The sequence below is a fragment of the Rhopalosiphum maidis genome, chromosome 2 (genome assembly GCF_003676215.2).
Source record: "Rhopalosiphum maidis isolate BTI-1 chromosome 2, ASM367621v3, whole genome shotgun sequence".
In the NCBI taxonomy this organism is placed as follows: Eukaryota; Metazoa; Arthropoda; class Insecta; order Hemiptera; family Aphididae; genus Rhopalosiphum; species Rhopalosiphum maidis.
The window spans coordinates 40,551,571-40,619,314 of record NC_040878.1 but is presented as its reverse complement, the minus strand read 5'-3'; the positions used below and the strand labels follow the sequence as shown (position 1 = coordinate 40,619,314).

The window sequence follows — 67,744 nt, the reverse complement described above, 5'->3', positions numbered from 1 at the left end:
ATCGTCACAATCATTACGATAATGATGATAATTACGACCCCGTCAGGTACGCCGAGGTCCGATTCGTCACGACCGTTAAATTGATATTATATTCAATCCCTGCGTTAGCTTTTATTCGACTACCATGTCATCGTCGACATTTTTTTTTAATGTGTTGAAGGTTATTTGTTACGAGAGGTTCCAATACCCTATATATATATATATATATATATATATATACACCATCCTTTGACTAAATTGGATACGCATAACAACAATAAGTTTATACAGGAATGCTCAATTTTTATGTCTGGGGACTGAGGACAGTGGCGGATTCAAGGGAAGCCCTTGACAGTTATATTATATTTATAAAGCCTAACATCAAATCCTAAATATTATATGTTTACAAAATTATATGGTATGATACGTAAATATAATAGTATGAAAAATATTGCCTCTCCCCTAGAAAAAAATCCTAAATAGGCAACTGACTAGAGTCATGTAATCGCAATCGTCAACTCCCCCCGTTGAAAAATCTTGTAAAAGCTATAATATAAATTAAATTATGTAATAATGTATTTTCATCTATGTTCGTGCTTTTTTCACTTATGTATATCATATAATATGGGTTCCTATTCCATTATAAATACATTTTTATAGTATAAATATTATGATTGTATGCGAATTTAATACTATAGTGAGCAGCGTTGGGTTACGCTACAGGCATAATAATCAGGTAAATGGAGCGGCAAATTTGCTGCACTTGAAAAATAAAATGTATTTATAATATTATTATATAATAATTTGAAACGGCGGTAAATGTCCTGCTTGTAGGCGGCAAATTGCTTAATCCCCCACTGATAGTGAGTAATCTTAATCTATTGAACGTAGAACAATCATTATTTCCAAAATTATCAACGTTTTTAGAAATAATCTTTTACATAAGTTTAAGTTGTTAAAAAACCATATTTTTACTATTTCTATTGTTGTCATATTTAAATTTGTTTAAACTAATATACAGTGGCGTAATATACCTGCTTTAATACGCTATGCGTATTAAAAAAAAATTGAAATGACGCCACTGCTAATATCAACTACTTGTTTGGAATTTTAATTGTATACTTGTATAGATCGAACTATCGAAATACAATACTCCGAAAGAAATTGTCACAGAATATAAAATTAATAATGCATGTTGTCATTAAAAAAATATATTTAAAATAATAAATGTTATTCGATAAAAGAGCTCAGTAAAATTATATTAATATATACAAATATATATATATAATGTATTTATGTATAATATATACATATAAATTTATCTTCCCTTAACCGTTGTTACCAAAAGTATTTTAATACTTATAACTTATTTATATAGAATTATATTTTTTTCTATTATCTTTAAAATAATATTTAAGAAAACTTACATTACTCATATTAAATAGTTGTAAGTAATATAGTTAATAATAATTAATAATAATAAAATGTATCAAGTAATATAAAAATAAATAAATATAAAATTTAAAAAAAAAACGCACATCAAAAGTTTGTCTATTATCTCATGCCTAGCTCTTTAACGCCCATTTGCGGTCTGCGAGTAAATATCAATGAGACATCTATACAGTATATAGTGGAAAATTGAAATATGCCAATTTTAAAATTTGCCAAAATCTTTAATTGCATAATACTATAGTCTGTTAGTCTGTAATTAGTACTAACTATGATAATAAAAATACACAACAGCACTTATTGGAAGTGATACGTCGTACGTGACCTGCCTAAATAGAATGTCTACGACTCTACGAGTAATTTCGAAATTTAAAAAACGTATAATTATTAATTATACTTATATACTTTTACCCGATCGATAAGCATCAGGCGCGAATGCAGGAAAAAAATTTTGAGGAGGTTTTGAAAAAATGTTCATAAATAGCATACTATTCATTTGTAACTCAGGTAATTTAAATTTTGTTCCTGATATTTCGTGGGAGGGGGGCTGATAAACACCCATGTTCACGCCTGATAAGCATGTATGGTACATTTAACTCTTTAAGACTGTTCTTGTTCCATATACACTTTTATAATTCAATTAATGCTATAAAGTATAAGATAAAATTAAATTTGAATTACCTTTGTTATAGAGCACTGGGAATACATGGACAATTTTATTTAGGGTAATTATCATTTCGATGTACAACCGTATTACGTATTTTAATGTTTTATGAGTTACCTACTTATTCACGCAGTTTTATTTTTTAATATTCAATAATGAACTGGAACTTTGGTCATTTTCGTCGAAGTATTATTTTATTTACATGTATAATATAATATAATATTAATATTATAATATACATTACTAAGCAAACAGTTATTTGTTACTTCAAAACGAAGATAACAATTTGACATATTAATATACATATTAGAGTAAAGTAAAAAAGGACGTCATAAATAGTGGAAATATCAAACTACCAGAAAAAGCAACAAAAAAAAGAAACCCAAATGGAATATTTAAAAAAACAGTTACATTGATGCACAAAACAGGTGTCAAACTTTTCAATCAATACGTTGAGGTAGGTAACCAGTTATTTTCATACACTCATCTTTAATATTCTTTATTGTATAGAAGTTATGTGTAACACAAAAGTTAACTCCGGCGGAAATAATGGATACATTAAAAAAAGAAAAAAGTAAGCGAAATATAGACTGCCTAGTGTATACTTATTTATTATTATTATTAAAATTTAAAATGATGTATAAACTAAACTAATTAAAAAAAAAAAGAAACAATATATTTTAAAATAAATGAATATATTTGAGTAATTAATTAATAATAAATAATATCGTAATACGATATTATTTTTGGGTAGACCGCGTATATTACTATAAAACAAGTTTAGTAAATGGTAGATCAAGTACGACGTCACTACCGAGTACCAAGTTATTTATATTTGAAAATATGATAAGCAAAGCTTTAATATTCTAAAATGAATTTATTCTTGTCCAATGTGACTAAAATAAAACTCTCAAACGTATTTTATTATTGAAATGTCGAATGGTGTATTTATGTCGTTTTTCAATTACCAATTACCGTTGACCAGCCCATAAGACCATAACCATAAGGCATTAAGGCCAGTGCCGTAAAAACCGGGTGTGCAGTGTGCACCGCACACGGGCCACAGGCCTCAAACTATATTGCAGGGTCTCAAAAGAACATAGAATTTAATAATATAATAGGCATCATAATCTATAACATATAATACGGTCATACAGGGCTTCTAGATTTTGGTTTTCACACAGGCCTCAAGTAGTCTAGTTAGTTACGGCACTAAGTTCATAAACCATTATATTACAAACGAATATTTGCTATATTTCACATTTAATTGTATTACCAATTCACAAAGAAACGTTCAGGCACAGAACCTCAAAATGTTCTATTAAATAGTGTACATTATATTTTGATGTATGTTAACTTAACATTTTTGTATCATAATACTATGTTAATTTTTTCGATTTTAATCTTGTAGACTTATAGTACAATTGTTATTTATGTTTTGAAATGTTTATAAACGTGCATTACATTCAAATATTCAATATTATATCATTATATTTTTTTGCAGTCAGTTATTGTATCATTATTGTACTTACCTATTTAGTTACTTATAATTACAAACTGGTCTAAATAGTTTTCTATTTTTAACAGCTTATAAATAATCTACTCGTAATTATTGCCCGTATAAAAAGTGCACCGTCATAGTGACAAGTGACGCGTGACAACATTGATTGATATTTAATTACAATATAAAAATAAATTACTGTATTACTGCAATTAACGTGTACCTAAATGGCTAAATGTAACGATTAATACTATTATGTCACAGAGTTTGTAAATTTTCGGAGAATCAGTGTTAAAAGTTTAATTTTAGATGGTTTGTGATTTGTGTAACGACATTAAATCTATTATAGAATATTATTCCCACCGCATAAATATTATTAATTAGCGTATACGGTTAAGATTGAAAATATAAGTTCAGCCAGACAGCCAGTCCAGGTTTAAGTGTCAGTGTAATTACGAATCTAGGAAAAAAGCCATTAACAACATTTATCGGAAAAAAAAGCCCCGTACCAACTAAATACATTATTCGTTATTTCATTATGATTTACATAATTAAATATAGTCATTATTCATTACATTCATCTATGCAACATTTTTTTAACATGTTTATAAGTATAGCTGCAATCTGCATTTAACATTGTCAACAATTGTCATTTGTCATTTGTATATTATAATTGAAGAAATTTTAAATAAATTATTTAAATCATATACAAATTACAATATTAATTAAAATTTTTATGCTTAAATACCTTAAACATTTTTCAAATGATGTAAGTACAAATGACAAATGACAATAATTATGATAGACAATGTTGAATGCAGATTGCAGTTATACTTTTAGATATGTTAAAGAAATTTTACATAGATAAATATAATAATTATATTTAATTATGTAATTCATAATTTACCGATTACCGTTAATACATACCCGCATAGATGGTAATAGATTAGATTGTGAGTCGTCATGATTTTAATTATTAACTGATCATTGATCGCAATCACAATATTGTGGTAAAAGGTAATAAATAATAATATAACGTTGCACTATTAAACCGCTATAAACCTTATGTAACTATGTAAGGGCTGAATATAAAAACCGAGTTCACAGCTTCGTCTGTCATCGTCTGTCGAGTCATGTGGTTAGTATCGTATTTTAACTAGGCCGGTGGCTGTGATAATCACTTACCATGATCTACTAGGGAATTCACATAGTTAGTCAAGCTCAAATTTTGAACACAACTTTGTATTCATGTACTAATATGTATTGTCTACATCGAATTTTTACGCGTGGTTTTCAAACTAACTACTGAGGCTCTATTCGATTATCGTCCCCGGGTAAATATGCAGTTTATTAAAAAAATATATACATATAGTATTGTTTATACAATATACTACTGTTAATAATATTACGTCGAAAAAAATTAATTATTATAAATAAATATTTTTGTTACGATTTTCGGTTTCAGTTAGTTTTTATAATTATCATTCTCCTTATACTCTATTCTTATTAACTTTATAATATACTATGTGAACTTTGGAATTAGCATATAAAGAATACGAGTTCAGATGTGCAGTACTACAGCCTACGGGCAGCCATGGGTAATATATTTAAAAAAATATATTAAGTGGAATAAATACTTAAAATACTCCATTAATGAAAAAAGTATTATGATTAATGAATAATGATTATGTATTCGAATGTATTATAATTAAACAAATTAAAGACCGGATTCCCGTGCAATTGCATCTTTTTATGACGTGTTCTAAATTCTATAGAAACAAGCTACAAATCCAAATCAAGAGATGTAGATTAATTTAAAGAAAGTTTTATATTGCACAAAATTGCACGTTTTTGGGTTATTTAAGGTTTTTTTTTTTTATAAAAATGTACTTTTGTACAAATATTTTTGTATTATTTTTCAATTTAAAGAATTAGTATCTAATATAGAAGATGAAATAATTCGACTTTACGGTTTTTATTTTTATATCGAGTTTCGGTGAATATTTACAAATTATAGCATTTTATATACACAAATCATAATAGTGCAATAGGTACGCATAACTAATTAAAAATTAAAATATTGTATAAAACACCAACGAACAAACATATTTTTACCTTCAACGTTAATCACAGGTCAAAAATAAGTAAAGTTAAAAATACAACACTGGCTCTACACTCTCTACAGTCTATTGAACGCAAATTGTCCATGCGATTTATACTTGAAGATGAGACGATGGAGATGATATCATGCAAGCGAGACAGGATGTCATTATATACAATTCTCAGGTTCTGTAATTTATAATTATGATAAAAGATATATCTATAATATATATATCTTTTAATGTATATCTTTAATCATGTTTATAATACAAATAAACAGTTTATCAATTTGTTTAGTGTCACCGAAATATGTACGAAAATACTACAAAAAGAATACAAGTATCAAGTGATAAAGTGAATAAAAAAAATGATACGGATATCGGGATATGACGTGTTGGCCAAACCCTCTCATTTTGTTCATAAGTAAAGTATCAAGTACTCGCTATTTTTACAAGGTAATATGCAATATGCATCATATAGGGATAGATGCGAAATCTCTTTTATCCACCACTAATCACTATTATTGCATTTCAAATTCTTAACAATTAATTGATTTGAAAACGTTTAAATTATACTTATTCTTGCATACTTTCATGAAATATATTTTTTAATTTAGAACTTAATATAATAAATTGAGGCTATACCATAGGCTATTGCAATAAAAAAATAACACCAGACGTAAATACAAGTTGTATCTACTATTTCTGAGGTCTGAGACTTACTACTCAATATTCATTATAGTGATTACTTTAGTCATTACCAATACTCTAATAAAAAAAACATAAAGAAATTATATTACTTCTAGAATAATGATTATATGAATTAAAATAATATGCGGTAAAAAATTTAGATTAGATAATTTAAAAATCTACAGTTTAATAATGAGTTTTATCTAAGTATATCATTTCCTAACACGCAAATCTAGTCTTACTCGTATTTATTTTATTTTAAATAGAATGTTACATTGTTACGCAGTGGTGGTAAACTGGTAACTATACATAAAATGTTGTCACTGAATATCTATAAGACTAATGACTAGGTATAGTTTATATTTCTATAATATAATATATTAATATATCAGTGACAGATAAATGTCAAACGAGGGAAGGGCAGTATGAAAGAATTTTGAAGTGAAATTTGAAAATATACTTAGCTATTCATTTTATGAGTTAATTTTAAAATAAAATACAATTTATATTATAGGTACTCTACGTGTTTGCCAATGACCTATAATACTAGGTACCTTAGAATATTAATATTCTATGATACTACGCAAGGAGCTATAGCGATAAAGCAAGACTACTTTAGCAAACATATTTCATGCTGCCTGAACAATTATTATTTATGAATTTATTATTTTAGTAAATACATCAACAATAGTTTAAACTGTTAAGAGTGATAGATATATTAACTATTTAAATAATAGTTAGGTTTAAGTATTAAGTGTAGGTCTATGGATGGTGTATAATATGAAAGTAAGGAACTCTGTATCTGTGATAACGCATTACAAATGTATAAGATGATACAAACAAGTACAGTGTACATGTATACACTCTAAGTATAAAACAGTCACTACATGCATCTATGATAGGAAGGTATTGGTATATAAGTATTATATAATCTGTGTCGAGATGTTTATACGATATACCTACTATACTAGAGCGTGCACTTCCTACGATACCCGTACTAAGAAAAACGAGCTGTCGGCATTGCAAAGTATATACATCTCGATGATTATTCGTTAGGTAAAAATAATAAATATGTAATAATTTATTATAATAGTTTCAAAAGATCAGTAATTCAGGAATAAATATTTTAACATTTTTAATATCACAAAATCTTAGGAAATTGAAAGTCAAATATTATTTATATTCTGAAAATTAATAAAAAAAAATACTGTTTTGAACGAGTGATGACATTATATATTTTGTTACATTCTTATATTATTAGGTACAATATATAATAGTATACTAGTATTCTATATAATGTATTATAACGTCCTGTATATGTATTAATTGTTATTTATTAATAAATAATAACCATAGATTACATATTGACATATTATAAGGTTTAAATTTAAAACTATAAATAAAATACTTACATGTTACATCATACATGATATTATGTCATTTAATATTCTGAACAACTGGCGATTGGAGCACAGATTAGACTGAAGTTATATTGACTTCTTAAATATAAACAGTTAACTTTTTTCTGCATCAATACATCATAATATAATTGGAGCAATTCTGAATGCCAGACTGCCAGAGAGTATGAATAGTTTATTGTTTATTTATTACAAATAAAATAACAATGATGTAGACATGCCCATTATATAAATAAGATCTTACATTAATTGTTTTATCTAATAAATTCTCAAAAACCAGATCTATTTAAAAAAAAATATATTTCATCTTGTTACGTGGGATTTAGTAGAGACTTATTTTAATACTGTATCTTTCCTGTCGTACCAATGGGATTTTTTTTTTGAAACTTTCCTTGTGCACTTGCGACTATCACTTATGTGTTATAAAATCAAAGTTCTTCAAAATATAGTTTTGTATTTTATACATGATAACAGGGCATGTTTGAAGGTGAAACACTTATGATTTTCATAGTAGCAAACGTGTTAAATACTGATACAATTATGTATTTTTTTTCAATAATATGCAAAAATATATTATTTTGATACCATAAGGTAATAAACAAATGTATCTTATGAAAAAATGATTATAAAAGTACCTATTTAAATAATAAAATTAATATTTTTTATATCTATTTTCAACATATATTTATTAATTTACTAAAATATGAAATGAATGTTAATAAAAGCAAAAAATTAATAATAATAAAAAAAAATATTTAACAATATTTATTCACATTTATTATGTAATTGCCAATTGGTATGTATCATTCAATGCTGGCAAAAGAGAAGAACAATATTATTATAAATTATTACACAATAAATCATAACTATAAAATACATTATAAGCAAGTAGTTTTCAACCTGAGTGTCATAATGCCAGTAAAAATACCGAAAAATTCCCTTTCAAAAAATGCATTATTTATTAAATAAATATTTAAATTATTGTGTAAAAATATGAATAAAAATTAAATTACATTTGGCTAGTTGGATGGTGTGACATAAAGATAAATTTCAACATTGTCTAATTTAAAACTGGATTATCTGATGTTAAGTTCAAAATGAAAATAACTTATATTACGTAGTACTTACATTTCAAGAAAGAAGTCAATTTTTTAATTATAATACAAGAAATAGGTAAAAAATGTCCTAAAAAATTAAAAAAATGCATTAAAAACGTCAAAAAATACCCCAATAAACTTATGAGGTTAGAACACAGAGTAATTGAAACACATTTGTAGCTTAAAAAGCATCGTTTAAGATAAACCAAAAAAAAAAAAAAAATTCAAATGCATTGGAATTATTATCAAGGGAGCCACAGTAGAAACTAAAAATAAAATTGTTAAAAAGACATTTTCTATTACTAATTACTATCGATATTCGTATGGGAGCGGTATATTTGATTTCAAAATCATAAGGAGCCGTGCACCCCGGAAGGTTGAAAACCACTGTTATAAACAATTTTGAAAAAAGTAAATCTAGGTTTATAAATTGTAAGTTAGAGTTATAAAAAATAAATTAAACTGAAATATTGACTTGAAAAATATTATATATATTAATAACAACATAAAATAACAATGAGTGTTAATTCAGAGCTAAGGAATGATAATGATTTAGATTTAAGCAACAAGCATCAACACTTTTTGGTAATTAGGAGGTATACTATTTACTCTCTTTTGATTTTATAGAGTTGAATGTTAATAGTCTTAAAATCTTATAGAAGCATTTAAAAAGAAGAAAAGAACATGGATAAACAGGATATAACAGAAATAATTGAAAAATTGCAATAAATAACTTAGTGCCTATGTAATAACTTTTGTTCTAATAAATATTTAGATATTTTTTTTTCAACAATAATACAGACATTTAATTAAAAAAAAAAATCATTATAATAAAAGTTATCACATAATTAGTTAATGATTTAAATTATGAAAACAAATTCTATGTTATTGATTACAAAATAATGTTTCTATATGATGACAAAATCCTAATACAATTTTGTTCTTTCCATTTTAAAATTAAGTTATAAACCCACATGATAATTAAAATAGGTAATGTAATAAAAACAACAATATTAGTATATGGGACTGGTTGCAGATACATACTTAGCATCAAACAAATTATTACAAATACACAATGCCATAATGATATTAGTGGGTTTTTTACTTGCTTTTCGTTGCAAATGTCCAGAATAGTATTTATAACGTTTAGAAATTCATTTTCAAATATTAACCCTGAAAATATAATAAACATAAAGAATAAATATTTTCCAAAAATTAATAGATTTTCTTACCTGTATTAATTTCAGTATTTTTTTCAATATTTAATGCATTTACTGATATATCAAATACTGCTTCAATTGGTTCATGATCTGAATAACTAAAATCTTGTTCAGGAACGCGATGTGGTAATGAATGTCTGTGTTCATTAACAACTACCTAAATATTTTTTATAACTTTCTATTAATAAAATCTATAACTATATTTTTTAAATTGCAGTATTTTATTGTACAAGTGTAACATACAATAAGGTATTTATTTTTAAGGTTAAATATTATAAAAAATATATTGCATAATGTTATATTATAAATTTATAATATAAAATTGTTTAATTCAAGTATTTTTATTTTATTTTTTATGATACTAAAGCTTAAATTTTATAAGCAATTAGCATACTTGTATTTTAGTTCATTATACAATTTAGTTGTTGCACAGGAATATTGAATATTTTAATTTTTTATACTATGTTAGGATTAATGTGTTAATTTTCGATCTTTTAATATTCACAAATATAACTTGATAAGAAATAAAAAAATAAACTTACTAAATTACGTTTATTAAATTTGTACAGTATATAATCAATACGATCATTTACTTCGTTTGCATCTTTGTATGAATTTTTAGGATGAGAGTAAGTATATTCAATACTATTGTTTAAACACTGAAACATAATACAATATTATTATGGTATTATCAATAAAAATTAATAAGTAATACTTGTAATTATAACTAATTGGCATATTTTTTTTGTTTTTATTATTGTACAGTAAATATTTAATAATGAATTATATTTTTTAAGTGGCGCGCCAACTGCAGTTAATCCAAAAAAAATACACAAATTTAGTTATAAATGCCATCAAACATTTTTGATTGATGGTATGGGATCTACACATACAATGATAACTTAATAAACAAAATGTTTCTGTAAGCTGTAACTACAAGGTTTTGTAATGTATGTATGGTATATATTTTTTATTAATAATCAAGTAAGACATTCCTAGCCAATAGGTTACTAGTATTACTACATCTACGAATATTTTCAATGATAAATACATTTTTAACTAAATAAAGATGATGCTATTGGCGATAACGATAAGAATAATGATAAATAAATCTAACAATAAATTATATTAAGGTTAGTTTGTCAATTAATAAAAAATAGTTTTTAAAATTTTTACTATAAAACTAATACATTTTTTCATTAAATATCAGTTAAAAATACCTCTGGGACCAGACTAGATCAATTTATCATAATGTATTTATAAATCGTTATAATTTACCATTAAAACACAAAATGACATAAGTTTATACTGAGCTGTTTACTCTGTTCATTTAAATCACTAATTTTTTTTTATATTAATACAAAATTCTGGATAATCAAGAGTTGACTATTATCTATAGTCGTAAATTTATTTTTAATATTACGACTATACCACAGTAATTTAATATTGAATCTGTAAATAAATTTTTTTTTTTTTTTTTTTATTACCGTAGAATATGAGTCGACCATGTTTGCACCTAAACATATTAATTTATAACAGATGTCATTAGGATTAGAATTGAGATCACCAGCTAATACTGCTAAATCAGAACCAGCAGATGTAATACGTATGAAATTAGCAGTTTCATAAGCTTGTAGTGCTCTGTGAATAATGTATTTATCGTTTGATACATTATAACAAGCATGTAACTGAAAATAAAATAAAGTTTAATTATATATATAAATATATTTATACATTTAAGAACTAATTACGGTATGCCAAACACTTTTCAAAACTGAAATAAATCATTCAATTACATAAACAGTTTTATGCACTAGTATGTTGACCATACAGAATAAAATTCAAATCAAACGATAATGCTTGGTAGAAAGTATTATAAATTAAAATTGACGAATTCAACAAAAAATTATTCTAAATAAATGCTAAAAAAGTCTTTGGCATGCCACAATTTATAAACTAGACACCTACAATGATTATTGAAGTAATTAAATCATAAAAAGTTAAATATTATCATAATAATATACTTTTTTTATTAAACAATAATTTAAAAATAACATAAATTACGTGTGTAGTGTAAACATCTACAATAAAGCCTTTGACATTGATACGACATAGCCCAATGCCTTTTCCACCAAACCAATCTCCATGCCAAAACATATGTAAATAACCATTCAACATAAATGAGTGATAATGAACATCAATTATTGGATAACGCGACATGATACACATTCCAGATCCTAACATGCCACTTAAAAAGATTATAACAAAATTTAGATTTTTAATGTACTTTTATTTATAAAATATTATAATACATAAATTATTAAGAAATGTTAGTTAAAAATGAGTCTAGGTTATGAAGAAAATAACAAGAGATTGTGATCTGATATTTTTTCAGGGGCGGCTAAATGGTCGATCATAGATAATTTCAAAGTCTATTATGTTAGAATTTATTTTTAAGCCACGCGCATGAAAATTAATCGTGATAAATTGTATTTATATAATTTTTATCTTTTATTCTGGTATACAAATTAAATCATATAAATTCCTCAAAGATGGAGGTTCTGAAAAAATATTTTTGGAATCTATTGAGTGAAAAAAATATCTATGTTTGAGGAATGTAACTTTGCAGTTGCATACATATTTTGAATCTATATATTTGTGCGAAATATCATTTTTTTTTGACATGAAAATATATATGTATGTATAATACTTAATATTTATATAACTTAATGAATGTTAATATACGCTTTATGCAAGTATGTTTCTAAATAATTATAGATACTAAATAATGAAAAAAAACTTTTTTATGAAAGACAATTCTTAAAGGTGAAGTATATTTTTAGTAAATCTTGACAAAAAAAAGTTTGACCGTCCCTATGCTATTTAGTAAGATGTACTTGAGAGAATGGAAATAAAACGTGCAATTTTTTAATTGTAAAGGAAAGGGTAGTCAAAATTCATATGAAAGAAGATTATTTTAAAGTTGAAGGATGAGTCAAGAGAAAGAAAATATGTGTAAGAAATAGATTATGACATCTGTAAACATTATAAGTCAACTATAGTTTGTCAAGGATAGAGCTAAAGATGAAAACCAAAGAATAAAATTTAATCAAAAAATTTTAAAAATATAAATTCAAAATGCTACAATTTAAATTGTTTTTTTTTGGCTTTAGTTATAGCGTAAAACGTTAGTTTGTAACTGGTACATTCAAATATTGGCAATTAATCAGTTGAAAATTACACTTATAATGAATTATAAGCAGTTAGGTATTCATCATAATAAACTTTCGTACCATATTTTATTACAGTTAATAGTCATCACCATATTTAATTTTACAAGATCTATGAAAACTATAAAAACGAATATAGCAATATACAATAATAAATAGTTTAAGCATTTTATCTAACACAATACCTGTGAAAATAATGCATATATTTAAATACATTATTACAAGATGCCTTTATATATTTGTAATTATCTTCACACCATAATTCCTGTAGACACACAACATCATATTCATTGTTTGTTAAACTGTCAGCTAATGCCTTTACTCGAGCTTTACGATCTTTAGATGCAAATTTCAAATCCCTAAAATCATATTTTTTTCACATCAAAATTATATAATTGGTATGAAATGTAATAAAAATCAAAATAGCAAAATAGAAAATACCATATATTTAAAGTGAAAATACTGAGTTTCATGATGATTAGTAGTTACTCTAAGTAATTCGGATAAATAAGATGACAATGAATATTTGATACACGTTTAAATTACTTAAAAAAGTACATAATACACTTTAATAAAATAATTTAAATTTATAGTTAACTTTAGACTTTTAACTTTAATTAAATTAGATAGATAAAGTAACTAAGCAAAACGGAAACAAAAATCTATGTTGATAGAGCAGAACTACAGAAATATAGAAAAAATTAAAATAATATTAAATATTTAAATAATAACAAACGACAATTACTATGAGTTATATGCTGTGATAGAACCTAGATAGGTTTACACCTAAGTTTTACACCTATTGCGATAACTGGCGAAGTGGCACATAGCCTTATCTACTCTCCTCGAAAGTCGAAATGTATTGTACTTGCGATGATTGTTCACAATCCTTATCACATACAATGTAGTGGCACCACACAACTATATTATAACAACATATTATTTTGTCATGTCTGCACTCTGAACTTAGAGAGCCTAGATAATAATTATTTAGCCATTATCTAGGCTCTCTAGCACGGATTAATACACTTATATATTTCGTATTTTCGTATATTAATCCGTGCTCTCTAGTAACACCCGTGCATTAAATATATTTAGCCACGGGAGCACCCACGATTTAAGAGGTATATCCTCAGTACATTCAAATACTATAGATCTATAGTATTTGGTATATTTTAAATCGTGGCATCACCATTCACCACAGAACAATAAAATTATAGTAGGTTCACTAGGTTCGTTTATAGTATTTGATAATAATCCACGGGAAATTGTAAACAGCTGGCTGAGAATCGCCTCATGAACAAAGCGGCCAGTCAGAAGACCTATCGTGAGGAAATTTTCGTAGTTGGGAACAATAATTCCATTGTTTAATAAGCAAATTTGTATCAATGTAATATAATGTACAGACCACATTTTATCATACCATGTCAAATTGTCAACAATAGATTTAATCCTGTTGCTGTAATTCAAAAACAAATAGCTATTAGCTAGTGGCGGCTTGAGTTTTCAAAACAACCCACCTGGTACCTACCCACCAACTAAATTTACTAGGACCAATGTAATATTTTTAGGTTTTTCTTTAGTTAAGTTTTTCATTAACTTTTACAATTTATGATATAGATACACTTATTTTTTACTTGAATGATCAATCTTCTGTGATTAATTATGGTTAAACCTGTTCAACTTAAAACATTTTCAGGGCAGTTGCTCCTATTATTCTTATAACAAGTCGACCCTGCAAATAGCTGTAGTCTGCAGATTTGAATTTTTCCCCAAATATTTGTATTTCCATTTTTTAACTACGATAACATTTAAAAATATTTTGTGTCCAAGTCTTTTTTTCTACAGTTGATAACATTTTTTTTTTAGCAATTTGAACTTCTCCCTTCCCGATATCAGCTAGATACAATTTGTAACCAGTAACTGTCTATAAAATTGAAAACCGTATCGTTTTTACTGCCTTTCTGGAGTATGATAGGAAAAAAGAAAATTGTTTAATCATTAAAATCATTGATCCAATTATAATTTTAGTTATACACAACTGTAAAAATAGTAGTTTAAATTGTTAGGTATGGTTGAAATTTGAGTACAAAAAGAAACCCAAAATATCTGATGTCCAGAGGCTCAATGGATATTTAATCTGGGCTTGAGTACACCTACTAAATAATTGAAATACCCAGTTTTAAGTATTAAGAAAAAATAAAAACCTAATTAAATACATTAAGAACATCTAAATTTGTTTCTATGAAATATTAACAATATTATGCTTTATTGATTCTTGTAAATATATTAAAATATTAATTTAACAAAATAACAATAAAATAAGACTTAAATAAAAAATAAAACAGCTATAATAAATCAATCAATTCACACACTCGAATACTAAATACAATTCTATACATTTCTGTACATATTCTCTTCTTGTTATTGCATATGATAAAAGTAATATAATATAATAATATAATGTATAATAATTAATAATAGTTTTTTCCACTCAACTAACACATATCACCAATATAACTGCATTGTTTGTCATAATAGACGAAAAAGAAAACAAATCATTTATTCCTATTTATCTTATGTGTGCGTATATAATAACATTTTTACCATGTTTAAAATTTAGGTACATATTTTTTTTTTGTTATATAAAAATAATAAATAGATGTTTCATGTTAGTGCAGTAGATTTTGTCAGTCAAGTGGGAAACTTCAACTAAAATTTTAAGTTCTTAAATCTATGTGATTATAATGATTATCTGTGGAATAATGGAAGGGAATTTTAGATTGAGCGAGCTCAAAATTCTTGTAGAATGTATCGTCAAAATATTATATTATCACTGGGCTCCCATTGATGGAGGAGGTGGAGACGGTGGTTCCTGAAAATAAAAATATTATATTAATATTTGAAATATTAATAATACTTTTAATAGGACTCCATATCTGCATGTATTGTCTCACTTACATTCATACAACATAGCAAATTTGTATTCAGCAAGATTCATTTTATGTTGTTAGCTTAAATTCTAATAGATCTTTCTAGGAATATAGATTGATCGTTATAAAAATTAATTTTATCCATTATTGGTCGATCACATAATAAAAAATCTGATAATTATTCTTTGAAGCTTAGATATTTTTTTTTACTCATCAATCTCTTTCTAAAGATCCAAATTCACCTGGGTGTCGATCACCAGGGACTTAAAATTTAGAAAGTAGCTCACTTGTTTGAAAAGGTTGGCGATCCCTGACTTAGATGATATTCTTACCTTTAAGTTTGATAATAGGTAAATTTAGTATAATATTAAAGCTAACAATGTAAAATGGATTCGGCTAAATGAAAATTTGCTGTTTTATAGATGTAAGACAGAACACAAGAGGATGTGTCGTCCTCTTAATGAGTTTTAATGTAATCCATACATCTGGTCCACTATTGTCAGATCTACCAAATGGTAATTTTTTAATAGTTTCCTCTTGTGTGCGAGGCTGATAAGGACGCATAAAGTACAAAGCCAAAGCAATAACAACCCAAATTCCAGTTAATAAGACAAAATTAGTATCTTCACTGTTCGATGACAATGGTCCATCCAATCTTTGAACTAAAAAAAATTTAATTTAATTTTAATATAGTTAAATCATAAAATATAATAAGTATTAATTATATCCGTATAAGTGTACTTTACTATACACATAATACATAATAATTTTAAAGTAATTAAATAAGTTTATGCAAGAATATCAACTGTTAAAAATTGCTAACTTTTTCTCATTAAAATTTACAGATTTAATTTAAATCATTTTATAATATATAAAGTTAACTTTTTGTTGTTATATAAAAAAAAATATAAAAATGTACAAAAATAAATTTTAAGAATACATAATAAAATGACTCAATGAAAAACCATTAAAATAAAAATAAATAAAGTTGCAATTTTTTTTTTTTAATTTGACAAAAATTAAAATTTGTTATGTTGAAAAGATCAAAGATTTAAGCAAACAATTATTAACTTAAAATATAAATTTACCTGGTTCCAAGCAATCAATATCTGTGCATGCCGACTGTGACTGACGTAGCTACAACATTTTTTTTTTTTATTACTTGATTACATAGATATTTTTTTAACTTATATATAGGTACCCACATTAAAATAAATAAAAATTTATTTATGTACATAATAAAAGTATATTCAAAATTGAATAATCAAGAAATGTATTGATGGTCTTCTCTATCGACAGATTAACAATCAACATTATTTTATAAAATTTAAAACTAACATTATTAATTTATACATTTATACAAGTAAAATATTAAAAATATTTCAGTTTTCATTTGGTCACAATTACCAATCTTGATTATTATTAAGTTTATTTAAACAAGTTTATAAGTTGAGATGATTTATTGTTCTATTTCTCTGCTGATAGTCAATATTTTATAAGAGTAACAAATTATTGTAGAACTTTCTCAATTTTCCAATAAAATTATAAAAATGTTTTTATTAAAGCTACTAGCTAGGGGATCAACAGAAAACAATGTTAAACAATATAATGATCTTTATAATACCGAAGGAAAAAAGTATTTATACAGTTGTGTTTAGTATTAATCATAAATTAAATTAAGCTTGCTAGTTGTGACCTCAATAATCATAGTTATTTAGTTAGGTAATAATTTATATTTAGCAATATTTAATTTATTTTAGACAAATGTATTTAATTTTACTAGAAAATCTTTAATATTTCATCATCCATACTTAAATTCAAGCACTTATTTAGAATATAAATTAAGTTAAAACAATAGTTTTAAATATTATAATATATTGCTTTGTTCATAACAAAATATAATAATATAAAAATATTAAATTAGATTTCATAGATAACTATCATTACAGCAATAAGGTATATAAATCGAATCTAATATAATTAATAATATAATATTAAGTAATAAATAATTTAATAACGTTTAATGTAAAATAAATTAACTATAAGTAGGTATACGTTATCGGTCAATGTTTGATTATTTTAATAAACACTTGAACAGATTAACTTATGAGTATTGTTTTTAAATGCCATAATTATTTTGTTTACTTACCAGTGAAAGTAGTCGTTGCATAGATAGCTCATGATTCCAAAAACATTCGCACGGGTCGTTATCGCTCATGGTAAAAAGTCAAACTTTAAAACCAACGTAATCTACAACAATAATGAAATCATATTATAGGAAAAATATCAGCCACCTCAGTCGCTCGCTACGGTGTACCCGATTTTCCAAATTAACTGACAGTACAAGTCGCAAACTATATGTATGGTGGCAATGTTATACGCGTATACTATAGGAGTACTCGATGTTACGTGTTACCTGTTGTTGTATTGAAATAGCCCGAGCAATAGTAATTATAGTAACGGCTGCGACTACTCTAAACCGGTAGGTATGTAATAATTACGCGTTTATAATAATATACGTTTAATGGATTTTAATAATAAATTGCCAGTAGGAGTATTCGACGGTGCCACGACGGACTGAACTTATCACTAAAATACTAAATAATAGTAAATAGTACAATAATAATATTATTAGAGGACGCCGCCGAACGTAAACGTCGTAAACACTATTTAGTATTTGTAGTGGTACAAAAACTATAGCGTAGCACTAACAATAATATTATACTAAAAAATGCTACAATTTGTTGCCAGTTGTAACAAAGATAACGACCATAATATTATTATCTTCGAAGCCTGGTGAACTGTGTACGACCAGCTGATAAAATATTGTTCGCATAACAATAATAATACTAAATTTAGTATAGGTAAAATTGTAAGTGACTTAATAATTTCAATAAAAATTAAATCAGCAACAACAATATGGTACCGAAAAAATATAAAACCTCTCATACGTGTACACCGTTCATTTGATATAATTATTTATTAATTTGAAAAGGGTGGGGAGCATTGGTGTTCCCCGCACTCGGGACCAAACGCGATAGGTACATTATAGGTGCACCTACTGCACCTACCTATGTCGGGCTATGCTATATTATATTTGTTTTCTAATTCGCGATTTTTGACGAATTTATAATCGGCGCAATGACAATTACGCGCGGCTGGTTTACGTTTACCTACATGAGCATTTATTACGCATTTTTTTTCAAAAATTAAGTCAACTCATTACCGCAATACTAAATAATTAGGTACTAAATATAGTAAGCAATGTCAAAAAACATAAATAGGTACCTACTATTTATCATGAAATATGTGTATAGAATATAAATTATACAGTACCTATTATAATCTGACCGAATGTGGTATAGATATCTATTTAAAACCTACTGTGCAGCAAAATGCACATTTTGAACTTTCCCCCTTGTTAAATGTAAAATAAATATTTTTACTGTGGTTCATTTATTCAAATAACTTTGAAATTTTGAATAATTTATTTATCAAACTTAATAAAATAAAATAAATCATAGATACTTGTGAATATTCATAACCTTGGATGGAATTTGAAAGCATACACCTTGACCATGAGGTAGCCATCAATGAAAATAAAATGCTCATTTTACTATCTATCATTCGCGGCCGCCGGTAAGCCTAATATATATTCGCATATGGTATATATAGTAATAGTTATATACAATATACATATATACATTATACATAGTACATTTAATTACTTATACATATTACATCATCTACATATATAGACAGTAACTACCAGTGGCAGATTTAGGGGAGGGGGTGCTTGGAAGCTGAAGCATCCCCCGTTCCGTGTATTTTTATTAAAAATTACCAACAATTCGCCAATTTAAAAAAAAAATAAAATATGTTAAATTGTTTATAATTTTTATATTGCTTAATTATGTTTAAGTATCAAATTATTATTTTTTTTCCCCCAAATTGTACATAATAAGTACTTTAGGACTATTATTATTAACAAAATATAGTACCTACTAAAAAAAAATTCTAGATCCGCCACTGCTAACTACAGTTACAGACAATCGGCTAGGTGTGAGAGTAAGTGACTTACGGTTCACCGAACAGTGAACATTATAATACCTATTATAATATAAGTAGGTACATCATTATATTCTATTATTTCTATTGGTTACACTCACAGGTTAAGTTATAAAAAAATCTTCATACGACAATGATTCAGTAGTGTTATACGAAGGGTACATAATATGTTACTATGTTATGTATATATATGTACTACATATGCATTAAAATTACAGTATATGAGTCCACACTCGTATGTATAATTAGGCTGGGTGGTGGACTTGGTAGATGGAGACTATGAAGGAATTGTTTGTAATTTTTTTCGTTGTTGTCAATTAAGATAATATTATTTCTAATGTATAATTGTGTTATTATTTCTTGAATATTATGTAATTTTCAATTTTTGACTTTTTTGTTTGACACGCTATACGTTTGTTTAAAATACATATTCTCTTAGTGGACTATAAGTAATGATTCATACATTACATATAGGTCATAGGCACAATCGTAGACATTATGGATATTGAAATAATACCACAGATGGCACAGATGGTAAAACAACATTTTCTTGGATAGATATCTACTAAAGATACGCATTATTGTATATGAATAACACAAGTGGAAAAAGGTGTAAACCGAGTAAACTTTAAAAAAAATTACAGTAAAACGGAAATATTTACGCAAAACCTGTTTTTGAAAAACTCAAAATCTAGTTACAGCTAACTAGATATTTTTTCTGGAAATATATTTTTACATTAAAAATACATTGTTTATTTATTATTGAAGTCTGAAATGATTAAAATAACATTTTTTTTCAGTAAGAATACCATAATAACTTGAGTAACTACTTGAAATATTTTTCAATGTATTATTGTAGGTACTTATACCTACAACATGTACTTTGTATATATTAATTAAAAATTTTTACCTACTATATATTTTGCAGATCAAAATTTACCTAATATTTTATATTCAACGAGCCTTGAAATCGAAACGGAATATTAATGTTGATCGAACGCTTATTTTGTTCAGTCGGAAAAAAATTAAATATGCATTGTTGATACTAAAATCTAACATAATACATTTATACAACTATTCATATAGCTCGAAGTTCACGTAAAATTTTTTTCATAATGTGATACATATTATGTTTTAGGTTTAACAGTGTGAAAGCTGTTTAACAGCCTTTTAAATTTTGTGTTATTTAAAATCTATTTCCAATGCAGTATTTCCTATATGACTGGATGAACCGATGAAGGGTCGTGCGAAGTTTGACACTTTCCTTATTATGACGGCAATATTTGACTTTCAAAAGACAGTTGACATTCAGACACTCAGTAAATTTATTCGACATCTAAAAATTTGGTATTTTTAAATATAGTCTTCAATTATAAAGACTACCTCCTAGTCCTGCTCCTCTTGCATTTTTTAAGATCATCTTTTCTTAAAGTTTACGTGGTTACGTAACTTAACGTATTCACTTTTTTTTTCTTAGTTTATACCATATCATCATTACAAATGCATATATAAATATGTCACTGACCTATATAGATAAATAAATTAAAAATTGTATTTAAAATTGCGATTTTAATTTTTTTCTTTAAATACAAAGATTATTAATAATCGATGATTGATTTTTGATTAACCTAGGCTTTTGAGCATTCTTATTCGGTTTTTTAATGTAATTATTTATTAACAATTATTGTCGCTTGCTAATGTAATTGAAATATTTAAGTTATTTATTTTAATATATTTGTATAGGTTATTTGTCGGCTAAATAATGTTAAGTTGGCTATTATGAAATATATTTTTACACGTAAGAATTTAATTAACCGACTAATAATTTTATTTTAAGGTTGTAATTTTGTTTTATTAAGCTATTAACCATATTACTTTAACATTTTGAAATTAAAATATTTAATAACCAAATTGTGGTTGTTATTTTTTAAGGATATATAGCAGTCTACCTCTGTGGTTATACATTACTATAGAATATATTAACTTATACCTATATGTATGAGACGGGTAGAAGTAATAAGTATTTTATTAAGTCATTACCAATATAGAAAATAGATATTATGATTATTATTATTATGGTGTTATTATAATATTTTTACCGCTTAAAATATTTAAAATCATTTTATAAATATTTTATTATTTTAAACATTTTATATAATACACTATTATAATATACATAGTACATATACATTGTCAGTTATAAAACATAAAATATTTTGAATAATTTTGCATTTATTATAAAGCTTATTGAATTAAAATATGTTTAGGTACCTAACTATTATTTCATTGTACAATATTAGATCTGAGATTTTTCAAGTATTAAACGGAAAACTGGGTAGTTGTTGTTAAGTACATATTATACAATTAAAAATAGTTATGTGTTTTTATTGAATTTACTAATTTATTTTTGCTCCGTGTAATGTAGAAAAAATATTCTTAAGATTTAACTTTTAATAATGTATTTAGTTTAGGTATATATAGTACTTAAAAAAATATGGGTACATCTACGATAATAATATAATATTTAAATACTTTAGTATAAATTAATTTAATTTATTAAGTCATATCCATTTTATTTAATATTGAAATAAAATATAATAACGAAAATAGCATTAGATAGTATTATAACATAAACATAGTTTGTTCTAATATATATGGTTAAAATTCTAAATTAGAAAATTACCTTAAAATTGAAAAATTGGTCAAAAATTCAACAGACTCTTGAATGTTTCGAAAAATATCAGAAAACTGAGCGAATTCAATTTTATGTTATTATTCCTATAGTTAAAAATTATTATTTGTGTACGTGTAATTTTTCTCTGCCGAAAAAAAAAGCATCCCGCCAGCTTAAAATATTAGCGAAACAGCACGCAAGCGCCGCAGATGATACGGTTCTGATTGGTCGATGCGTTGTGAAATTGCACGAAACCACTGGCAAATATTATTTTGTCAGATCGCGCGCCTTATTTAATCTTCACAAGCATACGACGTCCAATTTACGCGGGTGTGCTGATGCTTCGGGGACGGGTATCCAACCAGCCGAAAGGCACCAGGTATAATATTACATATTACGTACGTAAATTAAAATTGATAGATACCTACTTTACTTATGATTATACTCCTATACATTCTTTATTCAAATGCAAATAACAATACAAATATTAAGTATTTGCATAATAATAATATTGTTCGATTACACGATAATTTTTTTTACGCGTAGCAGGATTATTATATCTATATTAAGATATTTTTATAATAAATTTGTATCAATTTTAAACAATCAGTTTTCATATAAAATAAAACTCTGGATGTTTCAAAAAAAATAATCCATCTTGTAAGATGGAAAATAATTTTGTCTATTAATTTAATTTAAAATAAATTGTAAGTATTTTTTATAGACTAATGATATTATATATTAAATAATATTATTTCGAATAATATTTTATAAGACTAATTTTGTGAAATCAGTTAAATTTTTAACCACATCAATTAGTCTTTTATTTTTATATATTTTTTTAAAGTATTTATTATTATGTTTAAATCATTGTTTACCAAATTATTTATTTTTCCAAAATATTTAAGTTCTTATAATTTTTTAATTTTTCTTCGTTCAGTTAGTATTTATAAATTAATAATACAATTTGGAAAAATTTACAATTTATCTTTTTTTTTAATGCTTTGGAAAATAACACTTTTAAATGGATATTGCTTAACACGTGCTGTTTTACTTCTGTCTTGCATTTTGAATGTATGTATAATGTATAACTATTTTATTCCTTTATAAAGATAAATTTAGAAGATCGGTTAAAAATGATTTCAAAATTGTATATTATCGCGCCATTTAATTAAACTTGTATTATCCCCTGTTTATTTAACTACTATTTGACAAAATTTCATGGTCGTTTAATTAAAATATTTATTAGTTTTTAAATAGGTAATTAGTTTGTCACGGAGTAAAATAATATATACGTATATGTTGAATAAGTACGTGGATGGAGCGTATCTATCTGTTAGATTATTCGTGTAATTCATTTATAAACGCAATAAATTGGCGTTCAAGGTATCGATATTGCTCATGTTTTCATTAATTTTCGCATGAAAATTATATCAATTGGTAAACTAATGATATTTTAAATTATAATAATATGAGATACTTAATTAATTTTCTTACTCATAAGATGAGACATATTTTAAAATTTCTGTAATGAAAAATTTAAAATACAAAAAAAAAATAAAAAATATATATACAAAATAAGTGTTATATGTTATAACTAATCTATATATTTTAAATAAATGGGTAAATTTATTGATACACAATTTTCAATTTTAGATAATAAAATTAAAAATTTTCTTGGATTTATTTTATATTGTATTACTTATTAGTTATTTTAAAATCAAGATTTAACTTACAATATGCAACAGTACATATTTGGTTTATAATTGCCTTTGTAAGCAATTTATTGTATTTTTTGTTCATAAAATATTATAAAAAAAATATAAATTTTAAAAATTGTTTATTTCTTAAAATGTGCATGCAATGTTCATAGTAATTAATCTCCTAATATCGGAAGATTAACTTTGTAATATTTTTAGTTTTTTCGATTTATTGGGAATATTGTAATCTTAAACGTGACGTGTGCATTAGTGTATCAATAAGTAACATTATACAATTTTTGACAAAAGATTGCCTAACGGTATTTTTCAATTTCAATAGTTCTACTATACGGTAACATGAACTTTAGATTTACTGAAGTAAAAATATTCTTCAGAAATCAGAAAAATACCTTTCTATACACGTATTATATATTTTATCCTCCGGTTTCTCGTATTATCTATACAACTATATATATTTATATACTTTAAAATTCATCGATTCACTGATATTTAGTAGTACAAAATACATAATAATATAAATATATTGTACTTCGCAGAGGTGGTCAATCCAATATTTATATTTTTGATTTGCACGTTACATTTTTTTGCGGTTGTCAATAAAACACGCTGATCGACCACTCAATGACTGATTTAGTTGGATGCTCTCATCTCACACGTATATACCGTAATATATACCATGTTATATCATTATTTTAATATTTTTCTGTACGATGTATTAGATAGGTTTAACAACTACCACGTCGAACCTAATGATAATGAAAAACGAACAGACATAATAATATGCGTTATACGTGTGTGTACAATGGGCTTTATGTTTTCCTACTTTGGCCACGGGCATTGTTGTTTGATAATTGCTGGTTAATTAAATTGCAGTGAACGCGGGCACCGGGTCCAGTATACTCATAATATAATGTGTCGACGACAGTTCAATCACGCTGGCTAAAGCCTTCATGTATCATCCCGACGCATATTATATGATTATTGTTGTATACCCTCTTTCGTCGTCGATAAAAAAAAAAAAAAAAAAAAAAAAACGAGTTTTTATAATATTTAAGTATTATTTACATTGTTTAATCATTGCGGCGCGTATACTACAATCGGGATTTGTTTAATATAGCGTAAAAAAACAAAAATCAATCGCCGACCCCTGAAGAATAATTTAAATGTTCGCGATCGTATAGTTATTATATTGTCTGCAATACAATATTAAAAAATCAAAATTTATATTCTGCAGGAGAGCGGGCGGATAGTTCGAAGACGCAGTTTGGGGGGGACGATCGCACGATATGGCTACGGACGACGAAGACGGCGGTGTCGGAGCCAACACGCCGCCGGCGGTCGCGCTGGAGTGGCGTAGGCGACCGGGCAGGGAACAGTGGTCAAACAAAACGGATTTTCTGATGTCGGTCATAGGGTTCGCCGTGGACTTGGCCAACGTATGGCGATTTCCGTACCTGTGTTATAAGAACGGTGGAGGTGAGCTTTTATATATATATACACGTATATTTTATAATATTATAGTGTGTTTGACTATATGTGCGTCTATATATAATATTATGTGTATAATTTAATATTATTTAATAGTATAGTACACTTGAAGTCACTTACTGTGTTGCACGAATTTGGCTACAATATACGTGACTGCGGCAATGACGTATTATTCAATAGAAGAGCTAAAATGTCCCCCTCTCCCGTTTGCTTTAATATATATAAATATTACATACCACTATATGTGTTGTCGTAAACTTTAGTTATTGGCATTCACAGCAACTCCCAATTCAAGTATTGTTGAGAATTCCTCGGAATGGGAATATTCTTGTTCGGTATCGTTACCGGAAATTAACTAGAGTGTCATCCACCGGTAACCATGGTTTACAAAAAGTTAGACCATCTCCGATCAGAACCGTTATTTTGTTACACAATTATAGGTAGATCATTGAATTCAATTCAACAAATCCATTTCAGTTACTCAATCAACGACGAGATAAGTAATAGCCTGCAATAGGTATACACTCAACATTTACTGTACAACAGAGTCGTTCCTATACTTGTCCACTTTTTAATATTGTTTAAACAAAAGCTAAATTATTTAGAACAACGTATTTTTGCATCCAGTTATTGGTTGTTATGTACGGTATTTCATTATATTAACCATAACTCATATTCTATTTTTAATATGAAAATATATGTAATTTCATTTAAATCATCAATTACAAAAATTATAAGCCGGTTTAATATCATACAATATAGGTACTTCTTTAGAGGGTTAAAAAGCAAGATAGTGAAGTTAAAATGTTTGAATTTTATTAAAACATTTCATTAAATGAAGAAAACAAGTTATCTAATTATGAAAAATGTAGTAGGTGCCTCTATTCTTGAAATTTTACTGTGTATATTATTTCATACTTTTTCTATAGTTTCACTAGCTTATTAAAAAAAATTATTTAAACTCAACTTAAGTTTTTAAACTTTTACTACAACATTTGATGTGAAAATGTTATCTATATTTGCAGTAAAGGTGATAATTAATAATATAGATACCAAAATAGTTGTACCTGACGATGTTATTATGATTTAAATAACCTTTAGTCAAAAAATTAATTTCAAAGGGGGGACGTGCCCCAGCACGGGGCTACAGTATTAAAATAAAAAATTATAACTACATACAATTTATAATACTGTTGAATGTATTGTAAATATACCCATTAAAATATTAGTCCTACCGTCCATTAATGTCAAAACTATGTGAATTAAATTATTAAATATAAATTACATAAAGGAGTTAATTATATATTATTTATATCATATAATAATTAATTATACTTATATATTACGGACAAAAATAATTACATTTTAAGAGATAATTAATATGATCCAAATTCAATTAAATGTAAGAGACTTCAATGAGATTATATGAGTCTGTCCTATACCTAATATTAATCTGTAGTGTTATTTTTTGGTTTTAATTTTAAGTTATTTTTTTTTATTTTTTTTAAAAGCATATTGTAAATGATATGAGAACAAGTGAGAACTTCTTTTACAATAGTATAACTTACATTTGTGTATGAAAAAGTATAATTATTTTATGTTTGGAATTTCTGGATTAAAACAACTTGAATAATAAATACAACTTGAGTTTATTATAAAAGAATATTCTCTATGGTGAAATAAAAAAGATATTTAAAAATAATATAATATTTTTTACGTAACAATTAAAATTCTTTTTATTACTAAATAATTCTCGAATTTAAATAAAAATAAACTATTTGTTGATGTCTGGTATAATAACTTTTTTGTGAAAAAAAAACTAAGTAGAGATTTTATTTTTCGAAACCTTAGGAATTTATATTTAATTTTTGTATTTTATATAATAAATTATTTTAGAATGAACTTATATAAAATTAAGTTTTATAGACAGCTATTATTATAAAAAGTACAACTCGTTTCAATAATATTTAATTCATCAATAGATACTATATGAATATGTAACATAATTTTGCTTGTTAAAATGGAATAATAAAAATTGAACGGAAACCTTTACTTTTGTGGTCTGGGTGAATAGAAGGGGGCTTTATATTGTAAGCTTCTTTCCGAGAATCTTGCAACGGTTAAGTATAAAATACACGAAGAAGGGGAAGTAAAATCTGAACCGTTTAAAATGTAATACAAAATAAAAAGAAGAATGTATATCAGAAAAGCGAGTTCACCGGAACTGATGACAATTTTCTCTTTCAATCGCCTTCTCTAATACGTATTTCATTGACGGGCGTATTTCAGTAAAAAGGTTTTGAAATGTTAAAATGTATTTACACCTCTTTCATTATTATTATTTATCAAGATGAAAAAATTTAAACGATTGAGTATTTTCAAATAAAAAGCTATTACCTACCTTTTAGTTTAACAGATAAGAGGAAGGTAATTTGTTTCATTAGTGAACTTATTCTTTTATAAAATATCAAAAATTAGAAAAGAGGTATATTTTAGTTTTTGTGTATTGAGTTTAATATTTACTATTCAAAAAAATAAGTAATTTTATATATTTTTAACTATTCGGAATTCTAAATATTTTATAAATAAAAAGTTAATTAATAATTTAAACATAATTTTTTAAAACTGTTAGTACAATAAACCGCCAATGGTCAAAGATTAAAATGAGGATTTTAATTTTGTATTAAGTGTAAGTATATATGTGTGTCATGGTTTTTGAAAATCACGGAGTTGTTAATTATTTTTTAAGATAAATATATGATTTATGACTTATTTGTTTTTATGCACCCTAAACAACACCAATGTACATCATTTTCCAATTAATCCGCCCACACAGAGTCACTCTATCATAATTATTATTAAAACTGAAAACAATTTATTAGTTGATACAAGTAATAGGCTTAATGGTAATATTCGACCCATAAAAAAAAAAAAAAAAATAGCAAGCTAACAATGACACTGTGTATAAACGCATAATACCTACGTCAGGTGTACGTACCTAGTATACGCGTGTTTAAAGAAGACGCATTACATTTGCATGTTATTTTATTGACATTAGTCCGATTTTTTTTGTTCAAAACTAGATTGACGTATTCCTAATAAAACCCACTAAAATACCTGTACACATCACACCATCACTCATCAATCTCGTCATCGGCGTATAAATGGATTTGGTTGTATTCGTATCAAATAAAATAAAATAAAAAAAACAGCCAAACTCGTTTATTGTTATATTATGAAACTGTATAGTGTACTGAACCGTGTTGGGCTTAATTGTATACCTACGTAATTACTTTTTTTTTTAATATTATTATAATTAAGGTTTGTTTGCTAAATTCATTCGTCATCATACTTATCATTTGTATTTTCACCGTTTGTTATGTTAATTGTAATTTTTTTTTATTTTAAATTGTTTTATCGTACAACGTGTTCGTTTTGTACATTTGCGCGTGTAACGTGTGTTCAAGATAATCGTTTTCATGACACAATAATATATATATATATATATGAGTGAGTGTACATGTGTTTACACTGTTTACAGTTTTGACTGTTTTGAATATTATTTCCGATTTAAATTCTAATCATCCATATCAACATGTATGTTCTCGATATTTGCGATATAATATCGATTATACTATTACCTCGTTCAATGCATTCTTCTAACGATGCGCAATTTGTCTTATGTAACATAATAATAGTCAAATATGGAAATGGGAAAGTTATCAAATTCGGCTAATTACATTAAATTAACGTTCAGAACGTTAAGTTATAAGTCAATAATTAACAAATAATCGTTTGTTCAAACATTAAACTGTATAAGTTTAAAATTAATACAAAGAAAATATTAATTTAATTCAGTCAATAAGAAGTTTAATAAGTATTATTTTTAATTACCACTTGGATTACGCACATAATGATTGTGTACCATTCAAATTGCTTAAATTATAAATAAATATATTTTTTTAAATTCATCCCATATACAACTCCTTACAGCACACTTCTAGCTGTTTGAGTAATTAAAAATTCGTATCAAAAAAATTATTAAACTAAGGTATTATTTATTTTTTATATGTATTTAAAATGATTTTATTTACATTAATTTAAAAGAATAATTGTTAACTAGTTGTTAACATTAACTATAGTTATACATATAAACGTGATTTTAACTTAATATATTATTTTTCAAATTAACTGGAAATAGCCAAGTTGTTACAATGGATTATTTATCTTGTTAGGTTATTAAGTTAGAAAATGAACTAACTTTTCAAGTTAAAAAGTTTGGAAACATTAACTTTATAGCTAACTTAACTTTAACTTGTACACCAGAATGCCCTCACATTTGATTATAGATAGGTAGTTTATTTGCGTATGAAGGTCGACACTAGTTTTTTCACCGCTGTCAAAGGTTGCTGGTCGTCGTAACGAGAGCATTATTACTCAGCACATTTTTATTTTTCAAACGAATGCACGTTAATTAGCCGTCACGTCATTTTTATTTCCTCCCGTCAAAAATAGCTAATTTGACCCGTAGTAATGTGCATACGGTGGGTAAGTATGCCGGAGTATTTTAAAACAATAGGCTCCCTGAGTAATACATGTGACAAAAGTGATTTATGAACAGCGTGGTACATGACATATCCATAATGTACTTGTCAGACCATGACTTTTGGTCCACTCTGTGCATTTCACATGCACCAGAATTACGAAAAGATACAGCGTATGGGATTTTATTTCATGAGTAGGGGACACTCACTGGAATATAATATAGTGCGATATAATCATTATTGATATTTTTAAGTATGAAAACGCCCACGGCCACGACGTACCCACGTGTGGACGTGTTTCATTCGTTTTATTTATTATTGCACTATGCGCCGAACGTGCGGAAAGATGGTAAATATACAGCGGGCTGCAATAAACATAAAGACTCAGTAAATCTATCGACAAGTCAAAGACAAAAAAATTGGCTGCAAGGTATATGGAAATTATATGCAAAACTCTTATAGTCAGTGATTCGTGTACAGATCAGTAGTAGTTCGTATACCCACCTGATCAAAGGAGACTTCCTACGGGAAATGAGAAAATTTTGTTACCGGCAGGAAATAATGTTCGAACACACGGAAATGGTTCATTAAAACAGATAAATCGTACGTATATTAATACACCTTTAGGCATATCGAGAATCAAAAGGTGTAAACGTAAATCACGGTCTTCAGATTATTCAGTATTATCTCAGTAAGCTACTCGTGATACCCATATACCTGGCACAGTTTAAAATTGCCCGTAGTCTGTAAAATGGTAAATTACAACTCGATAAATATATTCAACATTTTCACATAGGTATTACACATTTATACTTACCTATATATATTTTACTTATATCCGCACTAAAAAGTTGATTTTTGTTGTGAACTTATTCGTGTTTTTTGCGCGATTATGATTACTAATTAATTCAAAAATACATTTTAGAGCCTGAGTAAGAGAATAAATAAATGCGTATTAAAAATAAAAATGAAATTTTTTCAAAGAAGAAAATATTATGAGATTACTTTGATTCTACACTAAAACATTTTTGTACCTATATTTTTATTTCACGAGCTAAATAACGCATAATATTTCAATGCTTTGCTTTATAGAATACTAATTGGTAATACAGTACCAAATTAAGCTATTTTAACACGAGAACTATGATATAGAATCACTGGACTTATTATTTTTTAATTTATTGGCTTAATTCCAATTTTATTCTTTGAAAAAAATAAAACCAATTTTGAGTTAAATATGGAATTTTAGATTTAAAATCATAAGTTATTGAAATAATGCGTTCATATGTCAATTCATCTGAAATACAATATAATAAATAAAATCCTGAGTTCGAAATCTGTTTCATTCTTCTGGGTAAGAAATGAAAAATAATCTATTGAACAAATTATTGTTCGTATACCTATTCTGCACATTAGTGATTCTATTGACTTTCTTACACCGTGTGGGAACAAGATATAAGGTACTTTCAATATTATGATAAACCTCTTACTATAGTGGAATTATTGTATTTATGAGATGAAATTCTGACAGATAATACTTCTTTATAGAACGTAATAGTCTCGGAAAATTAATTTGTACAAATCTGTGCTTTAATCTACAAACAAATTTACTATAACATTTTATTTTTATTAAGTTTATTGTGATTTTATTATTTCGGAGAGCCACTATACATTACTTATCTTTATACTTCCTTTCATTACAACAGGAATAAAATATTGTAATAAAATTGTCATTATTAAAATATTTAAATTTTTATGTTAAATAACAACTACTTATTATGATAATTGTTTTCAATATTTTAATATTTAATTATATTGTTATAATTTTTTTTAGATTCTGAGCAGATCAATAAATGCGTTATAAAATAATCATCGTTTTTGATTTTGATTTTTTTTGGAGGGGGGGGGGGTTGAGATACTTTTTATGGAAGAAAAATGCATCAATCTTCAATTTAGATAGTAGTTAGTTTCTATTAAAAAATTGGTACTTGTTAGTATTTGGGGATGGGGAAGCTGTAAAAAGAAAAAAATTTAAATAATTTATTTAATAATCCGAGGAAAAAATTTGAGAAAAACTAGAATTTACAATATGATGAATGAATTCTTAACAGAATTATAATTGTTTTAATTGTAAAAAATGAATAACTAAAGAGACTCGTGTTACACGATATAATGTTTATGGTATAACAAAAACCTTGAAGTTATAATACAAAATCCCATATAAGTGGTTCTTACAGCATTTAAAAATATGGAAAATACACAAGCACAAATATTTTTTATTTGCGTTTGAAATCAATTCTTTACAAAATCAAAGAAAATATTTGAATTATTTTGTAGTAAAAATGTGTATAATTTTCAATTTTAATAGCTTAGACTTGATAATTAATGCAAAAGTTTCTCATACCAATTTTTTTTTTAAAAACAACCTAAAACTTTTAAAGTAATTTATGCACAATTTTTTTATAGATATTTCTAGCTAAAATTTTGACAAAATTAAATACTTATGTTAAAAATGAGAATTTTTGTTATAATTCGAAAAATATTTGTAAAGATTTGTAACTATTCGCCGCTATTTATATCTATTATTATTTTCGTAAACATTAAGAATACTTAGATAAATTTTAGGCTATTTGTATACCACAACTCACGCCTATCTACGATACGTCGTAATTGACTTTAATATTAGTTATATCAATTATAATTGATTCTATAAAATATGTGTTATTAATTTTTTGTCAACATTAACTTAACCATATACTGATACCAATATAAATTACTAATAAAAAATAAATATAGTCTGATACATCATCTCCGCTCAGAATCGTTTTTAGTACTTTCAATGATTTATTATTGAGTTCAAATAACCCTTTTATTACTATAGTGATTTACTCAACGATGAGCTAACATCTACTTTACAACAGAGTGACTTCCCAAAATGTTTAAATTTAATACATGACTATATTTCATATAAATTAAATTCAGTCAGTTAATTGATTTGATTTACTAAACCGGATGATAATATTATAACGTTAATAGTTATTACTTATTAGTTTTAATGCAATATTCACATGCACTTTGTCATTTTCAATTTATTATTACTGATTTAACCTTAATTATTGAGAAGTTTCCTTTACTTCTATCACTCGTTATACACCTTAAATGTCTTTAATAATAATGTATGATGTACTCTATTAAATTTCAAACCACTTTGTCATATAGATCAAAGGGCTTTTGCACTTATGATTTACATTATCCATATCGGTAATGTATAAAAATTAAATTATTTTCAGCACATGTAATTTTACTTATTTATTTATCTGTAAGTATTGTAACGAACAAGCCAAGAAGACAATTTTTATAAATAAAACAAACATAATGTAATACAATCTATAGGCGAAAAGACCATAAATATGTAATTATTATTATTGTTTAAATAATATTTTTCATTGTTTTATTCCTTTTCTTTAATTTTTAAATATTATTCTATTTTTCATTATTTCAATCGTTACTAAATTTAAAAAAAAAAGGAATTTTTCAAAAGTTACTATCTTAATAATTTTAATAAAATAAAGTTAATAGATAATTAGGTAGTACCTAGTAGTAGTACTAGCTATATCATTTATTTATGAAATAATCTTTGTTAATAGTATTAAATAATTATTACTTAATTATTTTTGTCATAATTGATATCTGTTCTAATTTGATACAATTAATTTTGTAGTCAATATGCATACGAATCATTAATAGTTTGAATGATAAATTATTCAGGTAAAGCAGATTCACTATAGCTTATGAAAAAAAATATGTGAATAAATATTTAAATCATAATAAATAAAGAATATTAATAAAAATGGATTTGGTAAACCAGTTACATTATTTATTTGAAACTATTATTATGGCTGTTTAGCCCTCATCGCCGTAATAATAGCCACGGCATATAATACTATTACATATATTATTGCACATATATTTTTATCAAACTTTTTATGTATCCTAAAATTTGTGTGAGAATAATATCGAAAGATATTTGAACCACAGATACCGACAATTTTTTATTGAATATCAAAAATAAAGATATTTAATAATATTATATGCTTTTATCATTATAGTCATTATTTAGTTATCACGCTATACTTTGATTTTAAACCTTTGGTCTTTTGTAATAAATTATGACCGAGTTAATATTTATGTTCTCTATGCATATATGTAGTAATATTTCCTATATTAAATGCCTGTAAGTAAAAATAAATAAAACGAAAACCTTTAAGTTTTTTTTTATCGTTTTTAATATGATTGTTATTTTTTCAAGGGGCATTTTTAATACCTTATTGCACTATGTTGTTGGTTGGTGGAATTCCTTTGTTCTATATGGAATTGGCCCTCGGGCAATTTTATCAAACTGGAGCAATAACATGCTGGGGTAGACTAGTTCCACTGTTCAAAGGTAAGTAAAAATTTTTTTTACAGTTTATTGAACATTAAGACTGATTTTCAATAATCTTATTTGAATTTATACATTTAGGCATTGGTTACTCAGTCGTCTTGATTGCGTTTTATGTGGACTTTTATTACAACGTAATTATAGCATGGGCATTGAGATTTTTTTTGGCTTCATTTACGAACATTTTACCTTGGACCACCTGTGACAACGACTGGAATACAAACTACTGCCAACCGGTAAATTGTGTTTTATTTTCCTTTGTCTATACATAATATTTTTTAAGACTGATTCTGTTCTTTCTATTTCTGTCTAAAAATATTTAGTCAATTGTAACTAGATTTGGTTGTTCCTAATGTATCTGTATAATACAATTTGTATATATCCATTTCATTAAATTTTGTTAAATTATAATTGTATAGATACAATTAAAATACTGTTGTATTACGTATTGAAAAATTAATTATTACTATTATTTTATTTTAATGACTATTAAAAATTATTTCGACTAACATATTTACATGCATTTTTAAATATTAGTTAACAATATGGTCAAATGATTCAAGTTTAAGCTCAATAGACAACGTTACAGTATTAGCAAATGATTCCCGCTTAGCGTCTGCTTCTTCGGAGTACTGGTTGTAAGTAATTTATTTTAGCACAATACGCACATTAAATAAAAAATTTTAATTTTTTAGACGTAGAGTGCTTGAATTAAACCACAGCGAAGGTATTCATGATTTGGGATATATTAAATGGGATATGGCAGGATGTTTGTTTTTGGTTTACCTTATATGTTACTTCAGCTTATGGAAAGGAATATCTACTTCGGGCAAAGTTGGAAATTTTGTTTATTTTTATTTTTTATACATACAGTTTGTTAATTCATAAAAATATGTTTATTATAGGTTGTTTGGTTTACTGCATTGTTTCCATACGTAGTATTAATTTTTTTACTTATCCGAGGAATCACTTTACCTGGTTCAGCACAAGGAGTTCGTTATTATTTGTATCCAAATTTTTCCATGATTGCTAAACCAGAGGTAAGATTGTTTATTTATCAAATTAAATGTGTTTCATAAATAGTTTCTCGTGGTTTAGCACTGTAAATGTTGATGTATTATAAAAATGCATAGTACTTAAAATATAAATAAGTATACTTTTATTTATTTACTAATGGTGTCAAAGAAATTTCATTATAAGTATTTATATGATGATCCACTATAGATATAAGTATCTGTTTTTATCCATGACAATATTCTGTTTATTAGAATTTTACTTATTAATTGTATATCTACATGAATATGTTATACTATAATCGGTTGTGTTTGACTTAATTGATAACAGTTGAACCGATTTAATAATACTAAATATAAGCAGTCAATCTAATTCTACCAACATCTTATTAGTTGATTCACGTAGGTATGGAAAAAAAATAAAAACAATTTTACATCAAAAACCTCTACATGGCCACATATTATACTAATAATATTATATTCGCCTCATATTTTTATGATTAAAATTATACAGCTGTTTACGTATTCCGTTAACATTGCGACGGATAAAGTAGTGCCCATTATGACACCCATTGAGGAAATGGAATTGTCGTGTCAAAATGAGATTTCATTTTCTTGCTGAATCCTATATTGACCACTATAAGCAATAGCCTATGTATTATACGTACACTAAATCTTTCAAAAATGTGCACCTTACTTATACTCACTTACTGCATTTTTTTATGAACCACTACCGTCAGAATAAATCAAACACTTTAATGTAGGTATATAGTGTACACGCCTACTTGACATATCACGATATTATATATTACTTTATATTGTGAGTAAATATAGGTGTATTATACATAATATAAATTATAAAAGTATGAATTCTAGTATGAATTCTCGATCAAATTTCAAACTTTTGTTGTTGTGTATATGTAAATATTATCAAGTTAAAAATATATAAGTGTAATAATAAGGATATCAAATTTGCTTTTGTATTTTAGCCAAAATTAGAATTCTGTTCAAAAAAATGTATACATTTGAGTGATTAATGTATTGATTTAATTTTAGTGCCTAGACTTTAAAATATAATAGAAAATATTTAACGCACATACCACATAAGTTATATGAAATAAGAAATTTAATTTATCGGTACTTTTGAAAATAATTTTGATCTTTGTAACATTTTAAAGTTACCTACCTAAGATAATTTATAACAATATAATGGATTCAAATTATTTCTGTATTTAATTTTATATGAGTAAAATCGGTTAAAAAGCGACCAAAATATTTTACTATAAGAGATGACTTAATTTTATTGCAAACTTGTATTATAATTTTATGTTTTTTACATTTTATTTTAAATTTATACATTTCTTTTAGTTATCAAAATAGTTATATTTTAATTTTACTTACATTAAGATGATAATACAATATAACTTCATAATTTTATTTTGTCATTGACAATATTGAACACTGTTTTTTTCTTTAATAGCATTAATTTGTATTATAGGTTTGGGTTGATGCGGCTACACAAGTATTCTTTTCATTAGGTCCTGGATTTGGAGTATTATTAGCATACGCTTCTTATAACAAATATCATAACAACGTTTTGAGGTAAATGTTGTTTATTTTGATTTCTCTAGAATACATAAATACATAATATTTGGAAAGTTATTTTACTCTTTCTATAAATATTATACTACATTATGCATCATGTTTTGTGTATATGATCGTTTAGAGATGCATATTTAGCGATTATGTGCAATTCGATAACGAGCTTTTTATCCGGCTTCGTTATTTTCACTGTCCTGGGTTATATGTCTCATGTGTCTGGTCGACAAATTCAACATGTGGCAACCGAAGGACCCGGATTAGTGTTTATCGTTTATCCTGCAGCCATAGCAGCGATGCCAGGGTCAGTGTTTTGGGCTTTGATATTCTTCATGATGCTACTCAACTTAGGCCTCGATAGTTCGGTACGATAAAAAACTTCAATTACAACAATAGTACTTTGTACTTACATATTATGTGCTCTATTTTGATAATTAATTTTTATTTTATATATTGTTTAACATTACTCACGTCATATTATATATGATGATCATATAGTTTATTGTAGTTAATTATACTAGTAAAATCAGTTAATGCTGAAGTACTAAGGATATTATTACAATTTACAGACATAATATGTACCTATATATTGGTGTATTATTTAGTATAATAATTATTATGATACGTTTCAGTTTGGAGGATCGGAAGCAATCATAACTGCGATGAGCGACGAATTCCCATTGATAAGACGTAATCGGGAAGTATTTGTAGCGTTGCTGTTTCTTCTCTATTTTGTGGTCGGTCTCGCATCGTGCGCTCAAGGAGGATTTTACTTCTTTAATTTACTCGATCGCTATGCTGCCGGTTACTCGATGCTCATCGCAGTGTTATTTGAAACTATTGCCGTATCGTGGATCTATGGTAATAGAACATATATTTTTTAACAAAGTATAGTAAAGAATTAATTTTTACTTTGTTTCAACCACAAAGTAAACATTATTTGAACGCTAATCGGCTAATCCACCAGAAAAAAAACAAGCTTTTACAAAAAGATTTATTTGTAAAAGCAGAATATAAAATATATTATGTTCAAACTAAGTAGAGTCTTTTGGATGTACTCAATCGGAACATCGATAAATCTACTCATTGTTTGTTTTAAAACTGTTAGGCGCGTGTATAGTGGGTAGTTTTGCGAATCACACAATAGAGGGATAGAAGCACGGATGAACAGTTTTCCAATTAGATTACATCTTATTGAGAGGCGAATCGACGGAACTATATTCAAGTACAATAGTGATGTTGAGCTGGGCTCACTGCAATCTTTGGACCATTATTATTTTCAAATATTTCAAATAGTTAAACACAGCCAATTATCATATGTGAATTATAAATAAATAACATTTTATACTTCTTAGGATCATGGTTTTTTTTTCATGACAAAATCTGTAGTTAACAACTTAATGACATTTTTCTAGATAGGCACAAATATATTTTATATATAGCCAACGGAAATTTCAATACTTCTGAAATCTATCATTTATGTCCAAAATCTAGCTTATCAGTATCCATAACTCATAAGAAATATGTATTTTTTTCTAATATATAGTTTTAAAATTTAAAAAAAATATGCATAATAATATATGTTATAGCGATCAATACTACACAATGATTCACGGCCCGTAAGTTTAGAACACTGATAATTGATAATATTAAATTATTAAATATATATAACACGTGACTATATATATATAGTTTTAATGGTGAAAGTTAAACAAAAACTAATGGTGTTTCAATAATTCATCTGTTTTAAAATTGTAATCTATAGGTGTCGATAGATTTTGTGACGACATCAAAGATATGATGGGCCATAGTCCTGGCGTTTACTGGAGATTTTGTTGGCGGTTTGCTGCACCTCTGTTCTTAGTTGTGAGTAAATAATAAAACGTTAATGCCGAGTTGCTTAACCAATCGTTAAACATTTAACAAATCAATAGTGAGCTAATGGTCGGTGTCTTAAACATGATTTAGTGACCCGTGATGGGTCCATTAAATTTTAGCGAATCAATAAATTAATCAATTTTTCATGCGACTCGACATAAACATGTCATATGCGACTGAAAATAACATACATATATGGATACAAATACTTTGTTTTTGATTGTTTTCACAATAGTTTATCATAGTGTACGGACTGTTGGGATATGAACCGTTGACTTACGAAGGTTACGTGTACCCGGCTTGGGCGAATGTGCTCGGTTGGATAATCGCTGGCAGCAGTGTCGCAATGATTCCAGCGGTAGCGCTTTATCAGTATTGCAACACCTCGGGAACGCATTTACAGGTAATTTTGTCCCAAACCAATATTGGAATGTAAATTGAATGCTAAAATTAAAATTAATAACTTATCCAGAGAATAAAAATTTTGACTACACCTTGGCGGGACGAACACGACGACGATCCGATTTCTATTAACGGACTGCATATACTCTCTGATCCAGCGCAAGTGAGATTGACCAGTCCCGTTGCATCTGTGGACGTTTGAGTTCCAATAGAAACGTCATCATATTATACCCTCTGAAATCCAATGATTACAAGTGAATTTAAGCGAGTAAACAGCCGATATCGTCTGTCGCTTAAACAATAGTGTTTAAATTAGTTGTTTTAATTCAAATGATTGCATACATAATTTTAGTTTGCCTAATGAAATGAGAGCTGACACTCAAAAATGCTTGTGTGCTTATGTGTGAAAATCAAATAACCATTTCAGAATTTTTCGTAAATGAGTTTGGTAATAAAATAGTTGTAGGAAAAAAATAGTAGGTAATAATACGTTATTACGCTTATATTAAGCTTTTATGATTAATTATTAATTTTATTATAGACATTTATTCGTTCTTAGATTTTAAGTATAAAAAAATTTAAACCCCGTTGCAAAGTCGATAATTACACTGAAGATACGAAGATACTCGTATAGTTGTTTTGTAAAGTCAACGACAACGACTATTTAAATTACGATGATCTCAGCCTCCGATCAAATAATTGTAATAAACCGTCATTAACTTGTATTTTAATGATTGATAATAATCAATAGCATTGTTACTCGCTAGTTTAAGTATTGAAAGCAGTAGGCAAATTATATTGGAATTTAATAGTTTAAAATAAGAATAACCACAGCGATCTACCGGTGTAGACAACTGTGATAAGAACCTATCGCTAGGTATGTACACTACATTACATATTAGGTACATCATTTTTAATTTTATTTCCCTTTTATAAATTATTATTAGGATAGTATTATATAACTTCTTTGATTAATGGCTATTTTTTAGGGGAGTAAAAGTCTTACAATAATATTAAATCTGAAATTGAATGAACAGTTAATAGGTATATTATTATGTTATATCTACGAGTATATAACTTTATTAGGTAGGTAGTTTGTTTTATTTTGATAAAACTTCAACACAAACAATTTCAATGAAAATTATTTTGAATATATTATCGTTCTGAGTGTTTTGATGTTCTATAAATACTACGTATGGAAAAAAAAATAAGAGCTCAACTGTTTGGTTTTTTTGTAAAAACAATTATGAAATAAATAAACGAAAACAATCTTGTTTTACAGTTAACATTTTTATTATAATTAAAGATATCTTTAATCGTGGTTTCTAACGAACAGTATACGTATATTATAGTATCATAACATGAAGTTTTACAGAGACATAGCCCTTTTTGATAAATGATAAATGCACCTATTAGTACCTAAGCTGGTAACTTAGGTAGGTAAATTTTATCTGTAATATCTAATTACTAAATGTTTGTTTCTGTAATGAACAAAACGTATATAATGAATGTATTGAGTGTGTTAAATGTAAATAATCAGTTATATTTTTAATATAACTTTTCAAATTTAAAATAGCTTTTCACTTATGTTGTTTGTTTTAGAATAATAATATAATAATCATGGTGTATTGAAGTTACTATAGTGTAGTTATTACTTTACTAGTACGCTGTACAAGTACAATACTAATTAGTTATTATACATAAGTGATAGACTAGTTGCCTGTTCAGCACGTTAGTATAGGTACGTAAAAAAATTATTTTCTAGTCATTCTTAAATACAAACAAAAACATTCTTTCACTCCTTCAGAAGTTGTACATGTGTAATATTTAGCCTCAAGTTCTGTAGTTCAAAACGTAATTTAATACTTGAATGATAAATCTAATTGGTTGAAATCGGGGCCAAATAATTTGTTTTTATCGGTTATAATAAAAATACACCTATTGAAACGTTTATAATTTTTCTGGTCTGTGTGAGTTACTGATGAGTCTTAACTCAAATGTATAATACTTTTAGTTTTCACAAATGTGATTCAAAATAATATACCTATTGTGAGATAAAAAAAAAAAATTGTAACCTAAAAAGACAATTTCAATTTTGAAAGAAACGTTTAGACAAATTTATGATGGTTAAAAAAATAATTAAGTTTTTGATTAATAATTTAGAACTTTAGCTCATGGCAATATCTTAGCCATACGTAGTGAATAGCGTTGTGTTAAGAGTTTTGGCTGACACCAATCTTAGTAGAATAGTCTAACTTACATATATTAAATAACGTATGTTAGTAGTTACTAGTTAATAGTTATTAGTTAACGACATATTTGTCGAAATATTAGAACAAAGTAGTTTGTTTAGTCGTTGGATTTTATATCAATTTATGTATTATTAAGGTTTTATTAATGTACTACTTATTTGTACACTTTATAAATAATTATAAAACAGTCCGAATCAACAAAATGTTAATGATATGAGCATAAAAAAATGTGTGTATATAATAATGTGAAATTAATATATAATTATATTTATATAGGTGCCTAATAATAAATTTAAGTACTAAAATAGTATGTAAGTTTTATCATACATTATATTATATTCAAATTACTTATCAATCAATATTAAAAATATAATTAATATTTAGACCGAAATGTATTGATCATTTTAATACATAATAATATATATCCGAAAATACGTAGGTACTTTAAGTAGACATTATTTTATAATAATATATAATAATTACCAATGCTTTTGTAGAACAAACATATTAAATGCTATATTATAATAACCTATCATTGTAACAAAAAATTATTTAAAAAAAAAGTTTGTGTGTTATTATATAATATTACACTTATACCAGAAATACATAAACTTTCAATTTTGACACTTTTATTTGTTTGTTGTTACTCTATGTCTCTACATACATATATTGGTAGCAGTATGCACTATACATTTAAGCAATGTATTCACGCTAATACGTAGGTACCACTAACCATTTCAACTGAATAGACCTTAAATTGAGATGGGTTTTTAACTTTTAAGGATGTATAAAATTTCAAATTTTAAGTTATTTTGGTATGTTCTAATCATACAAGTTACTTTCTTTTTTTAAATTTATGACGTCTTATTTTCTTTAGTTTTATATAGACAATATTTATTCAACAATTTTTGTAAAAAGTTTTTTTTCTAACCATAAAGTCTACAAAGTTAAGGTAAATTTAAATTTACAAATAATAGCTGTTTTAAACGAAATTTCAACCACGTTCATTTCATACTAAAAATATCCCTAATGTTGTTTAACTACTATTTGTACACAAATTACAGATAAAATGCTATTACGTAAATAAACACTCGTGTTTATCAAATAGGTATTAAAATATAAATAAAACAAATTTTAAATGTGTTAATTTTTGTGCTTTTTAATTTTTTATTATCCTGATATCTTGAATTATTTTTTATCTTATCTCGTTGAACAAATAACTACAAAAAAGAAGGATTAGTTATTTTATAGATAATATAGGATGATTATTCGTAAATTTCAAATTATTCTAAGTTTGTCGATTTTGTTATTAATAAAAAATGAATAAAATATTCAAACATTATGAAATTTAATTTAAAAAAAATAGTCATCTATCTGAGACCGAAACTGGGGAAAAAAATTAATGTACCTAAATTTTTTTTAAAAAGTAAGTTGTATTATGCATTCAGAGCCTTAGCATGTTCATTTGCGCTCCTGGCCATTTAATTATTTCCGCTCTTGTAAAAATTATTTACCCCCTCCCCTCGCCCACGTAATTACACATATAAAAGATTTATACATTCGTTATTTTATTTTATTTTTATAAACTATTATAATAACTATTATATTTAATAAGAAAAAAAAAACACTATCAAACTTATTATAACCTTATATAATAATTTAAAAAATAATTGTACTTTTATACATTTCAAAATTTCACTTTTCGTGCTTTTTTAGTAGCAAATTCATCTATAATATTTTCAAAATTAATTTTTGAAGCCAATTCACATTCAATCGATATAATACTCATATTTGTCAATTTGTCCTGTGACATTGTAGACCTTAGATACTTCTTAATAATTTTCAGTTTACTAAAACTTCTTTCACAAGTGTTTCCTTTCATGGGCTGATACAAAAAGACTAAATATTAAAATAGGTGTAGTTATCTACCACCCATAAATATGAATAAACTGATGAAGGTCTTTAAAATATAAAAACAAAACATTTAGAATCCTAATTTTAAATTAAACATGCAGCTATGAGTATTAACTCAATAATAATAATCGATTTTGAAAATCATTAAGTTAACAATTGTCATGCGTGCCAAGGTGGGGTGGTGGTATAAACAGCAGTTTTAGCTTCTACCTATAAAATAAAAATAAAAACAAATTATCGGCAATTAACAGCTCTTAAAATATCACTCGGGCACTCGGTGTCTCTGTGTTTTATAAAATGATATATTATTTTATAAACACTTGTCAATTGTAATATTTTTGTACACAATACGCCATAATAAAGTACTATAGCGTAGCTATTCTAGTATAATTATTTTTCCCATATTCTAAATAAAATTTATGTTATTAATAATTTATATAATATTTCAATAAATGATATATTTTATTTGGATTTTGCGCCCTTGGCCTGGGCCAGTTTCGCCCATCCCTAGCTACGGCTCTGAAAGCATTCACGAACCGAAAGAGCAATCATTTTCTCAATATATATATACTTCGGTTAAATTCTTACTTTATGAAAAGTCTAAATCTGTTTAAGGTCATCCAGCTTAAATGCGTAGTACCTATTACCTAGTACTTAGTAGTAATTAGTAGCTATTGTATAGTATCTACGTTTCATACTTTTTTTACCTATTATTTTTTTCTAAAAATATTGTCCCAAAACTGTTAACTGTGAATACTGAATAGTATGAGTCTGTTCAGTAGATACAGTAGATACACACTATCGGCGGCACAACTATAGACTGTTTGAAAGCGTGTGAGAGAAGGGGGTGTTGAAAACTACCCTCATCAGAAATATGAGATTTTTTACGAATTCTACATAAAAGACATTAGTTGTTAATAATCTACTTATGATTTTGGTTACTGCAGTTTAGTAAAGGAATTTTTCCTATGGATATTCATATCACATAATTTGATTTAGGGTTTTTAAATAAAAATAAATTTAGTTGCCAGTTAGTAGAATCTTTGTGCAGCAATCAGTGGCGTAACTTGTCTTTTTGAGGAGAGGGTGAACAATTAAATAAATGTTTTTTTTTTACCAAGGTATCGTACTTAAAAATATAGGTAGTTGCGGAGTAAGCGACGCCCTTCTAACCATCAAATAAGTTAACAATAATAAATCTATAGGCACGTGTTAACTCTACATTACGTATTAACGTATACCTATCAGTCCTTAAAGTTTTGTAAAATTGTAAAATTATTGTAAGTATATTATGTTTAGTAGGTAGGTACTATTATAGTACTATTCATGTTTTAATATGTATATAAGTTTAAATTTTAATTGACATATAAATTACATCATTACCTAGAATATTTAGTGACTAATGACTATTCGTAAATAGATAGGTACCTAATACATAAAATACACCGAGAAAAATAATGTTCAAACACACTTTTTAAATAAAAATAAACGTTTTGATGGTTTTGTTTTACTTACCTATGCAATAAATTAGGGCTTAGAACTGAAATGCAAAACGATACCTTTTTCTCTCAGTTTAAATAACAAGAATTTTACCTGAAACAAAATCTATCATAAACTTATTGAAAAAATATTATATATTTAATTTGAAAAATGAATAAAAATATTGTTTAACTCAGCTATACAATAATTAGTATACCTAACTTGTAATTTATAATATAATATCAAACGTCACTCTACTCACTTATAATACTTCCTTAAAATAAAAGAGAACAAAATAATTAGGTATTAAAATTAGTCCTTTTATTTAAAAATCATAATTTACCCAAGTGTTGAAAACGAAAAAACAAATAATAACAGTAAAAACCCGAAAACAGTTTTTAATGCCTTTAATAAAATTAGATAATTATAACACGCACATTTATTAGTCCTTACTCCATTGGAATTTGGAGGGGCGATGCCCCCTTGTGAATACGCCACCGTATATAATACCTATTATTAAAGTACTTACCTATGAGACTACGAGTTTTAATTTGATTGCATGACGTCAAATAATGCTGGTACCTTCGTATCAATGCATAATAAACTGTAATCCTTGATTACAAAGTTATTTAGTGCCAGTTTAAAATTGCACTCGAAAAAAAAATTCTTAAAAATTCCGCTCTCCAAACAATGAATCGACTGAATACAACAAATGATCAGAAAGATAATTTAACTGACAGTACCTAGTCACCGCTTTTGAACTCAAATAGGCTGTCCCTATTCTGCCTATTCCTACACGTAAGTATACCAAATTAATTTTTTTGGCTTCTTTATATACTGGTTAACGAGGTTAATGTGTATTTTAAAGAGCATATTTTTACATTTTTTAGTCTAATTTTGAGAATTAATCGCATATAATATTATGTTACATGTTGACGATTAAAACATTTCCCCAACTCGTCATATCAAAAAGTATTAAGGTTTTTAAAAATTTTATTTTTCATCGTACTCAATTTTCATGTTTTTTGTCTGTATGGATGACAATATGCATCATATGTTTAAAATACATAAACATTAATTAATATTTATCACTACTTGGCCAATTAAAATTTTTTTATTAAAATGCATATCTATTCACGATTGGACCTTTTGCCTTATCGACTCATTTGATTAATGGATTCAAATACTCAGGTTCCATAGTGAGTCCATTGTGGGGTAACTACTGCATATGTATGTATAAATCATGTTTAAAATGAGTCGTCTCTATGATAATTTATTGATGTAATTGAAATCAAGGGATTTAAACGAGAACCACTTAAAACTTGCAATTAAAATTTACATACTATGTATGAAAAATGCATGTTTGTTATAATTAGGGCTGGGATTTCGATGTACTTTGCATTTTTTTCTGAAGCTTTCTGTACGATGCTCGTTTTGTTACAAATATGTTTTAGGTATTTTTAAATTGGAATAAGAAATTTTATTATGCATTTTTTTGACAATTTTTGATTTTAAGGTAATTTTTCTAATTTTTTAGAGCATTTTAGGGGTTTTTAAGTCATTTTTGGTATTTTTGAATTTAAAATTAAAGCTTATAGATTATGAATTTATATGCTAACAATATATGAAAAGGAGCTTTTTTATCTACAAAAACCTATTGGTGGACACCAGGAGGACATTTCTATTTGAAAACCTGAATCACGTTCTTGTGATAACAATAAAAAATAATTATTTATTTATTAGTATATTATTAATGTATGAAGTAAAATAAAATACTTATGTATATGTAATATAATTTTTTTAAATTTCATGCTATTTTAAATACATATTGAAGAAATTTTTTAAATGCATTATTTGAGTTTTTTAAGTCATTTTTGCATTTTTTTAAGGTCATTTTTCTTGATTTTTAAGGACATTAAAATCTCAGTCCTAGTTATAATGTTGTAGGTGAATAAAGCGAGCATTGATGATATCCATTGTATTATAAATTATAAGTTATGAAATATTTAGACTCGTGTTAAAGATATCTACTAAATAAATCAACTATTTACATTTTAACATAATTGCATATTATAATAATTTATTATAAACTATATATTTAAAATACAATTTATCAAAAAAAAAAAAAAATTAAACAATTAGTTAGGTACTTTTAAATCAATGGTTCTTAACGAGGGCGGTATCGCCCCCTTGGGGGCATTTCAGTCTCTCTGGGGGGCGATCATTTTGAAGGGGGCGTTGAGCTTTTTCAAACTTTGAGATTAAAAATAATATTTTTGTATAGTAAAGTAAAATTGTTTTGTATAGTGGAGTAAAATATAACCAATACTATCTTCTTAAAATAAGAGTTTTAGTTTAATTTAGTATACTGATGAATAAATAAATAAATATATGTATACAGTAGAACCTCAATTATCCGTGTTCGCGATTAACCGTGCTCACTTTTCCGAAAATTTAAAAATAAGTATGGATAACATTATTGTATATATTTCTAATTATAATTAAATAAAAAATTTCAAAATTGTATGTATGTATTTCTAATTATAATTTTAAAAAAATTACATTATTATAAAAAGTTTAGATTAACCGTTGTTTTCACTTATCCATGTGACCCTCCTCCCAGCCATTACCCTGGATAATCGAGGTTCCACTGTATATTTATAGGAAGAAAATTTGATTTTGCACGTGGAGGCCGTTAGCAGTTAGCTATTACAATAAAGGGGTGCTGAACCAAAAAAGGTTAAGAACCACTGTTTTAAATTAATTTTTATGTAATCAGAAAAACACATTTTTTCTAAAAATATCTTAGGTAGTGAGTACATAAATAATTCTTATCCATAAATAATAATATAAATTATACTATACAAGTATGCAACTAGCATGCAAGTGTAGTCCTTTTGACAAAATTAACTGTCAAATAATATATGCATTATTGCTTATTTATAATCTTACTTATTTAAATAATAACATTAAATATATCAGTTAATTATTAATACTAAAATTATACAAAATCAAATGTAAAAAAAAAATAATTTTTAAAATTATAAACATGTTCTTTAAAAACTGCATAAAGTTTGCACTTGACTAAGTATAACTAAATTAAAAATATTTCTACTATACTCTTTAAATTTGTTAATAACCACATAAACGTTATTCAAAAAAATATATATATACATGCATCAATGAAATTCAACAATATAGAACATTTGTATGTTTGTAAAATGAGCACAAACATAAAAATTTTAAAATATTACTATAGGATAAATATAAAAAAATATAGGTAGTACAATTAATAAATATACTTGTCATGGGCCTTATTAAAAATTACTCATTAGGATCTTAGGTAAATGTTATCTATCAGGTTAAGTAATGACACAAGCATATTTATACAGGATATTAATTTGATTATCAATTAATAATAATAAAAAATAAAATAAAAATTTACAATTATCTAATATTATAAACAAATAAATACAACTTTGTATTACTATTCATTTAAAAAATAATAGTTATGCACAAGCAATATTAACATGATAAAAATGTATAATTGAACACTGAATAAAATATCATTGATATTACTTTTATAAACACAAAATTAAATATTAATAAATATTATATTTTTATATCAATTTTTAATTTTAGTTTTCTAATTAATTTTCTATTTAAATTTACTACTTGTCACAAGCGCATTCATTCAGTATGCATTTAAACTTTTCTAAACTTAAGTCATCTTTAGTACAGTTTTCATCAGTTGCAGTGTGCACCTCATGTAACCAAGCTTCACGTGTTTCATGAAATCTTAATATATTTTCAGTATATTGATTATACTTTTCAGTATTATTTAGTTCTCGATAAACTTCTACCAATCCTTGGAAATCATACAGTAATCCTGTATACTGTCGACCATAGGTAGTTTCGTCTACATTAAAATAATTTGGTTTCTTATATAATTTGATACTTTTATTCAAATAATAAGATTTGGTTTAATTTATTGTAACTTACATATCGTTTTTGAACGCAAATAAAGTACTTCTGCTTCTTCATATTTTTTTAATTGATATGTGTACAAACTAGCTAAGTGACCTAAAGATAGAGCAACTTCTGGGTTATCTTTACCTAAAATTGATTCTTTGATTTCAATAGCTTTTAAATGCATTTTTTCAGATTCCTATAAACATTAACATTTTAAAATTTAGTAATTTAAAAGAAAAATAATTTAAATAATACCGTAAATTTTTCCTGGCTTTGATAAAGTCTTCCTAGATTACAGTATGATTTTGCCGTAAGCAGGGCTTTCACTCCAACTGCTTGTAAAGAAACTTGTAATGCTTTTAAATGAAGGGCTTCAGCTTCATTTAACATGTTTTTCTTCATTCTTTCCAACAATCGTTTTATTCCATCTGCTTGTAAATCTGAAACAGTGTAATTTTATCCTTAAAACCACTATAATCATAATTAAACTATTTAAATAATGCTACATTAACTATTTAAATTTATATTAAACATATGAAAATATATTTTTAAAAACTTGTATATTTTCTTGAGGTTTTTAAAAAAATTGAACTTATTTACTAATAACTAAATATTATTGATAATTTTGCGTTATAAGTAACGAGTTAACTGTCTATGGTCAGCAAAAGTAGTCTGAGGGGCTGATTACTTTCGCCGACTGTGGACAGTTTCCTCTTTGCTCATAACGCAATAATAAAATGCTCTCTGATAATTTAACCATGATAAATAATTACTAACATAAATTACTAAGTATTTTTCTCTATCTATTTTTGTTTCTAATGCAGTAGAGAATACCGATGGAGTATACTCTATTTGCCAAGAGAATATGAGTGTGCAGTACTGCGCACTAATCAAAAGTAGTTGTTTTGGACCATAGCGCTATTAATAATAACTAGTTAATAAGTATATATGAAATTAGAGTGGAGATATTATAGTAACCCTTAATCATAGACACTTAATAGCAAAGATCATTAATTATATTTTAATTTTAAGACACCTTGTAGTCTATTCAAAATAAGAAAAATAGTCGATGGTAAACTTGTATACTCAGAGTTGACTCAATATACAAGGTAAGCTTCCAGATGGTTAAATCTGTTTGGGTGATAAATGGCTGTTAATTTTTTTATCTACAAATTTATAGATTTAGTGTTTTATACTTCAGTTACTTATTTTTCATTTACCTCTCTGAAGATATTATATTAAGAGGATGTTATACCAGTATGTGTTGTTTCTGTTTTACTAACATACATTATAGCAAATTAGCGTTCAGCAGAACACATTTTGTGATGTTAGCTTTAATATTAAATTAAATTTACCTATTGTCATATTTAAAGCTAAGAATATTATCTAGGAAATATCATATGCTTTAATTGATATTATCATTTTAAATTTGTAGTTTTTTACATAGTTATAACTCACTTTAAAATCATAATATATTAATATCAATAAAAGCATATAACATTTTCTAGATAATATTCTTGCCTTTAAATTTGATAATAGGTAAATTTACTTAAAGCTAACATCACATTAAAAATGTGTTCTGCAGTACACAAATTTGTTGTGATGTACATTAGTAAGACAGAGACAACACAATATACATGTGGGTATAATTATAACATCCTCTTAATTATTAAGTAGACAAAAGATAAATAAATTATAAAGTAATAAATAAACAATGAAATGATAAACAAATTATAAATATGCACAAACCTCGGATACCATCATGAAGGTAAATATCAATACCTCTGTCCATTATGTCTAATGCTTTTTCTTCTAGTATCAATGCCTTTATTCGTCCAGCATTTACTAACAACATATTATCATTTGGTAAACCAATTTTTTCCATGATAAATATACCTTGTAATATGCTTCGCCTAAAGGTAGTCATAATTGTTACAAAAAGTTATAATATCTTATTATACCATTACACAACAATTAAATAATTTTTTATGACTTACATAGCTTCATTGAAGTCGGTTGTCGAATAATCGCAAACATATCGAGCATATGCATAATCAACAAAAACAATTGCAGTATGCAAATTGTAATAACCAAATAAATTTCTTCTAGAATCTAATGCAATCTATAGTGTAACAATGCTAACTTAATTAATATTATTCTTTTATAGTAATTTCACAACAAACAATTCTTACATAGTAACTGTTAATGCTATCTTTTGCTAAATCTGCTTTCAATGAGTAGCATGCTTCATTCAATAACATATCAACATGAATATTTTGATCAATTTCTTTTTCGTATGTGTGCAATTGATTAAGCAATTTTCTCGCTGTGCTCAGTTTGTTCAAAACAGAACAAACTCTAACAGCATGACTAATTACCAATAGTTTTAAAATATCAGCACTCTTATCCCGAAGTTCATAGACAGCTTTCACTGCCCATGACCAAGCCTAAGTTATTACATTTATAATAAAAATATTAAAAAATTTAATTTCAACAAACTAAGTGACAAACCTCATTAAATTCCATTAATACATAGTAATATTGTGAAACTGCTACATAGGCATACGCTATGCACAATGTTCTTTCTTCTAATTTTTCGATGATACCAATAGTTTGTAGCATATGTTGTAAGACTACTTTAGCTTCATCAAAATTATGGTAATTTGACACTACTAATAACCACCTAGAGAAAATATGTTTTTGTTAAATCAACTATTATTTGAAACTAAATAATTTTAAGTTTAAGATTTTTTTAACTTGGTTAAGCATTGAATAATTTTGACAAGTTTTAAATTTTGGTCATGACACACCCATTTTGTAGTAATTATTTGATGTGTGTGTGATAAGACTAGAGCACATTCACTGAACCAGCCGGCATCCCCAAGAAAAATTCCTATTGTGATTTAAAAATCATAATTTCAATTGATTTTCAAAGTTTAAAAAAATTATTTTACAAACCTAATTTGAGACCTTGATCAATATGATGAACATATACATTGTCATTGTTATCTTGTATATCTATTTTTATCCATTCATCAGCTAATTGTTTGGGAAATTGAAAACCATTCATTTGTACACAAATCTAAAAAATATTATAAATGGTAAAATATAATAAATTATATAACTGACATGACATTGTGAAAATCACTTCTTCTAAATGTTTTGAATTTGTTTTATTCAAATATTACCTGGAAAATAGTAAACAGTTCACTTCGATAGTTGGTGACATCCACAAATTTTGAAAACAAATTTAAATCAAAATGAAGAGAAAAATTGAAATGATCAACAAATTTAGTCTAAAAAAAAAAAATCAAAATATATTAACAATAAGTATTACACCTCAGTTCTAAAATTATTCTTAAGACATCACACAATTGTTGTTAAAATTAAAAATAAAACACTAAGAAATTACCAATAAATCACATATATTTTTTAAATTCAGTTAGACATATTTAATAATTAATCAATCACAATTCATAAAGACAAGTTATATTGTTAGTTTATATTTACAAATTCCGTAGATAAAATCTATATTATTGGGTTTTTACTTTTGTTGTACAAGTTTTGTTACAAAAGTAATACAAGTTTGCTACTTTAATTTGAAGAAATAAATCTAAATTTAATTAAAAAATTGAAATTACAACAATTACAAACAAAATTATATTAATATTAATGCTTTATTGGAAAAATAACTTAATTAAATTTTAACCATATATTTTAAGAACAGACTATTATTAACATGTTTCTGTCAATTAAAGTTATTTTACTATAGATCAATTTTCATTTTATTTTATTTTAAGATTAATAAGATAAATTTTTTTTTATTATATCTTAAAATATTTAAAATTTTTGAGTTAATGACTTCAACCTTACTTTAAGTTAACAAGAAATAAAATAATTAGATTAAGTGATAAATGACAATATCCAACTGTATTATTTAAACTATCAAGAATAATGTATGTAAAATTTTTATAAACAAAAGTTTAAGTATGAAAAGTTTTAACTACAATACATTTATATAAGTAATATTTTCATGGATGTATTATTTGTATTGATTCAATGAAATATTTGTTTATGGGCATTGAATCTTTTGATAAAAAACATTTTAAAAATCCCATCAAACAAATATTTTTAGAATATTATTGATTAAGTGAACATTTATATTAACATAAATTACATATTATACATAAAAGTAAATAAATTATCGTTTATTCTATTAGGAAGTTTTTTTTTAGTTTTCCAAATTATATTTTTAATAATTTTGACGTGTGAATAAGCCCTAAGCTAATTGACTACATTTTAACAGGGTAAAAAGTAAATATAGAAAATATAATAAATTATGGCAAATGTTTATTTTACATTTATATATAATACATATATAATAATTATGGTATTCATGTAAAATGCTCCCCACAATTAACTAAAACAAAAATTTTCCTGCAGACTATATAATACTGCAACAATAATTGTTTGGAAAAATTCACCAGAATAGTAATGAATATTTCCTAGAATCTGTACCAGATCAATCTGAAAATACTTTAATGCAGATAATATAAATATATTATATGCTTCAGGTTTATTATTACAAAAATTGATTTCAATCTTATAACATTAAGAGAAACCAATTTCAAATCATAATGTAATATTAATATTACTCTATGTTACGACTTATAAACATAGTACAGTCAATCAGAAATATAATTTAGTGGATCCAAACAGTGACGCTCATACACAAAAGGAAACTGGCCATCTGTGAAAGTTTAAACTTAAGCTTCATATCATTTAAGAAAATATTGCATATTGGTATTTACAAAATAATATTTATTTTAAATTAGGTTTAGTATAAAAAATATGTATTATTAATACATTTTGATAATTTTATGCTTATATTTTAGTATTTATCGATGTAATAATAATTATATGCCAATATATTGTATTATTTTTATAATTATTTGGGCGTAGAGCATTTTATATGGCCACATAGATTAAATGAAAATTGGGGACAGTTTGTACTACTATAGGTAATAAAAATAATGAACATGACGGACAATTTATACTAAATTAGGTAGACAATTTTTTATACATGTAACATAATTTATTATTACACATTTAAATAGGTATGTACAGGTAATCTTATAATTTATTGTAGATTTCTAATAAAAATAAATAAATAGTTATTAATATTATAAGATAATATAATAGTATATGTATTAAAAATATTTAAAATTATTGGTTTTTACAAATTATGAGTTTGTGTGAACAATTATAAGTTATACATAAACTTAGAAATTTAATTAATTTTGTTATAATTTAATTTTGTGAAATGTACAAGCTTTGTGAATTTTTGAATCATTCATTGTCAATTGTAAGTTGTACATAAATTAAAATGTTAAATGTATGGTAAATTATTTCAACTATTGTGTATTTGTTATTGTTTTATTTTCATGATATGTACAGCTTTGTGAATTTTTTTAGGATAAAGGTTTCTTATCCCATCTCTTAACATATATTTCCTAATTTATTTTTACTGTACAAAGTGTTCACCATCATTATTACCAATTTATTTTCATCCTACAAAGAATCAGTGAACTGCAAATCAAACAATAAACAGTACAAAGTGTCAATTTACCTAATCATTTATATAACATAAAATTGTATAATAATGATCTGATTAAAAGGTATGTAGTATTAAATATCTAGTGAAAAAATATAGAAAGATATTAATTAAGTACTGTTATTTTGATTATATTACAACTAATAATAAGTAAGTAATATTAAATAATTATTATTTATTAGATACTTTAAATTTGGTTTATAAATGTTTTATCTAAAAAAACTTTTCTCTTGAGTGAAACCATGCATATAATTAAATAGACCAAACACAAATACTTGTATTTTGTCTATGTTTTTTTAATTTAATATTCATTGATAGGTGATATATTAATATTTTAAGTTTTTATGATTTGGTGCTTTTATTTTATAAATTATCATATACTGACCTAATTTATAACATATATTCATATAACGCTATAATAATTAAATAGGTACTATAAAAATATAGATTAGTTACTTGTTGTATGGTGGCAAATCCTTCATGTGTTTCAGAGCTCATCTGTCTATAAGAGACGGGTGCTGTATAGCCTGAATTGTGTAATGACATTTGAGCAATTTCACGTCCTCGATTAATTGAAGATAGTTCACTATCTGGGAGCATATGATTATAAATAAATTTTTCACTACCATCATTTACACGTAAGACCTACAAAAAAAAATAATAAATTAACATTTTTATTATTGGCAAAATGTTATTTCTTTTACAAAAGTATTTCTAACCTTCCACACGATTTGCAAACTGATTGATGGTGGTAACCACTTCAACACATTTAACAGGATGTCTTCGTTCATAGAATAGCATAACTGATTTAATGACTTATTGTAAAGTGACTCAACATTAGGACTAGAATTACTCATAATTATCTAGAGAATAAAATTATATCTCTACTGTATTATATTAGAGGTGCACCACATTCAATTATTACTGACAGTGAAACAAACTAGTATATTATTTATGACAGTTTGACGAAGACTTCATTTAAAATTGGTTTGTGTATTATTTCCACGTATCTGTGACTAGACTACAACTTAGAACTAAGAATTAAAGGTAATTCGACATCAAAGAATTCCCATCTGGAATTATTTAATTGTCTAATGTTTTAATGTCTTAAATCTTGTGTTATCACCGTGACACTGTTATCAGTAACGTTGATAACAATGTGTCTTGTACATTTTGTTTTTTACAGTGTGATTCTTTGCAGCTGCTTTGAACCAATAAAAGTCTATGCCCTTTGGTGACAACTAAATACTAACTAAAGACTAGAGACGTAAAGTAACAGACCTACAGACTGCAGATAGTAATCTTTTGCTGAAAAAATTTATTTTAATAACAATAAATATTGATTACCGTCCGATGTCTGCAGTCTACAGTTGTTGTACTGAATGGAAATTTAAATATCTGTCTGGCAGGACTGTAATTATATTTTAGTAGTTTCTAGGCCGGCAAGCTAACGAGAAAATCTCGGCGGGCCGCTCAAAATATGGGGGACATGGGCTGTATTTGGTCGTGAATTTATTTTCTTAAAATAATGATAAATTAGTACAGACATTGAAAGACAATATAATTAAATTGAATTATTAAATCGTACAGTAGCTGTAGCTGTTATCAAACGTCATTTCGTCAGTAATCCTAAAACTCGGTAAACAACGATACGGCGATACCTACCTTGCCTGTCCGGCGCTGGGTCTAGTTGCAATGTTGCATGGATACCAGTAGTTGTCAGGTACTTACCATTGATTTTAAAATTTAAACACTTTATAAAATTATTAATTAATAATCAATGCTACTACTTTCGTTAACAAAGCTAAAAATCAATTATTTTTATTCTTATTTAACGACGTTTTGAATGTTAACAAATATACAAATACCTACACACTACACACAAGATTAATTTAATAGAACCTTATACAATGACGTCTGTACACAAAACAGTTTACTATGAAATCGTTATAGGTATTATCACTAAACAATTATTATGTGACTAATAACTTTATGTTTATTGTTTATAGTTACCAAAATGTTGATATGATCAATAAAAAATGAATAAATACAATAATATAATAGCTAGGTATTTATTATTATATTTAAAAAAGCGTTTTGTTTTTTTTTAAACAAACAATAGATAATAATCACAACTATATTGACAGGACCCGAGGGCCGTATCCAGTTTTATTTAATAGCATTGAAGATTGAGGAATGCATAATTGAAATATTAGAAATAATAAATGTGTTCAAGAAATAAAATATCGAAGAATTTCCGAAAATCATCATACTTAAAAATCATAAATTTAATTAATACCTATAAAGCTATAAATAATATAATACGTAAGGATGTATGGTAGATATAGGTGTAACTACTACACGATGAGAACGCAATAGATACACGTCAATCATAGACAAGCGAAAATTGCCAATCGTATTATTATTATTCTTTATTATTAATGTGCACGATTGGCGGTTTAAAAAGCATCGATAAGGTTAAATCTATTAAATATTAATATCTATTATTTATCATTTATGTGATTTGCACTTGACAGTTAATGGTATACATATGTTTATACATGTATATACAGTATAGGTATGTACAATGTATATATTATACAATTAATATTTATACAATTGCAGTTATAATGTTATATTGTTATGGAAGTATATATTATTATTTAAAATATAAATATGGTGAATAGACACAGGCTAATTGGGCTAAGACACGGAAATAAAATAATTCTCGCACGTAAAATATAAATTATAGTTTGAAATAAGTAAAGAAAAAAAAATTCTCAATAAACAGTGAATATTGTGTGCCATTGCCGGTAAATATAATAATTACTTGTGCAAACAATAACTGTTCCATATTGCATTGTTGCACAATATGTATAAAGACTTATAAAATCAATAGCGATATACCAATAACACAATAAGTACAATAAATAGTATGATGTATACCTTTATACATTATATGCTAACCATTATAACCTACATAACGTATAAATGGGATAAATATTTAATTATTGTTTTTATTTGAATACTAAAATCGTTCAATATGTCCTATCATTTATGAGAAAAAAAATGATTTTAATTTCAAAATTTAAATGACCACAGGAAACATATTTACATAGTTATAGAAGTTGAACTTTATTTACTGTTTCTACACAAATTATGATTGTTTTTATTCTTTCTGTTTTGACGTTTGTACTGCTGTCGGCTAATTTAAAATAATTGTTGTCCATTCTTATATAATAATCAATAACAATAAGAGCTGATTTAGAAAAAAATAAAAATGTCATATTAATGTATTCATAACTATAGAGTAATAGGTGCATAACTAGCTGCATAGGTATCTATTATATTGTATTAATGTAAGTAGTGACATAAAATTACATTATTTGCAGTATTTTGTATAAAAACGTAATTATTTATTGTATTACATTTAATATGAAAAAAATACCATTATACCATTCACACCAATGATTTGAGTCTAACAACTTGGTAAATAAACCATGATTCATTACAGTTATCATACAGCATACAACCATATAACTTGATATACCTATAGTATATATTATTTTGTTTTCGTTCACACTTTAATATACTGTATAATATATACGAACGCTATCAGGTAAATGCTAAATAGAATTACATACTTTAAAATATATTTTTTATATTTTGTTTACTATACAATATTATTTAATAAATAATAATTTCATCTATTTCAGTTATTATTAATTTAGGCCATTTAGGGTTATCAATTTATCATTATAACTATTATTGTCTTTAAGAAACAATTAAACATGTTTTTAACTCTGATATATTAATTACTAAAATTTCATATACTATTCATATTGATATTTTATACTTAAATGAGTTATATAAATTATACTTAAGACTAATAAGTTAAATTTTTTAATTACAATTTATTTATAATCGTATTGTAAATTTGTAAAGTTTTTAGATTTAAATGTTTGATACTATGTTTGTTTTTTTTATATAGGCATTACAAGAGTCTACATGGTTTTATTATTATTAATCTAAAATACAAACTTAATATGAACAACTCGTCAAGCACTCACGCCCGTCTTGAAATCACATTCGAATATCTATTTTGCTAATATTTAAAACTCCCCCTCTACAAAAAAAATATACCTATTGATTATACACAATGTTCCAAATAAAAATGAACAAATTAGATTAAAAATAATATAATAAACACACCTACCATGCGTTATAAAGGAAAAATGCAATCAGTTAAATTATTAACTGGTAAATTTATTAACGTAATACTGATTTTTGAAAACACAAAACAAATATATTTTATTTTGTAATTTTATATATAAACTATAAAGGAACAATCATCTAAACATGATTTTAATATCTAATTTTAGTTAATATGTTGAAAATAGTGAAAATATTGTTACATCGATATTCATATTTATATTTTATAGTTTATAGAATAACTTGCTATTATTATATTATGTATATAGGACGGCGTTTTGGATAGGCAATATAAAGTTGTTTCCTTTATTTTTTAAAATAATTACAAATAATAATATATTATCTAACAAGTAACAATAACTGAATAATAAATTAAGCCAATTTGAAAACTAAGCAAATGTCTACCTATTTAAATAGTAAAATAAATATTTTGCTTATATCTAAAATCTGTTTCAAAACAATCTAGGTATGCTTCAAGATTTTAACACAATTCAATTAAAGTTTATTTTTTTCTTCTTCATTACTCACATTTTCGGACATATTTCTTGACTTAAGAAATATCTTTACATCCTACAGTCCTTTAAAAAAAAAAAAAAAAATGGTGATTGTATTATTATTATACATTGTAGACCTAATGCTAATAAGCATTATGTCATTCATCTCAAGATTATTTGAGTCAATTTAATTACAAAAATTAATCTCTAATATTATAAACATAATATAATATCTATTATTATTTATTATACCTATGTTTAGAATTTTAAATTTGAATTTTGACTACAATTCTATACATCTTCAACTTTAAATTTGGTTAATCATTATAAGTATTAAATCAATTAAATTGAAAAAGGTAATCAGGTAAATACTCGTATAAGGTAATTTATACAGATATGAGCAAAGCATTTGATATGGTGAACAATGTAGTATTGATTCACAATTGGGAGTTGATGCCTGATGGGTGTTAGAAATCATATTTTTAAATGAATAGGTTCATACGCAATATACAGTGTAATTCATGTTCCCCTTTTTTGTTCAATTTATGCAATTATTCAGTCTAATTTTTGGAATTTTCAAATATACTTAATGACCATATTTTTAAAATCCTTGTGATTGTCTGTACTATTGTACTACCTTTTGAAGAGCGTCCTATGGAAATACTAAATTCAGTTTTTAAATAAGAACCTTTTTTCTAAAATAATTTACTTAGCAGATATTTTTTTCTAAAATTGTTAATACAAATAATACATCATTTTATGATGTACACATTGAGATTTGCGACGAATGTACCTATGTGGTTACATGCTACATGTCATAAATCATAATAATTACGTTTGCCTCATTCCCTCATTTTTACTTATTTTGTTAATCAATTTATTTAAGGAGTGCCTTATGGCAACAAACTTTTATTTTTCAAATAATATTGAAATATTTATAGAGTAGTGCATAATTTAACTATAGATATTTATGTAGGTAGCTAAAACATAATTTGGCTTAACAAAAAATACTATGATCTATAACACTGTTTCTCAATCTGAGGGTCGCGATTGCCTTGTCTGGGGATTGCGGTAGTCAAAAATAATAAAAACACTGATTTACAAAATGAATCTTTCATTTGAAATTTGGCTTTCCCAACGATATGATACAAATTTATACTTAATATAGATAGGGAGAGGGGTCGCAAAGTGATTGAGCGTATTTTAGACCTTTTTTGGGGGTCGCGAGACTAAAGATGTTGAGAAACGCTATTCTATAATATACTATGTCACATACTATTTGAATTACTATGAACTGATTATAGTTAAGAAAATAATAAATATTATTAATTAGTTAACAAAGTTCAATTTTTTGTATAGTTTAGGCACAGATTAAATTAGTATAAAACACTTTATGATATACAGCCACAGGACATAGTACATTATAATAATTAACAGTTGATTTAATATTTACTTCAATGTATTTTGTTTTAGGCTTTATGTACATTAATAAGAAAACTATATTATTTTATCAATATTAAGTATTTTTAACCTGATAAATACATTATTGTTATAAAACAAAGTGTTAAAGTACAACAATATACAAATCATAAAGCAATTTTTTTTTTAAGAATAGTTTTGTATAAAAATGTAAACATTAATAAAGTAGATAGGCACATAAATTAAACTTACTCTACACAATATGATTTAAGAGATTTAAGAATATTATAGTATAACTTGTCCTATTGTGAACTGGGATTAACAATTTTGATATTGTAAGGGAATTTATCACAGAAAGAACATTTTACATTCAAATCACACTACAATGGTATAACAAAAACAAAAAAATGACACAATTTATTAGTAGAACAAATCAGATTAACTGACTTTGACGTAACAAGTTGTTGCACTAGCATCACAACCCTCATACTCATTAATATGCACTAGTTCAGCTTGGCTTAGGGTATCTAGTTGTACACATGCACACCGAAAAGACAACTTTCCATTTTCATCCAATGATTGTAATTTACGAGGTACTCCAATCCAATTCCTTTTAATGCCACCACTATATATATTAAAAAAAATAATTATCAACATTCTATTAAAATCTAAAATAATTAGACAATATCTACTTTTTTATCGATCTAACCTCAATGTAGTACACCAGACTTTACTTTTTTGATTTTCTTGAACATATTCTATATTACAACTTGGATATCGTGCCATTTCTTTATTTTTAGTTGCTTTAGCCATTTTACTTGATTTTATTTTTTCATAGACCAATTTACTATAGTCTGTTTCTTTACCAGATGAATCATAATATCGTCCTATTAATTTTCCTAAAACACCATATTAATAATATTTGTTAAAATATGGTAGGTTACATTCAAATAAAATAGGTAACTAAAACAAAACTTGGGAATATACATTACTATACTCAGTAGTTAATAATTAATATAAAAATATAAATTATAATTACCAATTTCTTTGTATTTTTTCTTATAAGTATTCAGCCAAGTATCCAGTCCTATTAAATCATTTGGATCCATATCACTGACATGATCAGTTAGGTTTTCTTCGTCGAATAAACCAGTTATAAATGAACGACTGGCATCACGACCTAAAAATATATTATTTTAAACAAAAAATAGCAATTTTTTAATATTTTTTAATTTGAGTGAAAATTATTAAAAATAAATAAGTACTTTTTGTAATAAACAAAATATAAAAAACAACTTGTTTTAAATTATTGTTATTATAGGTAGGAATTTAGGTACTTACCAGAAAATCCACTATATGAACCACCAGGTCCATAGAATCTTCTACCCTCTGTCACGTCAAATACAATGCCAAGAATGGATAAATATATTTTGCCTCCATCAACACCATTATATCGACTTAATCGAGTTGTATCGAAAAGTGAACACACTTTAGGTGTGTTAATTAAGAATCGTTCAAAAATTGCATAGCTGCATAGTAAGTTTTGAGCGGGTTCATAGAAAAATAGCATAGATAATACTAATACTATAATTGTTATACATGAGAAAAAAGTATTTTTTAAATTAAAACCCTCCATATTATTTATTACCCAATATTTAATATTGTTAGGCGATACCTATTTGTTTACAATGATTTATTTAAAATAAGATAATAATAACAAATAATAAGTAACTAGTAATTAACAATAATTATTAATAATCATAATAATTTTAATTTTTAAGTATTGAATTCTTCATATAAAATAATAAAAAAACTTTCTAAAAGTAAATTTTAAATCATGATTTTAAAACTATGACAACCACTTTGTGATAAGCAGTGAGCAAGTAATATCATCATAGAAATAAAAACATTAAAATCGCCACGACCGGTTAGGTAGTTAGGTTAGGTCTGTATTCTATATAGTTAGAGCTGGCCACGACAGGCTTAATAATTCATCATAAATACTACCTACCTATTACAACAGAATAGAATAATGTATGTAATATAATATATTATAATCGGCACATAATATTGTGTTATCACTATGCAGTCGATTTAAAATCTTTATCATTTTGTTGTTATTAAAATAAATAAATAAATCTGTTATCTAAAAAATATGCGCGGCGATTTTTATTTAATTTTATACTGTACTACTACTGAAATACATTACAATAGTACTATAGTACGTTATTAAATTACGTACATGAATATATAAATATATATAAATACATTTTTTTCTTCAATCTCACTTGTACAGGTTTACTTGTTTGAGTGAACTGTTTAAATTTTTTTTTAATTATCTTTGGTGCGATCGTATTTATAAGTCATATTGCTTATTTAACCATTACCTTATATTCATCTTAAGTGACAGTGACTTTTTTAAAAATTTTAAATAAACGGAAAGCTTCTAACTACAGAATACAGATTTACCTTGGAACACGAAGAAATTCCCATTAAATTTATGGGTTATTAGAGAAAAATCCAAAAGACAATTATTTAACTGTAAGTAGAGTTAAAATAATATTGATAATAATAAATATTAGATATCATACACCGAATAATTGCATAATCTCATTATAATATAGCGAAGAAGATAATAATAGGGTATTATTTATATTTATATGTTTTGAATGATAATCCTACAGATATAAAAAAAGTTTCATTTACATTACACAAAAATATAATTGTTCAGCAGTTTGGACAAGATTAAAGCCAATGTATTTCCCCAAACATGTAATAACAGAGTGTTTACATGTCGGGAAAATAAATATTATCCTAACACAACCTATTTTAGGTCCTGATAGCATTATTTGTGAAAATTATAATTTTTATTCAAAATGTATTGAAGTGTAACTCTCGAAAGATAAAGCAAATTTAATTAGAGTCTTAAAGAGGTGATTATAATATTCTAAAATAGGGTTTTAAATATATTTGTGAAATTAATTGTGTTTATAATGCTGTCATTAATAATTCAGTGCTCGACTTGGCAAAATTAAAGTAGGGGGGACTCTGTTTACTGTTTAAAAAAAAGCGTCCCTATTACTTATTCAACGTTATTGAGCCATGGGGGCTATTCCCCAACACCGTCTAATACTCCTCTTTAAATCATGAAAAATATTTGTAAATAAGTAATCAATTAGAAAAAAAAATAAGTTAATATAATACATAGGTAATTAGAAATCATTGTACCTGTTATATATATATTATATTAGAAATAATAACTAATTCAAAAGGATAAAACATGTAAATAAATAAAAAGAACATCGATTTTTAACTATTTATTTTTAAAGATGCACGATTTTGAAATAATCTATACGACAAATTATGATAGTATTTCGTGCATTTTGACAAAAAAGAAAAATGATGAAGCGTCTCGTGCGTTTCCCTTAAAAATAATAGTAGGGGTACGCTAAAATTTCTGAAAAATTATAGTTGGGGTACTCCGTCCCTCTGCATCCCTCTCCAAGTCGGGCAATTATATATTATATGAAATATGATTATTATGATTAATGATTATTGTTACTTTTATTATGAATCAGACTCCACAAATTAGTCGACAATGACACGTTGCGATTGACTATCCATTTTTCCACATTTTCCCTACTTGCATTCTTCCCGTATATGGTGTAATGTATTATTATACACACCATTTGTTTTTATTATTATCATTTATCAATATAATATAACACTAATAAAAAAAAATAATTAAATAATTACTCTTATTATTGATGTTCGTTCTGCTCAGGTGAATTGTTGGTATACCAATAATATGGTATGCATAATAAAAATTTTCTCTGAACCTCGTTGCCCGTTGGTCATTGCATCAGACTGAATTGACTACCAGAACTCCCCTATAAATAATTAAACTATACTATCCTTTATATTTGTATAAATATTTTATAGTAAAATATTATCTTCGTCAATCATCATATTTCTCTCGCTCCGATTATCATCGCATTATTTTGTCGCGTGTCCATTTCATAACGTTTAGATGCCTACCCGATTTAATTCAGGCGCATCTGTTTTAGTTGTGAGGCGGATTTCTTATCCAGTTTTAATTCAGGTGTATCTGGTATAGTGTATGTTAGACTACCTATCCAATTCAAATCTAGGAGCAATTAAAATCATTCGTTGAGGAGAACTCAGTCGAGACTTTTAAATAAATATTTCGTTTGTATATTGATTGATTATCTTTGGTTGTTTTGCTATACCTATATTTTTAGGAAATTCATAGTTTACACGAGACATTTTATAGAAATTTTAGATATTGAAAGTCCCAATAGTAGATTAAATTATTGGAATGTTATTTAAATCTATACAGAGTTGATAACTTTAAAAAATTAAATTATTAGAAAATATAAATTGCCGCTTTTCAAGTATAATGACAACTTTAATACCTACATTAATTGAAAATTTAAAAATGAAAATAAATTAATAATTCATCTTTACCGTTTTTTAATTTTATAGGATTGTTAAATCTAGTAACTATTAATTGTGTATGTTTCATTTTTATTCACAATTATCGAATAACTATGTTAAGGGAACTTTCAATGACTCACTATCACACGTCAAAACCCTAGTATAGCTTGTATTTAACATCACTCGACCGCGTCTTAGTGCGTCTAGGGCAGTTGTGCTACTGTCTTGCTCCTGTCCCACAGCCACCACGTTTTAGCTGAAATAGGCTTCCTAATCTGAGGGAACACTATGTCTAGCACGGCTTGGCGGATTGGCGTATGCGGAGTCCCCTTTCCCGTGGTACCGGCTAGGTTTCTAGTTAACGTCCGTTAATAAATCTGGTCAGGTGAATGACCTGCCACTATTTTGGTTGCTCAGCTGGCTAGTGACGGGCCTGGTTAGGTACAATTGACGGATTACCAGAATTTACAGATGACAAATCTCTAAAAAGTTGTTAAACCTAAAGTTGTCCATCAGAGAAGACATATATTTTAATGGTAATCGTTTTCAACGCTTTATACATTCTGGACAAAAAGCAGACAATTCGAATAGTTCTTACTAAAAAAGCCCTTGTTTGTTTAAAGTAGCATTACATTTACATTGCAAAGTTCCTATATAAGTTATTTTATTGTTAATGGATTGGTACAAGATAAATCAAATTTGGTGAAAACTTACTAAGAAAATCTGTCTGAAATCAGTTTCTATAATGATGATAATAGGTTAAAAAAATGTATAATATCATGTTACTGCAGTAGGTATATAGTATATTTATATAAGTATTAGGCATATTATAGGTACCTGGTATATACTTTACATCAGATATTCAGACGAAACGTATAAAAAATAAAAATATAAAATAATCTGACGCTATAATCTGTTCGTTTAAAACTTTCTCCGTAAACTAAAAATGTCATTAGAAATTTCGAAAGAACCCGAACTTGTAGACTACGGTTCTATTCTGATAAGTTAACAATTTATTTTATCGTAAATCTGAAGTATCCGATTGTCGGGCCGTGCACGATGTATGAGTTTTATGCGGGTGGCTTATTTTGCCGTCTCGGCAAGTTTTAAACAAGGAATAAATACAATATATTCCTCATATTATGGTCTCGGGTTCCAATTCCCCTTTCCCTCACCACATGGTTGCCTATTGGTCGTACAGAACTTTTTAACGTGAACGTAAATGAAAAACATATCAATTATTATTATGGTATTATATACACTGTACAGTGTACAGTATACGAGCAGATAGTCTGCATGGAGTTTGTATACGGCATTAACTCCAATACCCACCCGCCATTTGAACAGCCGCATTCAGCAAAACTCTGTGATAATAATCTTCTCTTTTGTATAAATGTTCGTAGTTCTCGTATACTGACAGTGAATAAAATCTCGAGGGTTATTACTGGCATTACTGTAGCATACTATATATTATTGTATAAAATGTATTGCGTAATTTGTGCGATAAAATTGTTACGGTGTGCAAATTAGTTCGATAGATCACTTATTGAAAGTTTTAAAAATGTTCGTGTATAAATATAGGTACAAGTATGAAAATTAAAAGTCATGGATCACTAAATGATGGCCCGTGGACGAACTTGAATTGGCTTGGAGACAGGTAATTTATTTTTTAAATTGTCATTTTTGATAGGTAATTTTTAAAATGGGTTTACATTTATTTTGGTTTTAATGATTTATCTACAATTCAATTTTCATGGCTCCAAAAAACTTCCTGGTTTTCTAAATAGCTCAACTAAAATTATTAATTGGTAATCACTGAATT

The 67,744-nt window shown here is 26.0% G+C and overlaps 5 protein-coding genes across 10 annotated transcripts; 1 reads left to right on the top strand and 4 right to left on the bottom strand.

Moving 5' to 3' along the window:
* Positions 1-9,789: 9,789 nt before the first annotated feature.
* On the bottom strand, positions 9,790-14,168 carry LOC113553143 (putative neutral sphingomyelinase). Its single transcript, XM_026956318.1, has 7 exons — positions 13,789-14,168; positions 13,533-13,706; positions 12,182-12,365; positions 11,605-11,805; positions 10,660-10,776; positions 10,130-10,274; positions 9,790-10,070 (listed from the first exon to the last, which is right to left on the bottom strand). The coding sequence occupies exons 1-7, from the start codon at positions 13,818-13,820 to the stop codon at positions 9,790-9,792; spliced, it is 1,134 nt and encodes a 377-aa protein (XP_026812119.1). The 5' UTR covers positions 13,821-14,168.
* Positions 14,169-15,670: 1,502 nt separating this feature from the next.
* LOC113554713 (uncharacterized protein C34C12.4) lies at positions 15,671-29,372 on the bottom strand. Of its 4 annotated transcripts, none has more exons than XM_026958672.1 (5): positions 29,349-29,372; positions 18,430-18,530; positions 17,369-17,417; positions 16,764-16,942; positions 15,671-16,222 (listed from the first exon to the last, which is right to left on the bottom strand). In XM_026958672.1, exons 2-5 carry the CDS (start codon positions 18,496-18,498, stop codon positions 16,181-16,183), a joined length of 339 nt encoding a protein of 112 aa, XP_026814473.1. In that variant the 5' UTR covers positions 18,499-18,530; positions 29,349-29,372; the 3' UTR covers positions 15,671-16,180. The 4 variants fall into 4 exon arrangements, with proteins under 4 accessions (XP_026814473.1, XP_026814471.1, XP_026814470.1 ...); XM_026958670.1 differs by lacking the exon at positions 29,349-29,372 and adding an exon at positions 23,032-23,165 and having other exon boundaries at positions 15,672-16,222; XM_026958669.1 differs by lacking the exon at positions 29,349-29,372 and adding an exon at positions 18,598-19,066 and having other exon boundaries at positions 15,672-16,222.
* LOC113554711 (sodium-dependent dopamine transporter) lies at positions 23,326-42,612 on the top strand. Of its 2 annotated transcripts, none has more exons than XM_026958666.1 (13): positions 23,326-23,401; positions 25,978-26,219; positions 35,085-35,219; positions 35,298-35,452; positions 35,754-35,854; positions 35,912-36,050; positions 36,122-36,256; positions 37,728-37,831; positions 37,956-38,193; positions 38,461-38,689; positions 39,594-39,694; positions 39,942-40,109; positions 40,179-42,612. In XM_026958666.1, the coding sequence occupies exons 2-13, from the start codon at positions 26,030-26,032 to the stop codon at positions 40,308-40,310; spliced, it is 1,827 nt and encodes a 608-aa protein (XP_026814467.1). In that variant the 5' UTR covers positions 23,326-23,401; positions 25,978-26,029; the 3' UTR covers positions 40,311-42,612. The 2 variants fall into 2 exon arrangements, with proteins under 2 accessions (XP_026814467.1, XP_026814468.1); XM_026958667.1 differs by having other exon boundaries at positions 23,376-23,420.
* Positions 42,613-49,329: 6,717 nt separating this feature from the next.
* LOC113552273 (amyloid protein-binding protein 2-like) lies at positions 49,330-57,116 on the bottom strand. 2 transcript variants are annotated; one of them, XM_026955069.1, is made up of 13 exons: positions 57,005-57,116; positions 56,059-56,202; positions 55,796-55,984; positions 52,914-53,021; positions 52,684-52,807; positions 52,483-52,618; positions 52,237-52,408; positions 51,918-52,172; positions 51,723-51,847; positions 51,475-51,638; positions 49,981-50,165; positions 49,756-49,921; positions 49,330-49,672 (listed from the first exon to the last, which is right to left on the bottom strand). In XM_026955069.1, exons 2-13 carry the CDS (start codon positions 56,194-56,196, stop codon positions 49,425-49,427), a joined length of 2,010 nt encoding a protein of 669 aa, XP_026810870.1. In that variant the 5' UTR covers positions 56,197-56,202; positions 57,005-57,116; the 3' UTR covers positions 49,330-49,424. The 2 variants fall into 2 exon arrangements, with proteins under 2 accessions (XP_026810870.1, XP_026810869.1); XM_026955068.1 differs by lacking the exon at positions 57,005-57,116 and adding an exon at positions 56,269-56,503.
* A 4,534-nt stretch (positions 57,117-61,650) lies between these two features.
* LOC113554001 (neuferricin-like) lies at positions 61,651-63,153 on the bottom strand. The gene is made up of 4 exons (XM_026957627.1): positions 62,806-63,153; positions 62,504-62,644; positions 62,174-62,363; positions 61,651-62,089 (listed from the first exon to the last, which is right to left on the bottom strand). The coding sequence occupies exons 1-4, from the start codon at positions 63,098-63,100 to the stop codon at positions 61,903-61,905; spliced, it is 813 nt and encodes a 270-aa protein (XP_026813428.1). The 5' UTR covers positions 63,101-63,153; the 3' UTR covers positions 61,651-61,902.
* Between the last annotated feature and the right edge of the window lie 4,591 nt (positions 63,154-67,744).

Coding starts and splice junctions, on each gene's coding strand:
- LOC113553143 (XM_026956318.1), bottom strand. CDS start 13,820: ATGAAACTCAGTATTTTCACTTTAAATATATG. Junction 12,366..13,532: donor TATATGCATTATTTTCACAG/GTATTGTGTTAG, acceptor AATCTTTTTAAG/TGGCATGTTAGGATCTGGAA. Junction 10,071..10,129: donor AAATACTGAAATTAATACAG/GTAAGAAAATCT, acceptor TTATATTTTCAG/GGTTAATATTTGAAAATGAA.
- LOC113552273 (XM_026955069.1), bottom strand. CDS start 56,196: ATGAGTAATTCTAGTCCTAATGTTGAGTCACTTTACAATAAGTCATTA. Junction 55,985..56,058: donor GTTTGCAAATCGTGTGGAAG/GTTAGAAATACT, acceptor TTTTTTTTGTAG/GTCTTACGTGTAAATGATGG. Junction 49,673..49,755: donor TTTGCGTTCAAAAACGATAT/GTAAGTTACAAT, acceptor ATTTTAATGTAG/ACGAAACTACCTATGGTCGA.
- LOC113554713 (XM_026958672.1), bottom strand. CDS start 18,498: ATGAGCGATAACGACCCGTGCGAATGTTTTTGGAATCATGAGCTATCT. Junction 17,418..18,429: donor TGCAACGACTACTTTCACTG/GTAAGTAAACAA, acceptor AAAATGTTGTAG/CTACGTCAGTCACAGTCGGC. Junction 16,223..16,763: donor CTGACAATAGTGGACCAGAT/GTATGGATTACA, acceptor TTTTATTTTCAG/GAACCACCGTCTCCACCTCC.
- LOC113554001 (XM_026957627.1), bottom strand. CDS start 63,100: ATGGAGGGTTTTAATTTAAAAAATACTTTTTTCTCATGTATAACAATT. Junction 62,645..62,805: donor TTCATATAGTGGATTTTCTG/GTAAGTACCTAA, acceptor ATATATTTTTAG/GTCGTGATGCCAGTCGTTCA. Junction 62,364..62,503: donor GAAAAAATACAAAGAAATTG/GTAATTATAATT, acceptor ATGGTGTTTTAG/GAAAATTAATAGGACGATAT.
- LOC113554711 (XM_026958666.1), top strand. CDS start 26,030: ATGGCTACGGACGACGAAGACGGCGGTGTCGGAGCCAACACGCCGCCG. Junction 35,220..35,297: donor ACTAGTTCCACTGTTCAAAG/GTAAGTAAAAAT, acceptor TTATACATTTAG/GCATTGGTTACTCAGTCGTC. Junction 35,855..35,911: donor GCTTCTTCGGAGTACTGGTT/GTAAGTAATTTA, acceptor TTAATTTTTTAG/ACGTAGAGTGCTTGAATTAA.